The sequence below is a fragment of the Helianthus annuus genome, chromosome 6, assembly GCF_002127325.2.
Source record: "Helianthus annuus cultivar XRQ/B chromosome 6, HanXRQr2.0-SUNRISE, whole genome shotgun sequence".
In the NCBI taxonomy this organism is placed as follows: domain Eukaryota; kingdom Viridiplantae; phylum Streptophyta; class Magnoliopsida; order Asterales; family Asteraceae; genus Helianthus; species Helianthus annuus.
In genome coordinates this window covers 6,931,466-7,003,554 of record NC_035438.2, presented here as the reverse complement: position 1 = coordinate 7,003,554, position 72,089 = coordinate 6,931,466, and the positions used below count along the sequence as shown (strand labels likewise).

The 72,089-nt window shown below is 38.1% G+C and overlaps 3 protein-coding genes and 1 long non-coding RNA gene across 4 annotated transcripts; 1 reads left to right on the top strand and 3 right to left on the bottom strand.

The window, feature by feature from the left end:
- Positions 1-31,234: 31,234 nt before the first annotated feature.
- LOC110864520 (casein kinase II subunit beta-1) lies at positions 31,235-38,809 on the bottom strand. Its single transcript, XM_022113605.2, has 5 exons — positions 38,394-38,809; positions 36,685-36,921; positions 32,703-32,812; positions 32,443-32,608; positions 31,235-31,775 (listed from the first exon to the last, which is right to left on the bottom strand). Exons 1-5 carry the CDS (start codon positions 38,560-38,562, stop codon positions 31,645-31,647), a joined length of 813 nt encoding a protein of 270 aa, XP_021969297.1. The 5' UTR covers positions 38,563-38,809; the 3' UTR covers positions 31,235-31,644.
- Positions 38,810-48,145: 9,336 nt separating this feature from the next.
- Positions 48,146-59,334, bottom strand: LOC110863703. Its single transcript, XR_002549301.2, has 2 exons — positions 59,236-59,334; positions 48,146-48,186 (listed from the first exon to the last, which is right to left on the bottom strand). It is a non-coding gene; the product is annotated as an uncharacterized LOC110863703 (long non-coding RNA).
- Positions 59,335-64,654: 5,320 nt separating this feature from the next.
- Positions 64,655-68,296, top strand: LOC110864519 (probable phospholipid-transporting ATPase 4). Its single transcript, XM_022113604.2, has one exon. It carries the CDS (start codon positions 64,655-64,657, stop codon positions 68,294-68,296), a length of 3,642 nt encoding a protein of 1,213 aa, XP_021969296.1.
- Positions 68,297-69,314: 1,018 nt separating this feature from the next.
- Positions 69,315-71,675, bottom strand: LOC110864518 (calcineurin B-like protein 9). Its single transcript, XM_022113603.2, has 9 exons — positions 71,532-71,675; positions 70,717-70,837; positions 70,548-70,630; positions 70,368-70,427; positions 70,174-70,282; positions 70,035-70,087; positions 69,886-69,966; positions 69,665-69,777; positions 69,315-69,582 (listed from the first exon to the last, which is right to left on the bottom strand). The coding sequence occupies exons 2-9, from the start codon at positions 70,793-70,795 to the stop codon at positions 69,519-69,521; spliced, it is 642 nt and encodes a 213-aa protein (XP_021969295.1). The 5' UTR covers positions 70,796-70,837; positions 71,532-71,675; the 3' UTR covers positions 69,315-69,518.
- Between the last annotated feature and the right edge of the window lie 414 nt (positions 71,676-72,089).

The following is a 72,089-nucleotide window of genomic DNA, read 5'->3' as shown; positions in this document are numbered from 1 at the left end:
TAGGATTTTTGTCACCACTTTGGAGATGCATCCAATTAAGTTGATTGGCCGAAAATTTTTTATCAAATGAGGGTTATCAGTTTTTGGAATCAATGAAATGAAGCTAGAATTGCAACCACGATTTAGACTACCGTGTACATAAAAGTAGTCGAGGGCAAGGCTAAAATCATGCTCAAATAACTCCCAAAAGTCTTTCAAGAATCTGAAAGTAAGACCATCTGGACCCGGTGTTTTGTCTCCGCCGCAGTTCCAAACGGCATCCTTAATTTCCTCCTTTGAAAATCTTTTTACGAGCATTGCGGATTGGTCTAAAGATAGGATTTTAAAACCATTGTTAATGAATTTTGGCCTGTCAAACATCTGCTCAGTGAAAATCGATTCATAGTACATTTTGATGTTCTTCTTAAGATCATCGGGTTGTGAAACCCATACACCATTAAATTCCAACCCATTGATTCTGTTGTTTTTCCTGTGTCCATTGATCACACCGTGAAAAAATGACGTATTCTCGTCTCCGTCAACCGCCCACTTGACTTTTGCCCTTTGTTTTAGATCCTCCATTCTGTTCTCGTCCAATTCATTAATCGATTTCAGCCATGATTCTCTATCGCTAACTTCCTGCTCCGATAACGTACCCGTTTCAGCTTTCAAGTCCAAATCCTCCACCTTCTTTTGAAGCTCTTGTAACCGTAGGTTATCTCTCTTTTTTAACTTATCGGCCCAAAGTTTTAAAGCATTTTTTACTGATTTCAACTTTTCCGCAAGCATTTTGTCAGGAGGTTCTGACTTTGTTGTGACCCCTACATATGCTTTTTTGACAACATCCGCAAGACCCTCATCCTTTAACCAAGAGTTGAAGAAACGAAAGGGAGCTTTACCGAAGAACACCTCTGAGCATAGCAAAATCAATGGTCTGTGATCCGACTTGAATCTCGCTAATCCCCATAATTTCGCCGATGGCCATAGGGAAAGGAATGATTGACAGACCAATACCCTGTCAATTTTACTGAATTTGTTCCCGTCGTCTGTGACATATGTAAAATTGCAGCCCAACATCGTGTATTCCGCCAGACCAGCTGTGTTAATAAACCTGTTAAAATCATCCGCCTCTTGCTTGTTGTACTTAGAATTTCTTCTTTCGGTGGGGATCCTGACGCAGTTAAAATCACCCAGTAGAATCCAGGGACCCGAGAAGGAACCCATCAGTACGAGCAGATCTTCCCAAAGTTGTTTTTTTTGTGCTAGATCATGGGGTGCATAGATATTGACAATCGACATATCCCCCCCTCCATTGCATATTTCCCCCATGATAGCTAAGAAGTACCTGTTTTTTATTGTCGATTTCTTAACAAAAAGACCTGGATCCCATATGCTTAAAAGACCCCCTGATCTCCCCGACGCTTCTATTGATTCATAATCAAAGACAGAATCATCCCAAAAATTACTGACCTGTAAGTTGAGAGAATTCGACACCTGTGTTTCTTGAATGGCAATAAAACCAAGATTGTTCTTCTTTTTAAGTTTCCTTATGTGCTCCGCCTTGCTACGGTCCCCCGCCCCCCTGATATTTGATGATAAGAAATTCATTGATAACCGGTTGTCTCCTGAGTACCTTGAATCTGTTTCATTACCGTGTCAACAAAACCCGATACTTGAAACCCCACTTTTTCTCCAACTTCAATGGTAGCCTCGGCCTCTTGTACAATTTTTTGCCGCATGTTCTCGATTGTGTTGCCTTCTCCATCTTCCGACTCTCTGTTCCTCAAATCGTCCAGCTTGGAACTTGATTTGTTCCGATTTTTGGAGGTCTCGTGTTGTCTGCCATTCCATAGAGCATCCTTCATCTTCATCGAAGGAAAAGCGTGTTTTTTCTTCTTGTGCCCTAATTTCATTTGAGGAGGAGAAGACTGGGCGTTACAATCTCTGTCTGTACTTTGATGTGAGGAGCAGGGTATTTTATTAAGGTCAATGTTTTTGTCTTTCTGATCAATCTTTTTATTATTATTTTCCTCTTGATGGGCCACCTGATTTATGATATCCATTAGATTAAATGGATCAGATGAGTCCAACCTGTTTTCCTCATTGGGCTTCATAGGAGGAGTGTCTTCCACAATTACGTCATCTTCGTTATAAAAGAGATTGTCTAGGCCCAAACCAGAGTTGGGCTCAGTTCCAGGCCCAAGGGGACGTGCGGGTGGAGGTGGAGGTGTGTTACAAGGATCCGCCGCCATGTCTGAAGATGTAGAGTCATCATTAATGATGACAGTAGGACCCACGTTGGAATTAATTTTGTCACCGTTGGAAGCTTCCTTGGGACCAGATTTGTCATGCACATTGTCAGCTGCCTTATTCCCAAAAACCCCATCATTCCCTTGTGACTTTCCAGAACCCGAAGAAGATGAATCGTTATCCCTGCTGCCATCTTTTGACGTACCGATGCCCCATCCTCCATCTACCTTTACCGATGCTGACGTGTCATGTTCTGACCGATCAACCGATGGTGCTCGGATCCCCCATTCCGGCGACCGACCAACCTCATCCCATATGTTCCACGTTACGTCCGCTTCCGATATCCATATGTGTATGGGTTCCCCGTCCCATCTCAACGTTAACTTGCTATTAATACGGCCAACCTTATCGAATAGGATACCTATCAGATCACCGGATAAGTCAATGTCATCATCTGAGGCGTTTGACGGGACGACCACCTTCCCGAACAAATTTCCGATTTGATTAAAGATATCATTGCCCCAGAACTGTAATGGAACTCCTTTAATACGTACCCATGCAATCCTTTGGAACGGCAGATGTTGTCCTTCCCATCTTCGTAGGGATGAAAACCAAATAGACCATAGCTCCTTCTTCCTTTCTACAAACTCTTCCGCCTCTGTACTTGACTTAAATACGAGTAACACCCTAAGACCACCCATGTATTTCATTGAGAAGCCAGATAAACCGTCAAAATCCAATAGGTTTTGTAAATCTTTTAGGTCATAAGGATTCTTAACTTCACCAACTATGGATCTCAACCTCCATCTTTTTGAATTTTCACTTTCTTTTAGATGAATTTCCAATGTTTCTTCTGGAACCTTCAACTCCCGTATCCCGGTTTCAATTTCTTGTTCCCCAGTTTCTAGTCCAAAGTTCTTTTCTTTCTGACCGGCCGTATTCTTAGGGAACCAAGCATTATTTTGTTGATGAACCTTCCTCTCCCTAGTGATGAGCTCGTTTTCCTCTGTCTTGTTGGCCATCGGCCTCTCATGCTTCTGGGGTGCATTAACCGTCATGCCTTCCATGAGCCGGCCCCGGGGTGCACCGTATTGAGTGTTTTTTGAGCGGATATTGGGTGCACTGTTTTGAAAGTTTTTTCTTTTTTCAAATTTAGCCAAGTTGACGAAGACTCTTACCTTGTCGATTCTCACCGATCCCAGCTTCTCCCCTAGAGCATGTACGTCTCTAACCCCCGCAAACCTGACGAAGCCAAAAGTGTTTCCATTTCGATCTTTCTTTTTTGGAATATAGGCGTCTGTCATGTTACCAAAGCTGTGGAAGACGTCCCACAGGAGATAGCTTGTGCTGTCATCCGGTATGCTACCGATGAAATATGTTGTTTCTTTCGTAAACGGCCTCTTTTGCTGCATGTCTTCTTTAACCAACCTCCTACCTTTATATTTTGCAACCCTCCATGGTTCCTCACCCCTAACGTCATACCGACCAGAGTTGTCATTCCATCCGCTGTCATAGTAATCTTCATATGTTCTGTGATTCTCATGAGTCATGCCATAGTTATGGAAAGATTGCCGCCCGCACTCCATCTCCGGTATTACCACCGTCCCTCCAGACAAAACAAACGAATCAGTAGTTCCTCGACCCTAAGAGTGTTAATGGAATTCGAATCGATCTAGCTAAACTATACTCAGATAGCCGCGATCAATATCAGACCCACTAAGCCCCAAAGAAATCCAGGAACCGCTGCGGGAAATGAGGGTAGAAAGAGGAGGCGAGCTTATAACCAAGGGAAAAAGACCGACCCGGTTGCGAGTGAGAGAATCGCTGAATCGAGATAGAAGGAAAGGTACTAACCAGAATTTCAGGATAAGAAATCGGGACCTTTCGCGCTATTCCGACGGAGCTATCTCCGTCGAGCACACCGGCGACGGTTAGCTACATTATATACCAAAGATGATGAAATGAAACCTAAAATAAAACCTAAAATAAAACAACTCAAATTATGAAACCTATGGACATATCTAGAATTTTGTGAGGTTTACATTAGAAATTAACCAATTATAAGATAAATAGATTATCATAAGTTCATAACTACTTTCCAACAATAATAAAGTAATCAGAGACAAAAGTAAGGACATAGGAAGCAACCCGCATATATAATTGTTGTCTATTTGCAACATAGTGGATTTGTGTTTACAAATAAGGCTACATACTAAACTAAACTAGATTAGATTAGATTAATATAATCTAACAAATAAGTTATTGTTAAAGCCACCTGTTTAATCACCACTTCTATAAGTTATTGTGCTCTAAATCATTAGACAACATTCCCCTAATGTATGTCATTGGTTTGGTTCAGCATAAAATTATTCATCGGTCTTGCTCTGTTATTAAAAAGTGCATATTTTCGATCTTATTTGACTCCCATCCCATCATTTAAAAGTTTAGAAGTGTTTACATGTGCATAAAGTTGTATTTAAATCTCAAACATGCTCACATCTAGTTGGTAATTTTTGGTTTTGTATGGGAATTTATTCTCGTATTTCTTCCTCTAGTTTGGTTTTCGCCTACTTTTTCCTCTTATGTTTCTCGTTTTTAGTTTTGTTTTGTTTTGTTTTGTTTTGTGTTGTGTTGTGTTCGAGGATCGTTTTCCTGGACCAGTTTATAGTTATGTTTCGTTCTGTCTAGTTTCTTATTAGAACGGTTTTTTAATATAAGTGTGGCCATTAAAAAACATGTTCATATCAAAGTTGTGGCTAAACTAATCAATATTTAAAACTTTTGGATAAATCACATTTTTATGTAAATAAAAGATTATCAAAGAGTTTAGTAAAACAATTATTATCAAATAACCTTTCAATTAATATAATTAGTGCAAGTGATAAAAAAAAAAAACTTGATATAAGTTAGATATACTTTTTTGCTAGTTGCGACCCTAAAAACGATTTATAAATGTCAATATTCTACGTACAAATTCTGGCTCCTATCACTTTCCCAAGTCCAAGTGAATCAAACTAGAGATGCACAAAAAACCTGAATCCGGACTTCAACCCAAACCCGAAAAAAAAAACCCCGAACCCGGGTATTAGAAAAACCGGGATCTTAAACCTGAACCCGACCCTACCCGTAGGATAGGGACCGGGGTATGCATATTCTGTTCAATACCCGAACCCGAACCCAGGTTTTTTCATACCGGTTTGTACCCGGGTTTTCAGCATACCTGGTTTTCCATAAAACCCGTACCCGGGTTTTTGTAATACCCGGATCCGTAGTGTACAACAACTTTTTTTGAACGTTTAGAGCTTGTGTGAGGCTTTTTTGGGCAAATTTCAAGACACACAATATGTAAATATAGGTAAAGGATCAAATAAAAATAATATTAACGTACGACACGTACGCATTGAGGGAAAAAGCAAAAAATGGCGGTGTCATTTTGGTAATTATGAGCAACTTCAAAATAACCGAGGAAAAAGCAAAAAGTGTCTTGTAGAGTAATTTTGAGCATCTGTAGAGTAATTTTGGAAAATGTAGGGTAATTATCAAATTACTCTAGTAGAGTAATCTAGTAGAGTAATTTTGACTTCTGTAGAGTAATTTCGGAAAATGTCTTGCAGAGTAATTTTGTTTGCATTTAGTTATGGGGTTTAGCTTTATGGTTTAGTTTTTAGCTTTTAGTTGGGGGGGGGGTGGTGGGTTAGTGTAATTTTGATAATTACCCTACAATTTTGATAATTACCCTACACGACCAAATTACTCTACATGAACATTTACAATGGTTTAGGTTTTTTTAGGTATCTGGGGGGGTGGGGGGGGGGTTAGTGTAATTTTGATAATTACCCTACAATTTTGATAATTACCCTACATGTAACAACTCTCACTAAAATTAATAATTAGAATGTTAATTATCTATTAAGGAAACCCTAATTGAGAAACCCAAGTAATTCCGCATAAACCCTAAAATTTTCGAAACAATCGGAATCAGGATCAGGGCCCCTAAAACTCAGGGGGGTTAAACCCTAGTGGATATTTATCTTCTAATTTTGCTGTAGAATTGGAAATTGTTCGTACATTTAGTCAGCAAAGCTATGTAGGACACGAAACAACCTAGGCTAGAAAGTAGACCCGTCGCGCCACGCGACGGGTACACATATCTCTTTCGCGTGGCGCGAGGGGGAGCAAATTTCAGATATAAATAGGGGATGTTGGCACTTGAAATTTGCTGTTCATTCGACGTCCAAACTCGACTTATGCTCTGAGATATCATAAAAATCGTTCACAAACACACACGATTCACGAAGTGCTGCCGCAATCAGGGTAATAACTCAATCGCTATTACGATTCATTTTCCGACTGATCAATATATCCAATGGATGTTTAAGTGCCGCCCACATAGGGTTATACTTTGTCGTTCGTCGTTAAATCGATGGATGTTTTAGTATCGCACTTTGTCGTTCGTTGTGAGAATTTGATCTCGTGAGTTATCGTAAATGCTGTATTGATCATTAACCCGGTTGTGTGTGTGTGCATTGTTATTTAAATTAGCTTAACCACAGGCAAATCAGTAAGGCTTATACACTGCTCGTTAAATCTGCAATGTGAGTCATTCTCTTTTTATCAACTGTTTTACAATACCTCAAATTTATTTTCAAAAAGTTATAATTACAGGGACTAAGTCATGGATATCTTGATTTATTGGTTAGTGGGGTATTGTGCACATTACTATTTCTCCCAGTTAGGTTCATTGACCTACTAGGGAGGAACGTCACTATTAGAGTTCATTGACCTAATATGTCACACCCCCAAAATACCAACTAGGGAAAGTCCCTGTTAGGCGTGTGACGTACCAACGACGAGCCACTAATTACCTTGAACCCATACAAGTTTCAAAATAAAAATCCTCTATTATTAATGAGGAATACCATTAACAAGTTTAAATGAAAACCAACATGTTCAGCGGAAGCAAATAGTAAACCAATGTTAAACTGTTTCAAAAACCAAAGTATGATATCAATTGTTCAATCACTCGAATCTCTCCAGTCGACCCATGACCACTCCAGCTACTCCAGACAGCAAGTTCCAATGCAACAGCTAATGACCTACAAGCATGCAAACAAGTGTGTCAGACTACGCTGGTGAGTTCAAAGTTTTGTTACCGAGTTAGTTACCAGATGCATGTATAAAACAGTTTAACAATTTGATTTGATGTTGTTATTAACTCGATTACCGTATGTGGCGACTAGATGTGAATGCCCAACCCCAATGCCTCCATTTAGGCATTGGTCATGAGGTCAAGGTATCAAACAACCTTGAATAGATGTAAGGGGGTCTTATATGTACACGATGTGAATGCCCAACCCCAATGCCTCTAACTAGGCATTGGTCATGAGGTCCAGGTAATTAGTTCACGCCCGTCCTTTCGGCCCGGTGTGAGGGTGCCAAACCTAATAACGCTATCAACTAAATACCTCGTTGCTTCTTCAGCAACACGGTAGATGTATGGGGTCTTAGATGATTTATACTATGTTCAATAACCAACATCCCAAATAAACAGTTTACCCAGTATTCCCTTTAGAAACGTTTACCAGATGTCCCAAACCACCGGGACGCATGCTTAGAAAAGAGCAGTGAACTCACCTTTGGTTTGCTCGGTAAGACTAGCTATGTGTTCAAGTTGCTCAAAACGATCCTGGATTCCGAAGTCGGATTAGTGTGTGTGCTGAATAAATGAAGCTGAAACGGAGTTCCGGGTTGCGGAGGTGCGAGTTACCGTCTAATCTGCCGGAGCAGGACGATGTCGGAGAGAATGGATAGAAAGCACAGCACTAGGGTTTCGATAACCTTATGTGGTTGAGATAATGAAGGCCATAATCATGTTGGGTGTATCGACCCTACTGCCGTGATGATGTCTTAAAAAAAACCCTCAAGATCCCACAAGCATGTGATGACTGCATATCAAATCCCCTCCACCGAGAATTGTGTTGACTTTTCGTTCACCTCCAAAGATAATTGTTGGCTGCTAGGGTTTGCTTATGAAAGAATTGCACGATATTTCGATGGCCATGCACCCCTAATGCATATATGCGCTGCCATATACTAGTCAGGCCAAATCTTGGGCCTAAAGGGAGTTGGGCCGGTAATGAAATAGGAATGGAGTGTGGGATTGGTTCTAATGGGGTGTGCGATGTGTGCGATTTCCGGCCCAAGTGTGACTAACCCAAAAATAAAACAAATACAAATACTAACTCTACTATGCACATAAGAATACGTCATTGTGTCGCAAGTAGTCAAACACACATATAACACGTTTAACGTATCTTACACCTAACTGTAACGTAAACTGTGACATAAAAATAATAAGCACGTTTACAATCTAACGCATCAACCAATTTCAATGCAGACTATGACGTATATAAAAAATATAACACTGAAACACTGAACTAATGGTCACTAGGGTTAGACGACACTAACCTTGAGGGTTCGGGTTGTCACATCATCCCCAACTTGAAAGAAATTTCGTCCCGAAATTTGACAAGTAATCCAAAGCGGCAAAGTGTTAAATCAGGATGACTGTGGAGGATGACTGTGGATTTTCTGCAGGTACCACATCATCCCCAACTTGAAAGGGAATTTCGTCCCAAAATTCGCCAATGACGTCAGAAGTTGATTCAACCGCAACTTGTCGTTAACCTTAGGCGCTAATAAGGGTACCACAAGTGTGTCATTGGATAACGCTTTTTTTCAGTTGCGAAACATGGAATACATCATGGACATTACTCAATTCAACAGGTAACTCAAGCTTGTAAGCCACTTTACCGATTCGCTCCAAGATTTTAAATGGCCCAACGCAATGTGGATTAAGCTTGCCGTGTTTCTCAAGCGTACCACACCCTCCCAGGGTGAGACTTTCGATCATGACACGTTCGCCTTCAGCGAACTCCCAGTTTTTCACACGCTTATCAGTTTTTCTTGACGGTTACACGTTGCTACCAACCATTTCCGATCTAAACAATCTTCCCATGTGTTTCGAGTACAAGTCTTGGACCCGTAATTAAGTTGTCACCCACCTTAGTTCAGCAAGGAGATTGGCATTATTGTCCATGCAATGCCTTAGACAGAGCTGTCTGACTACCAGAATGGCAACTGCTACGGTAGAACTCAGCCAAATGTATACGTCCTTCCAATTTACCCTAAGTTAATCCCACACATGCGCGCAGCATGTTCTCGAGTGTCAGGGTGGTTCGTTACTCTGTCCGATTGTCCTGTAGTGATAAGTAATGCTCACTTCTAGATGTGGGCCAAGGGTGTTGTGTATTGCCTGACATAAATCATGCATAGATCAAATTCAGAGGTAACAGTAGTCGGCACCTCGTGCCTAAAAGTCGCCTCTCTCAGAGGAACATCCACAACTGTGAAGACTCGTCAGTTTTCTTGATTGCAGGAGAGTGTGCTGGTAATGTGAGTCTATCAATGATCATCCACGTGATAATGTTTCTGTTTCGAGTTGTAAATAGACCGGTGATAAAATCCATGGCAGTCTGTTCTCATTTTCATATATGTGTTTCTGGTTGCCAATATCCCACCTTTACTTTTCCACAGGTCAAACATCGATCTAATGCCTTGCTATGTGGGTCTTCAGGCCCGGTCATCCATGCATGGTCTTCAGACTTTAATTTATCCTATCAAAACTCAAATGAATGGGATATCGAAACCCGTGTGCTTTGCCTGCACCAGTTCCCAAAGGTTGCTGTATAGTGAGGTCCATATTCATTCCATGAAGTAGCAAATATCGTCCGTCCTGCCAAAGGTTGCTTCCCCATGCCCCGCACGGGTCCATCTTGAGAACTCTCTTCCTTTAGTCCTTCAGTTTGAACAAAGCGAGTCTGATCAGGTATGTTAGAGTGGATAGCGAGCTGCAAGGCTCGTGTACGTCCAGGTTTCACGGTCGCATTCATTCAAAAGTTCCATCCAGCGATGCCATTAACTGATTCAGCTCCCTCGTAACCAGGGTACATGGGAGGCCCTTGTGATCGGTCTAAGTAGTACATTCGGTACCGTCCAAGTAATGCCTCCCACTTAAATCCAAGGACCACGGTTTCCGCTGCAGATTGTGTATCGTGTAGTTCCTCTATGTAACTCCATCACGTAAGTCATCACTCTCTCGTGCTGCATTGGCGTGTAACTGGGTCTCTGATTCGGACCATCATGATATACCCTTAGATCACCCGTACCCTCGGGCAAAGGCGAGGCTTCGTGCATTGCAGAGTTGGGTTTCAAAAGCGGAAAAGATGCCCTCCTGCTTTGTTTCCGACGAACTCACAGCACCCTACTGTGCTAAAGAGATCAAAGCTGCGCGATCTTTGAAAATCCTATGATGAATCTGTGATAGTATCTAGCGAAATCAAGAAATTTTCGTATCTCCGAAGGACTCCTTGGTAACGACCTATTCTAACAAAGTGGGTCTTAGCGAGACCCGCGTGTGTTCCCAATTCGTTGACTATGTGACCGGGTAAATGTACCTATCGAATCCTGAAGTCACACTTAGGTAGACTTCGCATGGAGTTGCTCCTCTCCTAAGAGCTCCAAGGTGAAATACAAGTGCCGTTCATGGTGTTCCCTTCTCGTGGAGGTGTTTCAAATCATCACAGATGAATGCGGTCGACGAATCTGGCAAAATGGGGTTGACGTAGACTACTCATGTGATCCCTGAGGCTGCTGGTGTGTTGATTAACTCAATGGTCATGGTGTACAAAGTCGCAATGGCCATATTGCGTTCGATATGTTGCTTCAGGAACATTCTCCTCTTGGTCTTCCGTCAATACATGGTCGAGGCAAACAGTTCTTGATTGTCACCTTGCTGAGTTCTGGATAATCAGTACACATACGAAAAGGCTTTATCTTCCTGAATATAGCTGGGGCTCCCCTAAGCGAACAAAAACTATGTCCAATAAAACTCATGTCCAACAGTTCCTGTAGATAGTCCTTGCAACCCTCCTGGTGCAACACGGTATGTAGCACGAGTAATCAGGGCTGCCCCTCGTGAGATCAAACTGAGATTCTGCCTAACAGTGGTGGAAGTAAATCTGAAAGCTCCTCGGGTAGCACATTGAGAGGAATCACGAACAATTAGTGGATCCTCGATCCTCTTTTCCTTAGCCTCAACATCAGTAACTGTTGCTAACGTAGCGGGGTGATCCCTCCGTAGACACTTCCGGGCCTTCATAGTTGATATAGCGCTAACCTTTGCACCCCTATGTTGCTTTAGAACAAATAACGATTCTCCACACAAAATTTTCTCCTCACAAGGTATGTCTGCACGATTTCTGGATAACCAATCCACACTAACTACTGCATTGTACCCATCAGGGGTAGTAGAAGGAAGGTCGATGTCGAACACATGTCCCCCAAGGTCGAGTTTGCATCCCAGCGAACATATAAGGCTTCAATTGACTTGCATTAGCCGACTCCACAACAGGTTCGGTTTCAAGAAGCATCAGGGTTAAACAGAACAGTTACAAAGTGATTAGTTACCAAGAACGTGTAGGCCACCATGTTGTTATAATCCTTGCGTCGCCCACGTCCATCCTAAATGCCCTTCCACAAGTACCACATCCAATGTTGTTGCTACTACTACTAGAACTCCCAAAGCTGTCATTGTTCCCTGGGTTGTTGGCGTCTTGCCTTAACATCGGCCATTCCTTGTTGAAGCCATCATCATTCCCATACCAAAAGTCATGTTTTGCGAGTACCTTGATGTCATCGTGACTGTTGCTTCTAGTGTCGATTGCCGAAACGGAGTCCTGTGGCCTTTCACCGACAAGGTCCACCTCTTCACCTTCCGTGCCACTTCCTAAGGCACTACTCATTATGCTGGCAGTTACACATTCTACACCACAGCCGACTGTCATCGTTTATGTCCCAATTGGTTTGTGAGAGTTGACTCTCATGAGTCGTTGTCTAGGGTTTCAGGATTCAGTTGAAGTCAATTCGCTGTTGTTCGTTGCCGGTAACTAGGGTCGTTCAAATGCTGAAGTCGGCAAGGTACTACGTTTACCCTCCTGTCCATCGTTCTTGCAAGTTGATTGAGTAATACACGGTATGTCGCGAGAGTGTTGCAGAAGTGATCGCACTTCGGGATCTAAGGCGTCAACATGCTAAGTTCCAGCAAACAACGATAAGTGAGGAAAGTATAGTCCAATCATTTGACGCTGAGCCATCCAACTCAGGGACATTCGTACTAGCACCTAACATTCTACACAGTTCGCTAGGCGTTCATATGTGTGATCAGGTGATATTCGATAGCATCGAGATTCGTAAGGATTCAGAAAGGGGTGAAAAGATCATGTTCGAGTAGGAGACAATCACTGCTATGACTCCTATAGACTGCTGAGTTCTACATAACATCAATTAACAGAGCGGAACCCCTCTCACACTCGTTAAGCCTCATTGGGACTCACATGCACCCCACATTATTATTATGTGTGCACCCATAATAATAAGGCAATTTGCATGCTTATCTCAGTGCCTCTTAACTCGCGCTAAAAGGTTCCCCGAATTCGAGCAATAAGACAGATGACGCCACAACATAGATCATGAAAGTTCAAGAAGAGTCGCACTCTTAAAACACGTAACATGGGTTAGTAACATAGAAGTTCATACTGTAGTGCTAAGTGTGCATTCACGTGTGATGTTATTCATAAGCAAACACTAGATATACTATGCAATAGTAAACGAGAAACGAACCTTGCAGTCTGGAGCTGAGTGTCATGGTCGATTTCGGATCTGTTCGGTTATAGTCTGGTTTTATAAAAACGTTTTAAAACCAAGTTCACTATAACCAGTGGCTCTGATACCAAACTGTCACACCCCCAAAATACCAACTAGGGAAAGTCCCTGTTAGGCGTGTGACGTACCAACGACGAGCCACTAATTACCTTGAACCCATACAAGTTTCAAAATAAAAATCCTCTATTATTAATGAGGAATACCATTAACAAGTTTAAATGAAAACCAACATGTTCAGCGGAAGCAAATAGTAAACCAATGTTAAACTGTTTCAAAAACCAAAGTATGATATCAATTGTTCAATCACTCGAATCTCTCCAGTCGACCCATGACCACTCCAGCTACTCCAGACAGCAAGTTCCAATGCAACAGCTAACGACCTACAAGCATGCAAACAAGTGTGTCAGACTACGCTGGTGAGTTCAAAGTTTTGTTACCGAGTTAGTTACCAGATGCATGTATAAAACAGTTTAACAATTTGATTTGATGTTGTTTTTAACACGATTACCGTATGTGGCGACTAGATGTGAATGCCCAACCCCAATGCCTCCATTTAGGCATTGGTCATGAGGTCAAGGTATCAAACAACCTTGAATAGATGTAAGGGGGTCTTATATGTACACGATGTGAATGCCCAACCCCAATGCCTCTAACTAGGCATTGGTCATGAGGTCCAGGTAATTAGTTCACGCCCATCCTTTCGGCCCGGTGTGAGGGTGCCAAACCTAATAGCGCTATCAACTAAATACCTCGTTGCTTCTTCAGCAACACGGTAGATGTATGGGGTCTTACATGATTTATACTATGTTCAATAACCAACATCCCAAATAAACAGTTTACCCAGTATTCCCTTTAGAAACGTTTACCAGATGTCCCAAACCACCGGGACGCATGCTTAGAAAAGAGCAGTGAACTCACCTTTGGTTTGCTCGGTAAGACTAGCTATGTGTTCAAGTTGCTCAAAACGATCTTGGATTCCGAAGTCGGATTAGTGTGTGTGCTGAATAAATGAAGCTGAAACGGTGTTCCGGGTTGCGGAGGTGCGAGTTACCGTCTAATCTGCCGGAGCAGGACGATGTCGGAGAGAATGGATAGAAAGCACAGCACTAGGGTTTCGATAACCTTATGTGGTTGAGATAATGAAGGCCATAATCATGTTGGGTGTATCGACCCTACTGCCGTGATGATGTCTTAAAAAAAACCCTCAAGATCCCACAAGCATGTGATGACTGCATATCAAATCCCCTCCACCGAGAATTGTGTTGACTTTTCGTTCACCTCCAAAGATAATTGTTGGCTGCTAGGGTTTGCTTATGAAAGAATTGCACGATATTTCGATGGCCATGCACCCCTAATGCATATATGCGCTGCCATATACTAGTCGGGCCAAATCTTGGGCCTAAAGGGAGTTGGGCCGGTAATGAAATAGGAATGGAGTGTGGGATTGGTTCTAATGGGGTGTGCGATGTGTGCGATTTCCGGCCCAAGTGTGACTAACCCAAAAATAAAACAAATACAAATACTAACTCTACTATGCACATAAGAATACGTCATTGTGTCGGAAGTAGTCAAACACACATATAACACGTTTAACGTATCTTACACCTAACTGTAACATAAACTGTGACATAAAAATAATAAGCACGTTTACAATCTAACGCATCAACCAATTTCAATGCAGACTATGACGTATATAAAAAATATAACACTGAAACACTGAACTAATGGTCACTAGGGTTAGACGACACTAACCTTGAGGGTTCGGGTTGTCACATAATAGTGGTATGACCATCGTCACCATTGTGACTTGTCACCATTGTGACAGAAAGCCAGATAAAAATAAGATATAAACCATTGTAATCGCTCTTATGCTGTAATTTATAACTATGGGTCATTTCCTAAAACCTGAATGAACTCACTCAGTATTTCCCCGCTGACAAAACCTTTTTCAAACATGTTTCAGGTGATCTGTTGTGAGCAAAGAAAAGTGCCAGGAAGCACTACCAGCTTAGAAAAGTGGCTCATTGTAAATAAATAAAAGAAACATGTTTTGAAAATAAAGATTTCCCGGAGAAATCACATTATTGTAAATTAGGGGATTTTATCCCTCAGTTATAAAACGGGCAGTTTTAAATTAAAAGAAAGATCCTGTTTTAAAAGACTTCCGCTGTCACCTAAAATTTAAATACCGCATGATTTCTGTCCCGCGGCTCCTGAAACGGGTAAAACCGGGTCGGGGGCCGTGATGTCACACCCCCAAAATCCCACACGCGGAGTACCACCGCTTGGAGGCGTGACTGACCAGGATCAAGCCATCAATCATATCAAACATAGCATTTAATAAAATCAAAGACATAACTGGTGTTCAAAACCAAACACTGTTTAAGTAGCGGAAGCATTAAATGTGAAACCCAAATCATAAGTATCAATGTGTGAATGTAAAAGTGTTTAATAAGCATTCACGAGTTCTTGTCCACAACGACCCGCTTCTCCTCTGGTGCAAGCTCCAAGTATACCTAAGGTCCTGCAAGGCATGCAGCAGATAATCAACAAACTAGTTGAGCGAGTTCACAGGAAATAAGTTTGTAATAATCATGCGTATGTTCATCTAATAAGGCTTCCCAAGCAAGTGTATTCTATTGGTGAGGAATTCTCACGTTTATCCTTTATAACGGGCTTCTCATTATGGTACTTACTAGACTAACTTCCGACCATGTGTTCTTCTTTACCGAGAACAGGAAAACGTACAGGGTCACGTAGGCTTTTACGTGACGTGCCCTTCCCCGAGGACAGTGGTACGCGTGGGGGCTACGCAGGCTTTACGTAGCGTGGCCTTCCGACCCGGAAGCCAGTGAATGGTATTGGGTTACGCAGGCTTTACGTAACGTGTCCTCCCGACCCGGGAGACATATGGCAAATATACTGGGTTACGTAGGCTTTACGTAACGTGTCCTGACTAACCTGAGGACGATGGTCTATAGTCTGGTATATGCGTAAGTACGAGTAACTCCTTTAACAATAATATATCCAACCCAATTCCCAACCCGGGAATCCCATGCCTTGGCTGTGTGAACTCACCTTGGTTTGCTCGGCAGATACACAGAAAGTACAAGTAGCAAGTAAATGGTCACTCACGTCCTATCATGGTTATTATACGAGTCAGGTTCGTATACAGCACGTATATAGTAATCACATATAGTCATGGCAAACATGTACGCACATAAGCAGATAAGGCATAGCATGTGAGGATCCAATTGTCTAAGTCCAATCATACCCGGCCCAATGTCATAAGCAGCCCAATAACAAAACAGTCCAGATTCTCAATCGGCCCAAATAGCAATCACATACAAATCCATTAATAAACAGTCCACAATTCAAATCGCTGGGCTTAATAGATTGGGCCCGTGACAGTGAAGGCCCAACAGTGTGCGTGTAAAGGGTGGTCTCGAGTCGCAACGGAGATCTCGAGTCGCAACCGGAGATTACGAGTCGCAACAGCTGGTTGCGAGTCGCAATGGAGATCTCGGTTCATCATGGTCTGGTTACGAGTCGCAACGGGACTCGCAACCGTGGTTTCGGCTGGTGCTGTTAGTGGTCTCGAGTGGGGTTCCGACTCGCAACGAGTGATGCCGAGTCGCAACCGCGTGTGTAACTGGTTTCCATAATTCCTGCATTGACTATCCCGTGATTCTAGCAAACATCTACGGCAGTTTCGAAATCAGATCAATCACAGAAATTCATCAACAGTTGATTTAGATTTCATGCATATTCATAACCATTCAAGAACATCGAATCAACGTGAACTGCATTCATATGAACAACAATCTATTTCTATGAACATGTAACCGTGACTAATTACCTAGCCCAAAACTTAGCATATCCACAAGTTAACATCCGAATCCTATAGCATAACAACAGATTTCATCGAGTTTCATCCGATCCGTATGAACATGTTAACAATCCGAAACACATATTAACATTTGATTTATAACAAAGCACACATGTAAACCGGTTCTATCACAATCAACCATACTAGCATCATCCGAATTACATCATGTAATGTTCAAGAATCATATAAAATCATCATGTAAACGCATAGATCACAATATCATCACATACAATCAAATAACAATGTACACTAACCGGTTGGAATCAAAGAGAGGGTGAGCCGAGAAGTGTTGTTCGCCGTCGGGTTCCAAGTAAACGAGAGAGAGAGAGAGCAAAACTTCTAGGGTTTGTGTGTGTGTTTGTGATTTGCAAAAGTGGTAAAACAAAACCCCTAAACTCAGTTTTGTGTGTTGCGAGTGGGGAGTGGGCCGAGCCCACACGGTTGTCTAATGGACCCGAGAACAAGGAGTGGCCCAAAGGGCTTGTGCGAGTGGTGTTGTGCGGTTCAAGTTGTGTAGCCTTGTGCGGTTTGGCTCGTTTACATACATCCACATATTATATGCACAACACACGTAATAACAAAATCACATAATTATTCAATAAACAACGTTCTCATAACCACGTATCGTTACACAAAGTGAGTCTAAAGTTCGAGTTGTCACATTATCCCCAACTAATTGGAAATTTCGTCCCGAAATTTGGTATGCACTCACTGAGGAAGCTAGGTGAACTGTACCGTTCACTGATTTTCCTGGGGTGTCACATCCTCCCCCCGTTGATCTGGAATTTCGTCCCGAAATTCCGGAGTAGTAGCTTCAGCCTCAGTAGTGGTTGCCTGGTTCCCGAATAACTGGGGGTACTTTTCTGTCATCCTGTCTTCGCGTTCCCAGGTGTACTCTGGGCCACGTTTGGAGTTCCAACGAACTCGGACAAGAGGGATTCTCTTGTGTTTGAGGACCTTCACATCCCGGTCCGTGATTTCGACTGGTTCCTCGACGAACTGCAACCGCTCGTCGATAGTGAGTTCCTTAAAAAGGAATGATAAGATTTTCATCTGATAGGCACTTCTTTAAGTTCGATACATGAAAGACATTGTGAACTGCCCCGAGTTCAGCTGGTAGGTTCAACTTGTAGGCTACCTTGCCAATCTTTTCTATGATTTCAAATGGTCCGACGTACCGCGGATTCAATTTACCCCGTTTGCCAAAACGAACCACACCCTTCCAGGGTGAAACTTTCAATAAAACCCGGTCCCCGACCTCAAATTCCAATGACTTTCTACGCTTGTCCGCGTAGGCTTTCTGACGGTCGCGTGCTGCCGCCATGCGTTGTCGTATCTGTGCAATCTTTTCTGTGGCGTCCACTACAATCTCTGGACCCGTGATCTGACTATCCCCCACCTCTGCCCAACAGAGAGGTGACCGGCATTTACGCCCGTACAATGCCTCGAATGGAGCGGCTTGAATGCTGGTATGGTAACTGTTATTGTAAGAAAACTCCACCAAAGGGAGGTGCTTTTCCCAGCCGTTGCCGAAATCGATAACGCATGCCCGAAGCATGTCTTCAAGCGTTTGGATCGTTCGCTCAGACTGCCCATCCGTCTGAGGGTGGTATGCTGTGCTCATGTCTAACCGTGAGCCAAAGGATTTATGCATTGCTTGCCAAAGTTCTGACGTGAATCGTGCATCGCGATCCGAAATGATAGATGTGGGCACCCCGTGCCTCGAGACAACTTCTTTAAGATATACGTCTGCGAGAGTGGGGAACTTATCCGTTTCCTTAATCGGCAGGAAGTGTGCAGACTTGGTGAGTCGATCAACTATGACCCATATTGTATCGTTCCCACGCTGGGATCTAGGTAAACCCGTAACAAAATCCATGGAAATTTCTTCCCATTTCCACTGAGGTATCTTAGGCTGCTGCAGTAGGCCAGCTGGTTTCTGATATTCGACCTTGACTCTTGCACAGGTCAAGCACTTTCCAACGTACGTGGCGATGTGGGCCTTCATACTAGGCCACCAATAAGTAGTGCTGATATCGTGGTACATTTTATCCGACCCTGGATGTACCGAATAGCGAGACTTGTGTGCTTCGTCCATTACAAGTTCGCGTAGACCGCCATAAAGAGGGACCCAAATACGGCCCGTTACATAGTAGGCACCGTCTGCCTTCTGTTCCATCTGTTGTCGTGAGCCGCGTAAGGCTTCCGCCTTGACGTTTTCGGGCTTCAATGCTTCTACCTGAGCATTTCGTATCTGTGCTGGAAGGCTAGACTGAATCGTAAGCTGTAGCGCTCGCACGCGCTTCGGTAAGGTGTCCTTTCGACTAAGGGCGTCAGCCACAACATTGGCTTTGCCTGGATGGTACTTGATAGCGCATTCGTAGTCATTAAGTAACTCGACCCATCGTCGTTGACGCATATTCAAATCCTTCTGCTTAAGAATATGCTCGAGACTCCTGTGATCGGTGTAAATCGTGCACCTGGTACCGTACAGGTAGTGTCGCCATATCTTAAGCGCGAAAACAACAGCTCCCAGCTCTAAATCGTGCGTCGTGTAGTTCCGTTCGTGAACCTTGAGTTGACGAGAGGCGTAGGCAATCACTTTATCCCGCTGCATCAATACGCATCCCAGACCCTGTATTGACGCGTCACAATATACTACGAAGTCATCTGTGCCCTCTGGCAATGAAAGAATAGGTGCGCTGCAAAGCCTATCCTTCAGATACTGAAAAGCAGTTTCCTGTGTGTTGCCCCAACGGTAGGTGACACCCTTCTGTGTCAGTAGTGTAAGTGGTTGTGCAATCTTCGAGAAATCCTTGATAAATCGTCTGTAGTAACCTGCCAGATCCAAGAATTGTCGTATTTCTGTCGGCGTACGCGGTGCAGGCCAGTTTCTGATCGAATCTACCTTGGATGGATCAACATGTATCCCATCCTTGTTCACTACGTGGCCTAAGAAGTGGACTTCACGAAGCCAGAAGTCGCATTTAGAAAGCTTGGCGTACATCTGTTCCTTCCGAAGGAGTTCCAAAATAAGACGAAGATGCTGCTCGTGTTCCTCCCGACTCTTGAAGTAAATCAGAATGTCGTCGATAAATACTATGACAAACTTGTCGAGATAGGGTTTGCACACCCTGTTCATAAGATCCATAAATACAGCAGGCGCGTTCGTTAACCCGAATGGCATGACGAGAAACTCGTAGTGACCGTAATGAGTTCTGAAGGCGGTCTTGGAGACATCCTCATCCCGGACTCTCAGCTGATGGTACCCCGACCTCCAATCTATCTTGGAGTAGTAACACGACCCTTGCAACTGGTCGAATGAGTCGTCTATGCGTGGAAGAGGATAACGGTTCTTCACCGTCACCTGGTTGGGTTCCTGATCGTCTATGCACATCCCGAAGGTACCGTCCTTCTTTCTCACGAATTATACTGGAGCTCCCCAAGGCGAAGAGCTTGGACGAATGTAGCCCTTTTCCAAGAGCTCTCATAGCTGCTTTGGCAGTTCTTCCAGTTCAGTTAAAGTTACGCGATACGGTGCATGAGCTATAGGTGCTATCCAGAACTATAGGAATGAGGTCTGTAGGGAACGTCTGATCAGCGTGGATAAGATTACAACCCTGAACTAAGTATAGCTTCTAGACTTTTACCATTAACTAACACTACGACACGTTGGGTGTTCAAGGGAGTTGGTGTATGATTTATCATTCAACTAACTTCAAGGACATATAATTGGTATTCACACCCGAATCTAACAATATAGTAACATAAGAGTCGACAAGAAGTAGCTTACCCATTATTACGTTAAGATCGTCCCTTGCATCACCCTGACCCATCCCAGACACACGGTCGTGGGCGTCATTGTTTCCATGGTTTCTCCCGCTGCTAGCCCCATTGCCGCTCCTGCTTCCCTGGTCGTGGTTCCGGTTCCAGTTCAATTGTGGATAGTGTCTCTCATAATGATCCTTTGTACTATACTGAAAACATTCTCTGAAACTTTGCTGCTGCCACTGAGCCTGTGGGGCTTGAGGCTGTTGTTCCTGACCTACAGGACGTGAGTTTCGACAATCCTTAGCTTCATGACCAATCTTAAGGCATCTCTGACATCGTTCCTTGCGACACCGTCCACCGTGGTGTCTGTTACAATGGTTGCACCATGGGTGAATTCCTAGATATCGTCTCTGCCCATGATTACTAGTAAACTGCTGTTCGGGCCAATAGTAGTCATCCAAAATCAATCCCGTGCTCTGGTTTTCATCCCACTTGCGTTTGTTATCTCTAGAAGCACATGCAGTATTAGTCTCAGCACGCTTCGGTAGTTTGTTCTGTTCTACAGCCTGGTCTGTGAGACGATGAGCCAGTCGAGTGACTTGCTGGATAGTGCCAAGGTTAGCTGTGGTCATAAGACTCTGAATTTCGGGCACTAGACCCTTGAGATACAGTTCGATGCGCTTGATGGGAGAGTCTACCATAGTAGGACAAAATGTGGCTAACTCGTTTGATCTACTCGTATAAACTTCAATTTCAGACCCCACCATCTGTAGGTTGAGGAACTCTTCCTCTAATTTGTGGATGTCTTCTCGACTACAAAACTCTTCCTTAATTAAGTCCTTAAACTCGTTCCAGGGAGTGGCATTAGCAGCTGCCAGCCCTAACATCTGAACCTGTGTTTCCCACCAGGTTATTGCAGCACCTTCGAGTGTCCTAGTAGCAAACTTTACTCTACGAGACTCAGGGCAATCATGCACCTCGAAGTCAGTTTCGAGCCTTACGAACCAATGGAGGAGTCCAACCGCTCCTTCTGTGCCGCTGAAAGAGTTTGGACGACAGTCCATGAAGTTCTTGAACGTGCAGACAGGCTGCTGCGCGTGTTGACCTATTGTGTACGAATAGGACGAAGTTAAATATGAGAGCTAATGTAGGATCTAGAGATCCTAGTGTGTGCCTATACTGCAGGATATACTACCTGCTTGAGCTGCTGCAACTGCCGCAGCAACTTGAGCTTGAACATGAGCCTCTAGCTGGGCTTGAGTCATGTTGATTCGTCCAGACATGATCTTCATGGTAACAAGTAGCATACGTAAGAATAGTTCGCGAGTAGGGCGATGACAGAAAAGCGTAGGCATATAGGTGTTCTCATGAAATCAAAGCATGTGTATCTATGCGTAATGCAAGCAATGTTCTAAGTAGTTCTAGCAAACAGGCAATTACATAAACCTTATTACCTAGGGTGTCGAGTCTTGCACGTGGAGCGAAGCGTCGTTGTGGATCGTCGAGAGCACTGTACTGGTTATAGTCCGGTTTTAATAAAAACGTTTTCCCATATTAAAACCAAGTTCTCTATAACCAATGGCTCTGATACCAATCTGTCACACCCCCAAAATCCCACACGCGGAGTACCACCGCTTGGAGGCGTGACTGACCAGGATCAAGCCATCAATCATATCAAACATAGCATTTAATAAAATCAAAGACATAACTGGTGTTCAAAACCAAACACTGTTTAAGTAGCGGAAGCATTAAATGTGAAACCCAAATCATAAGTATCAATGTGTGAATGTAAAAGTGTTTAATAAGCATTCACGAGTTCTTGTCCACAACGACCCGCTTCTCCTCTGGTGCAAGCTCCAAGTATACCTAAGGTCCTGCAAGGCATGCAGCAGATAATCAACAAACTAGTTGAGCGAGTTCACAGGAAATAAGTTTGTAATAATCATGCGTATGTTCATCTAATAAGGCTTCCCAAGCAAGTGTATTCTATTGGTGAGGAATTCTCACGTTTATCCTTTATAACGGGCTTCTCATTATGGTACTTACTAGACTAACTTCCGACCATGTGTTCTTCTTTACCGAGAACAGGAAAACGTACAGGGTCACGTAGGCTTTTACGTGACGTGCCCTTCCCCGAGGACAGTGGTACGCGTGGGGGCTACGCAGGCTTTACGTAGCGTGGCCTTCCGACCCGGAAGCCAGTGAATGGTATTGGGTTACGCAGGCTTTACGTAACGTGTCCTCCCGACCCGGGAGACATATGGCAAATATACTGGGTTACGTAGGCTTTACGTAACGTGTCCTGACTAACCTGAGGACGATGGTCTATAGTCTGGTATATGCGTAAGTACGAGTAACTCCTTTAACAATAATATATCCAACCCAATTCCCAACCCGGGAATCCCATGCCTTGGCTGTGTGAACTCACCTTGGTTTGCTCGGCAGATACACAGAAAGTACAAGTAGCAAGTAAATGGTCACTCACGTCCTATCATGGTTATTATACGAGTCAGGTTCGTATACAGCACGTATATAGTAATCACATATAGTCATGGCAAACATGTACGCACATAAGCAGATAAGGCATAGCATGTGAGGATCCAATTGTCTAAGTCCAATCATACCCGGCCCAATGTCATAAGCAGCCCAATAACAAAACAGTCCAGATTCTCAATCGGCCCAAATAGCAATCACATACAAATCCATTAATAAACAGTCCACAATTCAAATCGCTGGGCTTAATAGATTGGGCCCGTGACAGTGAAGGCCCAACAGTGTGCGTGTAAAGGGTGGTCTCGAGTCGCAACGGAGATCTCGAGTCGCAACCGGAGATTACGAGTCGCAACAGCTGGTTGCGAGTCGCAATGGAGATCTCGGTTCATCATGGTCTGGTTACGAGTCGCAACGGGACTCGCAACCGTGGTTTCGGCTGGTGCTGTTAGTGGTCTCGAGTGGGGTTCCGACTCGCAACGAGTGATGCCGAGTCGCAACCGCGTGTGTAACTGGTTTCCATAATTCCTGCATTGACTATCCCGTGATTCTAGCAAACATCTACGGCAGTTTCGAAATCAGATCAATCACAGAAATTCATCAACAGTTGATTTAGATTTCATGCATATTCATAACCATTCAAGAACATCGAATCAACGTGAACTGCATTCATATGAACAACAATCTATTTCTATGAACATGTAACCGTGACTAATTACCTAGCCCAAAACTTAGCATATCCACAAGTTAACATCCGAATCCTATAGCATAACAACAGATTTCATCGAGTTTCATCCGATCCGTATGAACATGTTAACAATCCGAAACACATATTAACATTTGATTTATAACAAAGCACACATGTAAACCGGTTCTATCACAATCAACCATACTAGCATCATCCGAATTACATCATGTAATGTTCAAGAATCATATAAAATCATCATGTAAACGCATAGATCACAATATCATCACATACAATCAAATAACAATGTACACTAACCGGTTGGAATCAAAGAGAGGGTGAGCCGAGAAGTGTTGTTCGCCGTCGGGTTCCAAGTAAACGAGAGAGAGAGAGAGCAAAACTTCTAGGGTTTGTGTGTGTGTTTGTGATTTGCAAAAGTGGTAAAACAAAACCCCTAAACTCAGTTTTGTGTGTTGCGAGTGGGGAGTGGGCCGAGCCCACACGGTTGTCTAATGGACCCGAGAACAAGGAGTGGCCCAAAGGGCTTGTGCGAGTGGTGTTGTGCGGTTCAAGTTGTGTAGCCTTGTGCGGTTTGGCTCGTTTACATACATCCACATATTATATGCACAACACACGTAATAACAAAATCACATAATTATTCAATAAACAACGTTCTCATAACCACGTATCGTTACACAAAGTGAGTCTAAAGTTCGAGTTGTCACACGTGACACTATACGACCAAAATTACTCTACCTGAACATTTACAAAATTACTCTACAGAAGCTCAAAATTACTCTAGTAGAGTAATTTTGAAGTTGGTGATAATTACCAAAATGACACCGCCACTTTTTTGACTTTTCTTTCAATTCGTACGTTTCGTACGTTTATTTTATTTTCACGGGAACTTAACTCTGTAAATATAAAGGTTTCCATTATATTTTTGTGTTTTATGCCAATAAAATGAATCGAAAAACCCAATCTACACCCGAACCCGAACCATACCCGATCAATACCCGACCAATACCCGGACCCGGAAATAGGGTATTCTAATACTCGAGTATTGAAAACCCGAACCCTACCCGAACCCGGATACACATGGTATAGATTTTCTGGCCAAAACCTGGACTCAAACCCGACTGGGGTATAACCAATAACCGAAAAGTCAAAACCCGATCATACCCGTATCCAGGTATATATCCAAACCAGGGTATTAGAAAAACGCGGTTTGTACACCTCTAAGTCAAACCATCATCCCATATAATACCTTATGTAGTTTTTTTTTTTCAATTATGTAGTTCAGAAACAAAAGTATGAGAAATCTAAACAATAATAAAACATTTAAGCAAAGTGTTAGTTTCTTGATAGGCATAATTGAAAAGGACATGATATTAAAATCTAGGGTAAATTACACTTTTCGTTCTTTATGTTTGTATTGGATTGCAACGGATAGTCTTTAACTTCAATAATTACAGTCATAATCCTTTATTTGGAAAACTCGTTACATCTTTCGTCTTTTAGCACTAACAAGGTTAAAAATTTCAGTTAATTCTATTTATATAAGGGCACTTTGGTCTTTTTACCAATCTAATTAAAATATTTTATAAATGAAACAAAAACAAAATTAAAATTTTATAAAGTATATACAATAATCATAATCTCATCTCTCTCTAGAAACTCATCCCCCTCCCTCGGCTCTGTCTCTCTCTCTCTCTCTCACAAATCACAACCACCACCCCTAACCCCTACCATGGGAACAAATCCTCACTCCGGAAGCTGATTTTGCCTGAAAATCACTCAACGAAGGGAGTGAATCGGTTGAACGCGTTGTCATCCATTACCGACACACATTTTATCGCGCCATTTTGTTCACCAACAACACCGCTGCTACAGATTTCTGTGGATGGATGAAGCTGTTCGGAAGTGTCGGTATCCTAGTTAACCGGGCTTGGATCTTTATTCTCTGAATCTGGACGAAAAAGTGATTCCTTTACGCAATCCACTGGATCGGAGACATCAGAACCGTCCTCAAGTGGGTCGGGCTTTTTTAACGAATCCGCATCATCCTCAATCGGGCTTTGCTTTTGAAGGGTTTGTTCTATTACGACACTTGGTCTATCATACCGTCCTTTATCCTTTGATTTCCGGTTGTACATCTCTCCATCCATCCTCAATCGGGTTTTGTTTTTATCCTGTGTGTGTGTGTGTGTGTGTGTGAGAGAGAGAGAGAGAGAGAGAGAGAGAGAGAGAGAGGAAAGAAGTAGGGGATTTGAAGAGAAAGCGGGAAGGAAGTGGGGGATTTGAAGAGAAAGAGGGAGAAGTGGTGTATGCTGGATACGGTGGTGGTTGCGGCGGCTGCTGGGATATGGTGATGGTGGTTGTGGAGATTGGTTGAAGAGAAAGAGAGAGAGAAAGAGATGGCTGGGAGAAAATATAGGTTTTTATATATAAGAAAGTGAAATTACCAATTTAACCTCATGTGTTAGGCACATGTTCTGACTTAACTTAAAATTGGAACCTTGTTAGTGCTAAAGGACGAAAGATGTAACGAATTTTCTAAATAAATGATTGTGACTGTAATTATTGAAGTTAAAGGCTATCCATTGCAATCCGATACAAACATAAATAACGAAAAGTGTAATTTACCCTAAAATTTATTTCGCCAAGTATTTGCCCTCAAGATCTCATCTAATCATCTTATCGTTTTGGCTTCGCACATTTCCTTACCACATTTGCTAAGGTTCTATTGAGTACATCTTCTTGAAGGGGAATTTTAATACATTTGCTAACGTTTTATTGAGTATATCTTCTTGAAGGAGAATTTTAATAAATATAGCATCCAAAATAAGGTTGGTTTGTTTTTTAGTTTACTATTACAAGTTCACATTGTTTTAGTGTTAAATTTATATCACAAATAATATATATTTTGAGGTTAATCAATAAAGGGCATTTTTTTCTATTGAGGCATTATGTTTTAGATTTTTTTGGTACAGTATTATATAGAAAAATATGAAATGTAACAATTTAAACCACAATTAAATATATTCTAAGAATGAAATCTAAAACACACCACGAAGAAAGTTAATCAGTGTATTTTAAATCTAAGGACTAAAATACATTTGATTGTGTTTTAAATTGTTATGTTTTGTGTTTTTCCATATAATACCATGCAAAAAAATCTAAAAATCATGCACAAAATTTAAAATACAATACCTACACAAACTTCTTACACTTTTTAAAGAAAAATGCTCTTTGTAGACTAACCTTACCTCATATTTTGAATATAATTCGAGTTCTAGTTGGTAATTAGTTATGTGATGATTATGATTGAATAGTTGACGATTTAAATTTGATAAGTACCACTATAGTTGTCGCGTAGGATTGAAATTAGTCCTTAGATCGTACTCTAAATTAATAGATATATCAAACAATTATTGTTAGATCATACTCTAAATTAGTTGATATATCAAACAATTATTTTAGAACTCAGGTAACTCATGTTATAGAGAAGCGGAGTTCTAAAATAATTGTTTGATATATACGCTTCTTTATAACGTGAGTTACCTGAGTTCTAAAATAATTGTTTGATATATCGACTAATTTAGAGTATGATCTTAAAAATAATTGTTTGATCTATCGACTAATTTAAAGTGTTAGCTATCATATTTTAGTGTAAGATTGAGACTTAATTTATTTATTTATTTATTTTTTTTTTGTAAATTACGATTGATTGTTTCTTTGTTACACAGTAAAAAAAATGATTTTATTTAGTTTCTTAAAAATAAAAACTATAATGTGTTAATAACTTAATATTATAAATAGCTAATATATTTTATATTTTCCAAGAAAATACACCAAACACATTTTTCAATCTTAAAGTCCTATTAATTTAACTTCTTGTGTTCTAGCTCATTCAACAACATTCTCAACGTCTGTTATTGGTTAGGATCCATATAAGATTATTACTCAAATTTTATCTATTATTCAAAATTGCATCCTTCCTCATATTATTCGAATACCATCCATCACTTAGAAGTGGTGACAGTGACATGTGCCCAATGTAGTGTTGAAATCGCTAGTTCACATCAAATTAGTGGCTAAAATAGCTGAGGGGATGGCGGCGCAGTTTATTGCTCATCTACCAGCTATTTTTATGTAATTTGCCCTGATTATCGGAATGAAATATAAGTTTTATTAAAAAAAATAGAACTTTTTGGTAAATTACCTTTTTATGTGAATAAATGATTATCTTCAATTTAGTAAAATAATTATTATCAAACAACCTTTCAAATATTATAATTATTACAAGTGGTAAACAAAACATGGGTTAATCAAATACAAATTCTCCTAAAAATAAGAAATCATGAGAAAGTTATCAAACGGACTCTGATTGACCTCATTCAAGTGGCATTGGTACCGTCTCCTCGAATTCTACGATGTGAGATTTTAGATTTTTGTTTTTAGATGTTTCGCTTGTAGATTTTAGATTATTTGTCTATATCATTATGTTGTTTTATTTATCATTGTGTTTTTTTTATATATGCGTCATTGTGTCTGACTTATTATGTCTTTTTTTTTTTTCAATACTGTGTTATATTTTGCGATCTATTGTGTATTCGTACACTTCTAATTTTTAGGAATCTTTGTAGAATAACTTTACTAATAAAACATAACATGACTCGGATATGTTTTTAAGACCCTAAAAAAGAATTTATAAACTTGAATATTCTTCATAAAATTTCTGGCCCTTAGCAATTTCCCAAGTCCAAGTGAATAAAACCATCATCTTAGATATCTTATCTATATAAAGAAAAATTGTAATTTAGAAACACTAGCATGAAAATTAAAAGAATAATAAAACATTTAGCAAAGTGTCAATTTGTTGATGGGCATAACTGAAAACGACATGAAATTTATTGTGGCAAGTTGTGCCCTCATCTTATCGTTTTGGCCACACACACTTCTTCCTAGTCATATATGCCTAAGGTTTTATTTCAGTATCTTCCTGATAGGGAAGTTTAATGAAAATGGCATCCAAAATATATATTTTTTTAAAGGTTTTTCAGTTTACTAAGAGTACAAATTTCGTATGTTTTTAGATATTTTAGTGTAATCGGGATTAACTTGATGACCAAGAGGAATTATAACACACATCAAACAAGTTAGGAGGTGTGAGACTGTACGCTTGTTCGAGTTGTTATAATTCCACGTGTTCAGGCGAAGTCCCGAATTGAGGTTCCAATGGGGAGGTCATGCCCTCGGGAACAGGGTCCAAGGGGCATTTTTGGAGGCATTTTAGTTTTAAAAATAATAACTGCCAACAGGCAGTTACAAGCCTTTCATCCCCAAAATCGAAATTAGGGTTCTTGGTCAAATTCACTGGTTCATTCATGAATTTGCAACACACATACTAAGTTTTGTTCTCGAATTCAGAGTTGTATCTGATAAATTTTTCTGGAGAACCACGAAAATAATTTGATTTGAGAGTGTGATTATCTATGTTTACAAAATTCCCCAACACTTATCACACGTTTACATAGTTTTAATGTAACATTTTTATCACAAATCACATATATTTTGAGTATATTTTGAATCCTAGTTTGTAACTAGTTACGTAATTATGGTTAAAATGGGTGATATCAATTTGATAACTACCACAATACGTTGCCGCTAGGATTTGAAATTAGTCTTTAGATCACACTTAAAATTCTTAGGGACCAACCAGACATTTAAAAATTGCAACCATCGGAATCAACTTTGTACGTATTAAAACATTAAGACCAAGTCTATAAAAATGACAAACCACAAAAACCAACCAGGCATTTAACTCTAAAATACAAGTAACAAAGGTTATTGGGAAGATGAGTATATGGTATTATATTTTATAAGACTGGAAGGTATGGTGACGGAGGATGGGCCACCATGTCACCGGAAGTGAGGATGAGCCTAAAGGGGATGGACTAAGGGGTGGGGGATGAGCCCCTTTATGTATATATATGTATGTATGTATGTATAGGTATATGTGAGAGAAGGAGGCACGACGAGATCGTCCGTGAGCAGACGGAGACGACCGGGACGGGCCAAGGGGGGCGGTGTTCCGGGGCGGCGCCGGACCTCGCCGTGCCTTGGCCGTCCCCCGTACCCACTAGTCTAAATGATTATTAAGATTGATATGTTTTTCCATAAATCATGACTGTCTTTTTCTCTATTACAAAGTTGAAGACTAAAAAGTGACTTTATTTAGTTTGTTGTAATATAAAATTATTATTTTTATCATCATAATATTATAATGTGTTTATTTCTTTGTTGTTTGAGGGGACAAGTAGAGAAATGGATAAGCACACAATAAGGACTAAGGTAGTAAGGTAGCCATCCAAATACATCCAAGTAAGATATGGATACTTCAAATATGTAATCTTCCAACTAACTATTATAAAGGAGCCTTGCTTACAAGCAATATCCTTGTATTATTGCCACTCTCTCCTTGTTAAATTTAGAGGTGTAAACAAGCCAAACTACTCAAGATCGGTTTAAAATGAGTCAAGCTTAAACGAATTCAAGCCGGCTTGCCAGTCTAAACGTAAGCCCGTTATTTATATAATTGTTAAAAGATATAAGTTATCAATAAATAATAAACAAGCCAGACTCGAGCTCAGTGGCGGGCGGATCAGGTTATATTTTCAGGGGGTGCGAACAAGGGGCATAACCAAATTTTCAAGAGGTGTGATTGGGATTTTGCCCTATAATACACACTAATTTTTTTCTCAAAGGGTGCGTACGAAAAAGTAAGTCGATGAACTCTTTTATCATTAAGCATACTCTGAAAGATACAAGTATTTATAGACAATCTCAACAACTCAAGTACCTCAACTCAACCAACTATCCAGCTATGTAACTATATATACAGACTGCACATACATATACTCTAATAGTGTGCCTGCCCACTCATCCCTCTACGTAGGCCCGCCCCTGCTCGAGCTTTTATAAGTTAGCCGAGCTCTTGCACCCTAATGTTGTTGCAGGATGCTAAAATTTCTTATTTTTTTAAAATTTTAAATTTGGCGGATTTCTTTAAACTCATAAAACAAGAAAAATAAATATTCTCCAAAGGCATATTTAATCATCTTGAAAATGACAAGATTTATTATTCTTCAATCAAATCATATGCATTGACCTCTACACAAAAGTTTTCATTTTTTATGTAAACAATGGTATCTAGTTCTTAAAAAAAAAAAAAAAAAAAAAAAAAAAAAAAAAAAAAAAAAAAAAAAAAACAATGGTATCTTTCACATTTTACACCTCAATTGGGGTGTTCAAATTGAAAGCAAAAAGAATCAAAATGAAATAAACCAAAACCAATTACATAACTAATGCCTACTGTGTGAATCTGTATCATGAAATGATTTTAACATGAACTGCAGATGCATACATACCTTTAGTTCTTCACCAAGTAGTCAAAGTTCAATGCATTCTAGAATTAAAAAAAAAACATTCCTGACTTACAAAATCAGTACTCAAAAGAAGATGATGAAAACAAGTAGCAAAACACACTTACACAACTTTTTTTTAAACCTTTTTTTTTTTTTCTTCTAATTAGGTGTTTTCAACATAAACATATATGAAGGATCCTAAGGTTGCGACGCGATTTCTTTTCACGCCTTTGAACTTAAGTTATATTTCTTGATTAATTTCCGTATCTTGCGAATGTTACTAGCAAAACGGGCTGAAGATGTAACCCAATAGCAGGCGGTGCGGAGAAACGAGCCCAGAAGCTCATCTTTGGATTCGGGCGTTGAAGTTATGGCTTGTGGACCTTGAAGCCGAAGACCCTCGGAATGTAATCTTGTGACGTCTTTTGCGGTTTCAGGTGCCCGTATGTCATCAGAAACAAGTGAGGAAATGTTGACCCGAAATAAGCTCCATCAAGGTCTAGAATGCTGTTAAAGAATTTTTTTTTGGGCCCACATATAGAAAACTAGGGGTGCAAACGAGCCGAGTGGCTCGCGAGCTACTTGAGATCAGCTTGAAAAAAGCTTGAACCGAGCTGAGCCGAGCTTGAGCCTAAAATAAAGCTCGTTTACTTAACGAGCTCGAGCCTGGCATGTGAAGCTCGGCAGGCTTATCGAGCCTCATTGAGCTTTAGTATAATATTAGTTTTTATTAATATTAAGTAACATTTACCCCTAATTTAAAGTTGTCTAGTAAACGAGCCGAGCCGAGCTTATTTAAACTTGTTTACGAGCCGAGCCCGAAGGTAAAAATAAGCTTGTTTAGTAAACGAGCCCGAGTCCGAGCTTCACTTATTGAGCCTGCGAGCCTCAACGCTCTGTTATTTATATTATTTTTATTTAATATATCAATTAATAGATAATAAACGAGCCGAGCCTGAGCTTGGTTGAGCTCGGGCTCGGCTCGTTTGCACCCCTACAGAAAGCTAAAAGAAATGTTTGGAAGTTTTGCACGAATACAATACGAACAAAAAGATCTAGGTTTAAAAGCTGATTTTTTTGTAATATTTCCTCCCAAAAAACTAAATAACTTACCGCCCAAAAGTCAAATATGGACACTGATGATAAATTGTAACAAAAAAGGATACTGTCTTGAAACCGAGATTGAGGAGTATAGATATCTTCGCATTTTGGACAGAAAATTTTTACATTGCTTTGCCGAGACACGTCTGATTGACCGACAGGAAGACAGGGTTGACCACAGCAGTAAACTCTTGGGCATCTGCCAAATTCTGCATTCTTGTATTTCTCGAGCTGTTAAGAGGATTAATTTTTTCGTTTGTTAATTGTCAAAAAAAAAAAAATAATAATAATAATACTGATTTGAGGTTGATGAATAAATTGTTACCATGGCAGCCAATCCTTTGGTTGTTAAGATGTATCGTACGTGAATAAGACCATAAAGCATCTCCGCTGCTGATTCGATTATTTCATTTTGTTCTTCTGAAAACATATCACCTGCACATTTTAAACCAATTCAAGTGGCAAAGGTGTGATGGCATATCTCTGTCTCAACATATATATGTTGTTTAAAGTAGTGTAAAAACGCAATAGTTGACTTGATGCATAGTTTAATTACAGCTTTTGACTAATAACGAAATACCTAAAAAACACCTTAACAGGAAAAAAAAAATCAGAAACCTGTAAAAATCTCTCATTGATATTCGGTAATGGTTGCTATTAGTTTGGTCTACAAGATTAACAATAGAACTGATGCAATTTCTTTAAGAAATCCATAAAACAAAAACTATCAAAACATATCACCAAACACCTTTACAGTTTACACGATTCAATCAAGTAGACTTAAATTTGGTCTTGTCACAGAGTCACAGTGCATGTTTGTGTATTTTCTTGACCTACTCTAAAATTGATTGGATTGCTTGTACTTTCCAAAGTTGTTTGGTGTTAACATCTTCCTAAGTGTAGTTAAAAGTGTAAACGAGCCGAGCCGCTCGTGAGCTACTTGAAATCGGCTCGCTAAAAACTAGAATCCAGTGGAGCTTCTGAGTCACATGGATCGCGGTTCGCTCCGGTTCGTGGAACGAAAACGGGTACGTAGTTCGTGAAATTTTAAAATTCGGTACGAGGGGGGTAGGTTCATTCGGAACGCCAATTCTGTACGCGGTACGGCGTACCATATAGTTTGGTACGTCGTATCGTATATAAAACAATTATTACAATATAGTTTATAAAAAAAATCCAATCTGAAAAACAAATTTGATAATCATATCCAAAATTCAAAAGCATTTCATAACCATAATCATAATTCATAAGTTCAAAACAGAAAATTCATAAAACAAAAGCAGTTCATAAGCATAATTCATAGCATAATCCATTAAAAAGGCGGGAAAAGTGGCTAAACACATTTGCAATTCGTGCATCTATTGACTGGTACGCGAATTGAATCGTTCCGAAACGGCGAATTTTTCAATCGGAAACACGTTTTTCAGTGATTCGGAACGAGTATTGTGATAATCGGGTACTGATTCGGGATTCGGAAACACGTTTTTCCCGATCTGGTTCGCGAACCCAGGCCGAGTGGTTCGATTCTGTACCCGATTCTGGTACGGCCGAACCGATTCGGGATTCGAGGGGGGATCTGCGTTTCCTGTGACTATGGAGCTTCAACGAGCTCGAGCTTTTGTTAGGGCTTATTTAATAAACAAAAGCTCAAGCCCGAGCTTCACAATTTCACATATCAAGCTCAAGCTGGCATGTGAGCCTAAACATATTTTATATTTACTATTCTGATTATATATTTATATAATTATATAATTATATTACATCATACATATAATTACTATATACATGTAAATAGTAATAATACTTGTATAATATACAAATAAAATAACTAAATAATAAACGAGCCAAGCTCGAGCCGTGCTCAGGCTTGAAAATTACACACGAGCGGAGCCAAGCTTTAGCCCGAGCTCTATTTAAGTTAAAGAAGCCGAGCTCGAGCCTAAATGAGTTTAACAGAAATTAATCATGTAAAAGTACTGAGTACCGACTGTTATATTACATATGTTTTCGCTTTAAATTACTCAGAACGGCAACCACATTATTGGCCTCGCTGGCCACCAAAGTTGGTGTCTTGGTGAACCCCTCAAAGATGAAGGGTTTTTTCTCCATCCGATCAGCAATGGTTGTGCTGAAAAACCAATAGAGTTGAAGAGGATGTGGTGGTGATCGCTGGAGCTAGTGGTGGTGGAGAACGAAGGTTGAAGAGGATGAATTAGGTTTGGGTTTGGTGGATCTCTCTTTTGTTAGATAAAATGGTAACGGAAAAAAGTAGTTGAATACAAATCAGCATGTTGGCCGGAAAAACATGGTGGCTAGAAATTCATACGGTTCAACGAGGAAGCTTGGTTTAAAAAAGCATGAAGCGCACAAAAGCGACAGGTCCAAAACCGAGGCGCGAAATGCAAAAGCGGTGAGCTTTCTGTACGCAAGGCGCAAAGTGATTATATAACTTATTTTATATATCCCATAGGTGTTTATCCCCTACCTATGATTTAGCTATATTAAGCTTTATATATGTTTTAAAACGAGAAAAAAAAACATAAGTATACAACATAAAAAGCCTGTTGTACAACACTCGACTGCACAAAATAAAGCCAAGTACAAAAGGTGGGCCCCTCACCTGCGCCTCAGGTCAACTTTTGGCCTAAAAAGCATGCCTCACCTACGCCTTTTGTACACTGTGCGCCTTATGTCACACAAGGCGCAAAGGTTTGCGCCTTAGGTTGCCTCGCGCCTAGGCGCGCTTTTTTTGACCAAGTGAGGAAGAAGTAGTTGAATACAGATAAGCATGTTGACCGGAAAAACATGATAGCTGGAAATTCATATGGTTCAATGAGGAAGAAGGGTGGCGAAGAGGAGGGAAGGAAGATGAAGTGGGGTGGGGACAAGTGGAGCCCACCATTATTTTATCAAAAGGACAATTTAGTCATTTTATTTAAACTCAACAGAAAAGCTAACAAAAATTAGTCATAAGAACCATGGGTGTTACTCGCTACAAACAATTGGGGAACACACATGTAATATTTCAAACTTTGGGACCAAACTTGCAAATTGCAATATGGGCATACCACAGCGACCGTCAGAGTAATTAACTCTAAAATTAACACCGAAGGCCTATGCAGTTAATATCGGTGAGATATCGGTTATATCGGTCATATCGGTCCCGTGGTAAAATATCGATGTCAAATATCGGTCAGAATATCGGTACCGATATTATCGGCGATATTGACCGATATAACCGATATCTCACCGATATTTGACCGATATAAACCGATATATCACTGAATTATTATTGTAAAAATGCTATATATGTAAATTTTGCATTATATTAAAATTACCGATATCCCACCGATATCTCACCGAGATAACCTATATCTCAAATATCGGTCCTTGACCGATATCCGATATTTTACCGCATTAACTGCATAGCCGAAGGCCTAGTCTTTCACAATTGACCAAACATAAACAAACTAGTAACAATCAATCAATAAAAGTGACCACCATATGATTAAAACATTTTTGTTTGGTAGTCGCTACTAAACCAGATCCAAGAAAATGGTCTACCACTTAGTAATCAAGTGTCAATAATCACCCGTTAAACAAATAAACTTAGTATATAAAAATACATATGTAGTTCATTTGTTACTTGTTAATAGATTACTAACGAAAACATGTGTGATTAAACATGACAGAGCAACTAGTAGATGCAAAAGAACACTTATGCAATTATGCATTTGTAAATTTGTATCCTTGGTTTAAAAAAGCACGAAGCGCTCCGAAGCGTTTTGGTTCCAAAAGCTTTAAGCGAAGCTTCAAGCGCGAAGCGAGAGCTTCACGTATACGAAGCGCTCAAAATTATATATATATATATATATATATATATATATATATATATATATATATTGTACCCATCAATATGAACTATTCTACTTGTTAATCAATAACAAACACAAAAACATGATTAAAAAACACACTTAACACATAAAAAACATAGTTAAAACATAAATTAAAGTCGAAACACACTTAGGGTAAAGAAACAGGCCTCATTTAACCCTATTTAAAGACTGTTGGGCTTAAAAAATGGCCCAAATGTGACCTGATTGGGCTGAAGCGTCGCTTCAAACCATCATCGCTTCGCGCTTAAAGCTCGCTTCACAGCGCTTCACGTAATGTAAAGCTTCAGACCAAAAAAAGCGATGTTTCTAGCGCTTCAGTGCGAGCGCGCTTTTTTAAACACAGTTTGTATCGTAAAATGTAAAGACATACGTGGTAAGGTTTCCACCTGAACTAAGAGAGAAAAGCATTACCATGAGAGGACTCAACGTCCAGGATCAAATCAAGAGCGTATTCATAATAAGGAACTTGACTGCTCAAACCACATAGATTAAAGTCATCTTGGATGTAATTCTCATCAACTTCACAGAAAAACTCATTCCCACGCAGATTGCAAAACCATGATATCCAAGACGTGTCTTCTCCATCAGACCCGCTAACATCGGATTCCTCACTATCTGTCTCAGATTCCTCTACTACGTTCTCCTCTCCTAAGAACAGAAAAAAATACATTTGACTAAACTGATCACACATATAACACAGAAAAATACATTTGACTAAACTGCTAAGTGTACACAAGCAAAACATGCAACAGAATATTTTCACCAAAGATTCTCTGCTACAATCTTTTTTAGCTTACGCTCCATTGTGTGGCCATAAAAAGCAGAAGTAAATATATATACAGAAGAAACAACGCCACCTCGTATCACAAACAAGATTAAAAATCCTTAAAACAAACCGCCGCACCATAAGTTAACTTCCTCCTAGCTTTCTTTTCTCCCCAATTCACCTGAAGGGTGTGTGAGCGTTCATTTGTTAGCCTACAAACTTAAGATACCTTAAAGAATTAACTTCTGCTTCACTAGTGCTACATCCAACCTAAATTGGCCTCTTCTGTTTTATCCACGGTTGTAAAAGTCCCGCCCGCCTAGGCTCTGATTAGTCGCCGATTAATCACTAATCAGAAGTTCACCGACTAATGGCCGATTAATCGCTAGATGGTCAATGGTGATCCTATTCTGGCCAATTCTGGCCAGATTCCGACCAAACTTCAACGAAACCTTAAAAATTCCCTCCAAATTCCAATTACTTAAAAATTGGGTCAACGAGGGGTTAAAGCATGTCTACTTGAAAATATTACATATAAAAAATGTGTGGGTATACATAGAACCTGGGTTTTAAAAAGCGCGCCTGAGGAGCGCCTAGGCGCGAGGCGCACTAAGGCGCAGGTGTCAGCGGCTCAGGATACCTGAAGCGCGTTTTTTCCACAAAGCGCAAGAAAAGCACATTTTTTTGGGCTTTTGACGTCTGAGGCGCGCGCCTTACGTATTTTGGGTGTTTTTATGTTGTTTTTATGCATGAATGTGTTGGACAATAGGTTTTTTGGCTTGTACATATAGGTCAAATCATATATAAACCTTAGCTATAACTATATTTCGGATAAGGGATGCTAAAAACCTATGGGGTATGTATAAAAATTTATATAATCTTCTTGCGCCTTGGGTACGAAAAGCCCACCGCTTTTGCGCTTTGCGCCTCATTTTTAGACCTCGTCGCTTTTGTGCGCCTCTCGCTTTTTAAAACCAAGCATAAAACTAAAAATTAGATATAAAAATCCCAATCTGATTAATCCTCGTTAACCCCTATTAATCTCGATTAATCGCTAGTCGGTACCTCACCGACCGACTAGCGCCTAACAATTCTTACAACATTGGTTTTATCTGCTCTAATTTTCTACATACAAAGTACCCAATCAATATACCAACTTAACACCCTTCACTTCAAATCAGAACCATACCAAGAACCAACTTTGCCCCTAATCTTATCCACCCTAAAAACCTCATAACTTACCCACCAAAAAGCAAACACCTTTAACCTAAAATTCACAACAAAATAGTCTCATACACTCTATAAAACTCATACAGCAGATAATTTCAAGAAAGAAAGATGAAAAAGCAAGAACCTTTAGAGAGTTTCTTATTGGGAAAAGAAGCCCTAGAAATCTTGGAGTTTGCAGAATCTTTATTAGTAGAATCTTTGCCGTTGAAATTGAAGCCAGCTCTGGAGCTTGTAGCGGTTGAAGATCGCTCCATTTTAGCCTTGGATCCTCCTCCACCTCTCTCCCTGTACATGTTTGAAACCCTAATTTGAGTGATGAGAATAAAGATTAGGGTTTTCTTCTTCTGCAGGGGAGAGAGTGTTATTATTATTATTAATTATTAATATTAATAATAGAGAAATGGGTTTGTTTGTTTCGGGGATGGGTTAGAGTGGAACAAATGTGAGAAAAAGATAGAACGACCGAACGACCGGTGGTGCCGGTGAAGTTTGGGGGAATAATATATTGTATCGGCGGGAACAACAAGATTGGGGATTTATCATGTAGGGGCAACATTGTGTGTCTTGCTAAATGCTAATTGATAACAAAAGTCTTTTTTTTTTTTTTTAAAACGAATGTTGACAAGCGGTGGTGTGTCGTTTACTAGGTATTTTGTTGGAAGTTTAGTTAAACTTGTAAAAAAATACCTAATAAAGACCGCCTGTCAACAATTAACAGGGTTTTTAACTGGGTTGGGTGTAAAGGACTAAACTTGCAACAAAATACCTTGGGAAGGACACCGCCTGTCAGCATTCGTTAAAAAGAACACCGCTTGAAAAGTAGTATAAAGATAAATGACAAAACTTTTAATTTTTCCTTTTTTCGCGTTAACTCGTAAAATTTACTCCAAAAATTCACCTTCACTAGTAGTTCACTTTACAAGGCTAAAACTTTTATTATTTTGATAAGGATAAAAACTTCTGGTGGCATTAAACTAGGAAGTCATCGGCTAGTAAGTATAATTGCTTGATAGAAATGAAAATTGGTAGGTTGTTGGTTAATTATAATGGAGACACCTTCTCTTTTCGAATACTCAGAGCCAACAGTTATAATCATGTTTTATGTCGGTTGAAAGAATATCGTGATTCAACGAACATGAAGCATTTGTATACATCTCCGGATGAGAACCCTCAATCCACCACGAGCCGTACCGTAACTATATATTATGAAAACGGGATCTTATCCCTTGTTTCCCTTCACATATTTTGTAATTTTTATTACATGTTTTTGTGTATTGCATTAAAACCAAAGAATATCTTAAAAGTTGGGAAAATACATGGTAGTGTATTTTTGAAACACCAATAATATTTTAGTAGTTTAGATTGTAAGAGATATTTAGTGATTAAGCCACTAAATCATGAGGTCACATCAAAATGAATGGTTATCCAATAATAAAAATGCATTATTGTGAACTTTATCTTTGGTACATGCGCATAACCTCACAACTAATCATGGTATATCGTAAAACACTACAAATACGATGATATCAACTATACCTGTCGGTAGAGGACATCACCAATGAATCTATGTTGGTAACCTCCCTTCGAAATTTTGCTAGTGGGTAATGTAATTTGCAACTGTTTGCTAAGAAAGTTACTGAGGGATTACCAATTACTAAATTTTTCAATCACTATCTGAATCCGAAAATTTTTAAAATTACTATCTGAATCCGAAAAATTCGACCGAACTTTTGGATATTTCGGATCGGATTTTTGGATACGGATAATTTTGAAGACCCCTACTACAAATATGTTCATCATTATTATATGAATTAAAAATAAAAATTAATAATTCACAAAATTTAGAAGTATTACTATTCTGAAAGATCTCTGACCAAACACCCTTTCAAAGCAAAGATTTACATCATCATCATTACGGCATTTACCATCATCCTTAACAACATCATCGTATTCATCACCTGCAAAATCTTAGTTAAAAACCAGTTTAACTAAATTTGTAGAGAAACAAAAAAGAGACAGAACTCAACTGGTTTTATTAACCTTTACACCAGCACCATCACTGCTGCAAGGTTTCTCAGTTGGCGACCATTGATCTTCAATCTGAACATTCGCATCACCATAACATGATTGTGTTCCCATTGGAGTTTCTTGTTTGATGGGTCTTTTGCTCTTGATCAATTGAGTTAGATTTATGACGCCTTGTTGCTTGTCGAACGTGAATATGCCCACATCACCTTCTGATAGCCTGTAATGCTTACGGAACATTGCCCATCCTGCTGATAAGTAGTATCTGACCCTCATTGATCCTTTTTTTTTCGTGTGTCGTTATTAACCTCATTGTCCACTCTTTTCCTTCATGATCCTTCAACTTTACGCTCTCTTTATGTTCTAGTCCTGCAGCCTTCACAAATTTGGTTGGCAGCAACTACGACCCACAATAAAAAAAAACTTGATATATTAACAAATACATACTCACTCTTTTGACATGTGATGCCGGTAATATATGTTTAAAAATGCATTCATGTTTAAAAATATTAAACGTTTACTATTAATTTAACAAGTGATTGGTTAAAAATAATTAACACTCAACTGTTTAAAAAAAATTGATCACCACTCACTTTGTAAAACGCACGGTCAGTGAACAAACATTTTTCATGCTAATATGACATCTCCGTCACACATTGCCACCCACACCACTCGCTAGAATGGGTTGTTCAGTTTGACAGTTTCTTTAGGTGATTATTTGATTAGGGTACAACCACTTAAACACAATTCACAACCATACATGCATACAAAACAGATTGAATTTGGTAAGGTAATGAAACCATTATTTGATAACGTACAACCACTTAAGCAAAACTTACAACCAATATTTGATTAAGGTACAACCACTTAAGCACAACTTACAACCAAACACTTGAGCACAACTTACAACAAATATTTGATTAAGGTACAACTATTTAAGCTCAACTTACAACCAAACATGCATACAAATGTTTCAAATTAATAGTATATAAATATAAATTTATGTGTTTGGGTTTATTATAAGGAAAAAATCAAAATTAAATTTTCGGATATCCGAAATATCCGAAAATTTTTAAAATCACTATCTAAATCCGAAAAATTCGACCGAACTTTTGGATATTTCGGATCGGATTTTTGGATACGGATAATTTTGAACACCCCTACTACAAATATGTTCATCAGTATTATGTGAGTTAAAAATAAAAATTAATAATTCACAAAATTTAGAAGTATTACCATTCTGAAAGATCTCTGACCAAACACCCTTTCAAAGCAAAGATTTACATCATCATCATTACGGCATTTACCATCATCCTTAACAACATCATCGTATTCATCACCTGCAAAATCTTAGTTAAAAACCAGTTTAACTAAATTTGTAGAGAAATAAAAAAGAGACAGAACTCAACTGGTTTTATTAACCTTTACACCAGCACCATCACTGCTGCAAGGTTTCTCAGTTGGCGACCATTGATCTTCAATCTGAACATTCGCATCACCATAACATGATTGTGTTCCCATTGGAGTTTCTTGTTTGATGGGTCTTTTGCTCTTGATCAATTGAGTTAGATTTATGACGCCTTGTTGCTTGTAGAACGTGAATATGCCCACATCACCTTCTGATAGCATGTAATGCTTACGGAACATTGCCCATCCTGCTGATAAGTAGTATCTGACCTTCATTGATCTTTTTTTTTTCGTGTGTCGTTATTAACCTCATTGTCCACTCTTTTCCTTCATGATCCTTCAACTTTACGCTCTCTTTATGTTCTAGTCCAGCAGCCTTCACAAATTTGGTTGGCAGCAACTACGACCCACAACAAAAAAAACTTGATATATAAACAAATGCATACTCACTCTTTTGACATGTGATTCCTGTAATATATGTTTAAAAATGCATTCATGTTTAAAAATATTAAACGTTTACTATTAATTTAACAAGTGATTGGTTAAAAATAATTAACACTCAACTGTTTAAAAAAAAATTGATCACCACTCACTTTGTAAAACGCACGGTCAGTGAACAAACATTTTTCATGCTAATATGACATCTCCGTCACACATTGCCACCCACACCACTCGCTAGATAGGGTTGTTCAGTTTGACAGTTTCTTTAGGTGATTATTTGATTAGGGTACAACCACTTAAACACAATTTACAACCATACATGCATACAAAACAGATTGAATTTGGTAAGGTAATGAAACCATTATTTGATAAGGTATAACCACTTAAGCAAAACTTACAACCAATATTTGATTAAGGTACAACCACTTAAGCACAACTTACAACCAAACACTTGAGCACAACTTACAACAAATATTTGATTAAGGTACAACTATTTAAGCTCAACTTACAACCAAACATGCATACAAATGTTTCAAATTAATAGTTTATAAATATAAATTTATGTGTTTGGGTTTATTATAAGGAAAAAATAAAAATTAAATTTTCGGATATCCGAAATATCCGAAAATTTTTAAAATCACTATCTGAATCCGAAAAATTCGACCGAACTTTTGGATATTTCGGATCGGATTTTTGGATACCGATAATTTTAAACACCCCTACTACAAATATGTTCATCATTATTATGTGAATTAAAAATAAAAATTAATAATTCACAAAATTTAGAAGTATTACTATTCTGAAAGATCTCTGACCAGACACCCTTTCAAAGCAAAGATTTACATCATCATCATTACGGCATTTACCATCATCCTTAATAACATCATCGTATTCATCACCTGCAAAATCTTAGTTAAAAACCACTTTAACTAAATTTGTAGAGAAACAAAAAAGAGACAGGACTCAACTGGTTTTATTAACCTTTACACCAGCACCATCACTGCTGCAAGGTTTCTCAGTTGGCGACCATTGATCTTCAATCTGAACATTCGCATCACCATAACATGATTGTGTTCCCATTGGAGTTTCTTGTTTGATGGGTCTTTTGCTCTTGATCAATTGAGTTAGATTTATGACGCCTTGTTGCTTGTCGAACGTGAATATGCCCACATCACATTCTGATAGCCTGTAATGCTTACGGAACATTGCCCATCCTGCTGATAAGTAGTATCTGACCCTCATTGATCCTTTTTTTTCCGTGTGTCGTTATTAACCTCATTTTCCACTCTTTTCCTTCATGATCCTTCAACTTTACGCTCTCTTTATGTTCTAGTCCAGCAGCCTTCACAAATTTGGTTGGCAGCAACTACGACCCACAATAAAAAAAACTTGATATATTAACAAATGCATACTCACTCTTTTGACATGTGATACCTCGGAAGCACGGAAACGCCAATTAGGTGCCGTCTCCCGTCCCGGGGACTGCTAGGGGACGGAAACGGCACGGGGACGGCCGGGAAACGTCCTCGGCATGTTGGGTACGGCAGGAAAGGTGACGCAGAAGGGGACGGCATGTTGGGGACGTGCAGGAAACGTTTCCGGCATGTTTCCGTTATTTTTTTTGGTTTTAAAAAAAAAGAGATCTAGAGAGAGGAGGTCGCCGGAGATCAGCATCCGCCGGAGAAAAAAGGACACCGGAGGTACGGAAAAAGGGGGAAGATGTTTTCCGGTGAGATAGGTTAAAGGCACTCGAGAAGAGAGGGTAGAGACGAGAGAGATAGAAGACGACGGCAGTGGGAAAGTAGGGTGTGGTTTCTCCGATTTCTTTTTCTCTGTGTATTGTTTCCTTCAAAAATTTTACTTTACCTATTGTTATTGCATATACAGCTGTCTCCAATTCAATTCCCCATAAAAGTTTTCATTTTTTATTTTCTTTATATTTTATTTAGTTTATTTCAAATCCTAGGTCTTGTTTTAGAACATGTAAAAAGTAAAAACACAATGAAGAGCCACGTTTAATAATTTTTGTAATGTATAATATGCATAATTAATAATAGAATTTCTTTCTTGTATTGACTTTCATACGTAATGTTTTTTTATGTTTAATTTTTTAAAAATTAGTTTTGAGTTATTTTTTTTATATCTTTTAAAACTTAAATTATTTATGCCTAAAAAATTAAGTATATTTAACTATTTTGGGGTTTTGTGTTACATTATCTTTAATATATATTTATTTTTTTATATGTTTTTATTCCCGTACCCGTCCCGTCCCCGCTTCTTGAACTTTTTAGTTTTGCCGTTTCCCGTTCCCGTACCCGTCCCCGTACCCCGTTCCCGTACCCGTCCCAGTGCAACATAGTGTGATACATGTAATATATGTTTAAAAATGCATTCATGTTTAAAAATATTAAACGTTTACTATTAATTTAACAAGTGATTGGTTAAAAATAATTAACACTCAACTGTTTAAAAAAAATTGATCACCGCTCACTTTGTAAAACGCACGGTCAGTGAACAAACATTTTTCATGCTAATATGACATCTCCGTCACACATTGCCACCCACACCACTCGCTAGATAGGGTTGTTCAGTTCGACAGTTTCTTTAGGTGATTATTTGGTTAGGGTACAACCACTTAAACACAATTTACAACCATACATGCATACAAAACAGATTGAATTTGGTAAGGTAATGAAACCATTATTTGATAAGGTATAACCACTTAAGCAAAACTTACAACCAATATTTGATTAAGGTACAACCACTTAAGCACAACTTACAACCAAACACTTGAGCACAACTTACAACAAATATTTGATTAAGGTACAACTATTTAAGCTCAACTTACAACCAAACATGCATACAAATGTTTCAAATTAATAGTATATAAATATAAATTTATGTGTTTGGGTTTATTAGAAGGAAAAAATAAAAATTAAATTTTCGGATATCCGAAATATCCGAAAATTTTTAAAATCACTATCTGAATCCGAAAAATTCGACCGAACTTTTGGATATTTCGGATCGGATTTTTGGATACGGATAATTTTGAGCACCCCTACTACAAATATGTTCATCATTATTATGTGAATTAAAAATAAAAATTAATAATTCACAAAATTTAGAAGTATTACCATTCTGAAAGATCTCTGACCAAACACCCTTTCAAAGCAAAGATTTACATCATCATCATTACGGCATTTACCATCATCCTTAACAACATCATCGTATTCATCACCTGCAAAATCTTAGTTAAAAACCAGTTTAACTAAATTTGTAGAGAAACAAAAAAGAGACAGAACTCAACTGGTTTTATTAACCTTTACACCAGCACCATCACTGCTGCAAGGTTTCTCAGTTGGCGACCGTTGATCTTCAATCTGAACATTCGCATCACCATAACATGATTGTGTTCCCATTGGAGTTTCTTGTTTGATGGGTATTTTGCTCTTGATCAATTGAGTTAGATTTATGACGCCTTGTTGCTTGTCGAACGTGAATATGCCCACATCACCTTCTGATAGCCTGTAATGCTTACGGAACATTGCCCATCCTGCTGATAAGTAGTATCTGACCCTCATTGATCCTTTTTTTTTCCGTGTGTCGTTATTAACCTCATTGTCCACTCTTTTCCTTCATGATCCTTCAACTTTACGCTCTCTTTATGTTCTAGTCCTGCAGCCTTCACAAATTTGGTTGGCAGCAACTACGACCCACAATAAAAAAAACTTGATATATTAACAAATGCATACTCACTCTTTTGACATGTGATACCTCGGAAGCACGGAAACGCCAATTAGGTGCCGTCTCCCGTCCCGGGGACTGCTAGGGGACGGAAACGGCACGGGGACGGCCGGGAAACGTCCTCGGCATGTTGGGTACGGCAGGAAAGGTGACGCAGAAGGGGACGGCATGTTGGGGACGTGCAGGAAACGTTTCCGGCATGTTTCCGTAATTTTTTTTGGTTTTAAAAAAAAAGAGATCTAGAGAGAGGAGGTCGCCGGAGATCAGCATCCGCCGGAGAAAAAAGGACACCGGAGGTACGGAAAAAGGGGGAAGATGTTTTCCGGTGAGATAGGTTAGAGGCACTCGAGAAGAGAGGGTAGAGACGAGAGAGATAGAAGACGACAGCAGTGGGAAAGTAAGGTGTGGTTTCTCCGATTTCTTTTTCTCTGTGTATTGTTTCCTTCAAAAATTTTACTTTACCTATTGTTATTGCATATACAGCTGTCTCCAATTCAATTCCCCATAAAAGTTTTCATTTTTTATTTCCTTTATATTTTATTTAGTTTATTTCAAATCCTAGGTCTTGTTTTAGAACATGTAAAAAGTAAAAACACAATGAAGAGCCACGTTTAATAATTTTTGTAATGTATAATATGCATAATTAATAATAGAATTTCTTTCTTGTATTGACTTTCATACGTAATGTTTTTTTATGTTTAATTTTTTAAAAATTAGTTTTGAGTTATTTTTTTATATCTTTTAAAACTTAAATTATTTATGCCTAAAAAATTAAGTATATTTAACTATTTTGAGGTTTTGTGTTACATTATCTTTAATATATATTTATTTTTTTATATGTTTTTATTCCCGTACCCGTCCCGTCCCCGCTTCTTGAACTTTTTAGTTTTGCCGTTTCCCGTTCCCGTACCCGTCCCCGTACCCCGTTCCCGTACCCGTCCCAGTGCAACATAGTGTGATACCTGTAATATATGTTTAAAAATGCATTCATGTTTAAAAATATTAAACGTTTACTATTAATTTAACAAGTGATTGGTTAAAAATAATTAACACTCAACTGTTTAAAAAAAATTGATCACCACTCACTTTGTAAAACGCACGGTCAGTGAACAAACATTTTTCTTGCTAATATGACATCTCCGTCACACATTGCCACCCACACCACTCGCTAGATAGGGTTGTTCAGTTCGACAGTTTCTTTAGGTGATTATTTGGTTAGGGTACAACCACTTAAACACAATTTACAACCATACATGCATACAAAACAGATTGAATTTGGTAAGGTAATGAAACCATTATTTGATAAGGTATAACCACTTAAGCAAAACTTACAACCAATATTTGATTAAGGTACAACCACTTAAGCACAACTTACAACCAAACACTTGAGCACAACTTACAACAAATATTTGATTAAGGTACAACTATTTAAGCTCAACTTACAACCAAACATGCATACAAATGTTTCAAATTAATAGTATATAAATATAAATTTATGTGTTTGGGTTTATTATAAGGAAAAAATAAAAATTAAATTTTCGGATATCCGAAATATCCGAAAATTTTTAAAATCACTATCTGAATCCGAAAAATTCGACCGAACTTTTGGATATTTCGGATCGGATTTTTGGATACGGATAATTTTGAGCACCCCTACTACAAATATGTTCATCATTATTATGTGAATTAAAAATAAAAATTAATAATTCACAAAATTTAGAAATATTACCATTCTGAAAGATCTCTGACCAAACACCCTTACAAAGCAAAGATTTACATCATCATCATTACGGCGTTTACCATCATCCTTAACAACATCATCGTATTCATCATCTGCAAAATCTTAGTTAAAACCAGTTTAACTAAATTTGTAGAGAAACAAAAAAGAGACAGAACTCAACTGGTTTTATTAACCTTTACACCAGCACCATCACTGTTGCAAGGTTTCTCAGTTGGCGCCCATTGATCTTCAATCTGAACATTCGCATCACCATAACATGATTGTGTTCCCATTGGAGTTTCTTGTTTGATGGGTATTTTGCTCTTGATCAATTGAGTTAGATTTATGACGCCTTGTTGCTTGTCGAACGTGAATATGCTCACATCACCTTCTGATAGCCTGTAATGCTTACGGAACATTGCCCATCCTGCTGATAAGTAGTATCTGACCCTCATTGATTCTTTTTTTTTCCGTGTGTCGTTATTAACCTCATTGTCCACTCTTTTCCTTCATGATCCTTCAACTTTACGCTCTCTTTATGTTCTAGTCCTGCAGCCTTCACAAATTTGGTTGGCAGCAACTACGACCCACAATAAAAAAAACTTGATATATTAACAAATGCATACTCACTCTTTTGACATGTGATACCTCGGAAGCACGGAAACGCCAATTAGGTGCCGTCTCCCGTCCCGGGGACTGCTAGGGGACGGAAACGACACGGGGACGGCCGGGAAACGTCCCCGGCATGTTGGGTACGGCAGGAAAGGTGACGCAGAAGGGGACGGCATGTTGGGGACGTGCAGGAAACGTTTCCGGCATGTTTCCGTAATTTTATTTGGTTTTTAAAAAAAAAAGAGATCCAGGGAGAGGAGGTCGCCGGAGATCAGCATCCGCCGGAGAAAAAAGGACACCGGAGGTACGGAAAAAGGGGGAAGATGTTTTCCGGTGAGATAGGTTAGAGGCACTCGAGAAGAGAGGGTAGAGACGAGAGAGATAGAAGACGACGGCAGTGGGAAAGTAGGGTGTCGTTTCTCCGATTTCTTTTTCTCTGTGTATTGTTTCCTTCAAAAATTTTACTTTACCTATTGTTATTGCATATACAGCTGTCTCCAATTCAATTCCCCATAAAAGTTTTCATTTTTTATTTCCTTTATATTTTATTTAGTTTATTTCAAATCCTAGGTCTTGTTTTAGAACATGTAAAAAGTAAAAACACAATGAAGAGCCACGTTTAATAATTTTTGTAATGTATAATATGCATAATTAATAATAGAATTTCTTTCTTGTATTGACTTTCATACGTAATGTTTTTTTATGTTTAATTTTTTAAAAATTAGTTTTGAGTTATTTTTTTTATATCTTTTAAAACTTAAATTATTTATGCCTAAAAATTAAGTATATTTAACTATTTTGGGTTTTGTGTTACATTATCTTTAATATATATTTATTTTTTTATATGTTTTTATTCCCGTACCCGTCCCGTCCCCGCTTCTTGAACTTTTTAGTTTTGCCGTTTCCCGTTCCCGTACCCGTCCCCGTACCCCGTTCCCGTACCCGTCCCAGTGCAACATAGTGTGATACCTGTAATATATGTTTAAAAATGCATTCATGTTTAAAAATATTAAACGTTTACTATTAATTTAACAAGTGATTGGTTAAAAATAATTAACACTCAACTGTTTAAAAAAAATTGATCACCACTCACTTTGTAAAACGCACGGTCAGTGAACAAACATTTTTCATGCTAATATGACATCTCCGTCACACATTGCCACCCACACCACTCGCTAGATAGGGTTGTTTAGTTCGACAGTTTCTTTAGGTGATTATTTGGTTAGGGTACAACCACTTAAACACAATTTACAACCATACATGCATACAAAACAGATTGAATTTGGTAAGGTAATGAAACCATTATTTGATAAGGTATAACCACTTAAGCAAAACTTACAACCAATATTTGATTAAGGTACAACCACTTAAGCACAACTTACAACCAAACACTTGAGCACAACTTACAACAAATATTTGATTAAGGTACAACTATTTAAGCTCAACTTACAACCAAACATGCATACAAATGTTTCAAATTAATAGTATATAAATATAAATTTATGTGTTTGGGTTTATTATAAGGAAAAAATAAAAATTAAATTTTCGGATATCCGAAATATCCGAAAATTTTTAAAATCACTATCTGAATCCGAAAAATTCGACCGAACTTTTGGATATTTCGGATCGGATTTTTGGATACGGATAATTTTGAGCACCCCTACTACAAATATGTTCATCATTATTATGTGAATTAAAAATAAAAATTAATAATTCACAAAATTTAGAAGTATTACCATTCTGAAAGATCTCTGACCAAACACACTTTCAAAGCAAAGATTTACATCATCATCATTACGGCATTTACCATCATCCTTAACAACATCATCGTATTCATCACCTGCAAAATCTTAGTTAAAAACCAGTTTAACTAAATTTGTAGAGAAACAAAAAAGAGACAGAACTCAACTGGTTTTATTAACCTTTACACCAGCACCATCACTGTTGCAAGGTTTCTCAGTTGGCGCCCATTGATCTTCAATCTGAACATTCGCATCACCATAACATGATTGTGTTCCCATTGGAGTTTCTTGTTTGATGGGTATTTTGCTCTTGATCAATTGAGTTAGATTTATGACGCCTTGTTGCTTGTCGAACGTGAATATGCCCACATCACCTTCTGATAGCCTGTAATGCTTACGGAACATTGCCCATCCTGCTGATAAGTAGTATCTGACCCTCATTGATCCTTTTTTTCCGCGTGTCGTTATTAACCTCATTGTCCACTCTTTTCCTTCATGATCCTTCAACTTTACGCTCTCTTTGTGTTCTAGTCCTGCAGCCTTCACAAATTTGGTTGGTAGCAACTACGACCCACAATAAAAAAACTTGATATATTAACAAATGCATACTCACTGTTTTGACATGTGATGCCTGTAATATATGTTTAAAAATGCATTCATGTTTAAAAATATTAAACGTTTACTATTAATTTAACAAGTGATTGGTTAAAAATAATTAACACTCAACTGTTTAAAAAAAAATGATCACCACTCACTTTGTAAAACGCACGGTCAGTAAACAAACATTTTTCATGCTAATATGACATCTCCGTCACACATTGCCACCCACACCACTCGCTAGATAGGGTTGTTCAGTTTGACAGTTTCTTTAGGTGATTATTTGATTAGGGTACAACCACTTAAACAAAATTTACAACCATACATGCATACAAAACAGATTGAATTTGGTAAGGTAATGAAACCATTATTTGATAAGGTATAACCACTTAAGCAAAACTTACAACCAATATTTGATTAAGGTACAACCACTTAAGCACAACTTACAACCAACCACTTGAGCACAACTTACAACAAATATTTGATTAAGGTACAACTATTTAAGCTTAAGTTACAACCAAACATGCATACAAATGTTTCAAATTAATAGTTTATAAATATAAATTTATGTGTTTGGGTTTATTATAAGAGAAAAATAAAAATTAAATTTTCGGATATCCGAAATATCCGAAAATTTTTAAAATCACTATCTGAATCCGAAAAATTCGACCGAAGTTTTGGATATTTCGGATCGGATTTTTGGATACGGATAATTTTGAACACCCCTACTACAAATATGTTCATCATTATTATGTGAATTAAAAATAAAAATTAATAATTCACAAAATTTAGAAGTATTACTATTCTGAAAGATCTTTGACCAGACACCCTTTCAAAGCAAAGATTTACATCATCATCATTACGGCATTTACCATCATCCTTAACAACATCATCGTATTCATCACCTGCAAAATCTTAGTTAAAAACCAGTTTAACTAAATTTGTAGAGAAACAAAAAAGAGACAGAACTCAACTGGTTTTATTAAACTTTACACCAGCACCATCACTGCTGCAAGGTTTCTCAGTTGGCGACCATTGATCTTCAATCTGAACATTCGCATCACCATAACATGATTGTGTTCCCATTGGAGTTTCTTGTTTGATGGGTCCTTTGCTCTTGATCAGTTGAGTTAGATTTATGACGCCTTGTTGCTTGTCGAACGTGAATATGCCCACATCACATTCTGATAGCCTGTAATGCTTACGGAACATTGCCCATCCTGCTGATAAGTAGTATCTGACCCTCATTGATCCTTTTTTTCCGTGTGTCGTTATTAACCTCATTTTCCACTCTTTTCCTTCATGATCCTTCAACTTTACGCTCTCTTTATGTTATAGTCCTGCAGCCTTCACAAATTTGATTGGCAGCAACTACGACCCACAATAAAAAAAACTTGATATATTAACAAATGCATACTCACTCTTTTGACATGTGATGCCTGTAATATATGTTTAAAAATGCATTCATGTTTAAAAATATTAAACGTTTACTATTAATTTAACAAGTGATTGGTTAAAAATAACTAACACTCAACTGTTTAAAAAAAATTGATCACCACTCACTTTGTAAAACGCACGGTCAGTAAACAAACATTTTTCATGCTAATATGACATCTCCGTCACACATTGCCACCCACACCACTCGCTAGATAGGGTTGTTCAGTTCGACAGTTTCTTTAGGTGATTATTTGATTAGGGTACAACCACTTAAACACAATTTACAACCATACATGCATACAAGACAAATTGAATTTGATAAGGTAATGAAACCATTATTTGATAAGGTATAACCACTTAAGCAAAACTTACAACCAATATTTGATTAAGGTACAACCACTTAAGCACAACTTACAACCAAACACTTGAGCACAACTTACAACAAATATTTGATTAAGGTACAACTATTTAAGCTCAACTTACAACCAAACATGCATACAAATGTTTCAAATTAATAGTATATAAATATAAATTTATGTGTTTGGGTTTATTATAAGGAAAAAATAAAAATTAAATTTTCGGATATCCGAAATATCCGAAAATTTTTAAAATCACTATCTGAATCCGAAAAATTCGACCGAACTTTTGGATATTTCGGATCGGATTTTTGGATACGGATAATTTTGAGCACCCCTACTACAAATATGTTCATCATTATTATGTGAATTAAAAATAAAAATTAATAATTCACAAAATTTAGAAGTATTACCATTCTGAAAGATCTCTGACCAAACACCCTTTCAAAGCAAAGATTTACATCATCATCATTACGACATTTACCATCATCCTTAACAACATCATCGTATTCATCACCTGCAAAATCTTAGTTAAAAACCAGTTTAACTAAATTTGTAGAGAAACAAAAAAGAGACAGAACTCAACTGGTTTTATTAACCTTTACACCAGCACCATCACTGCTGCAAGGTTTCTCAGTTGGCGACCATTGATCTTCAATCTGAACATTCGCATCACCATAACATGATTGTGTTCCCATTGGAGTTTCTTGTTTGATGGGTATTTTGCTCTTGATCAATTGAGTTAGATTTATGACGCCTTGTTGCTTGTCGAACGTGAATATGCCCACATCACCTTCTGATAGCCTGTAATGCTTACGGAACATTGCCCATCCTGCTGATAAGTAGTATCTGACCCTCATTGATCCTTTTTTTCCGTGTGTCGTTATTAACCTCATTGTCCACTCTTTTCCTTCATGATCCTTCAACTTTACGCTCTCTTTATGTTCTAGTCCTGCAGCCTTCACAAATTTGGTTGGCAGGAACTACGACCCACAATAAAAAAACTTGATATATTAACAAATGCATACTCCCTCTTTTGACATGTGATGTGTCACACCCCGATCTCCACGTGTCACCGGTGGGCCCGGTGTGGGGTACAGTGACGTAGTTGGCATCGTCATTGACAATCGACACAATATAATAATGCACAGCGGAAGCAGAATAGATACATTTCAACTTTTAATTAAAATGACATAACAACATCATAAGTAGTTGAAACGGATCCACAGGCGGATCAAATAAAAATAAGATAAAAATTGTTCAACAGATATTTTGTCGTCCGAGCTTGCGAGACTATAGTGGACGCTCTTAGGAAACAGCCAGCCTAGTTCGTATAGTACCTGCACTTAACCTTTTGGGAAAAATACGTCAGTTTACACTGGTAAATACAAATCGACTGACTCATTTTGAAAATGATTGAAAATTGATTTAAATGCACAAGGCATAAATATTTTTATTAACTTGGGATAATTATGCAATATAAACTTGTGAACGAATTACATGCACTCGTATCTTTGGTGGCCCGGGATCTACTGTCCGGGCTAAAGATTAAATGACACACCACATTAAAGAGTTATACACGCCGAGTGTACGCCTACACCCCGTGCTCTGGTCGTGGCCATCTCGTAAGATAATGCCAAGGATATCCGGGACACGGTCAATAACCCCCCAAAGCCTAAAGTAAGACAAGACTGTTTAAACGAGTCGCACAAGCTATTCAAGACTGTACACCCATAAGGTGCAGGACTTGTGCGCCCGATCAAGCGGTATTTTAAATACCGTACCCCAAGCCCGTATAGGGAAAATAAGTCAAAATGTATTTACCTGAGCAAGTATAAGTCACAAATGATAAGTGTTGGTAGCTTTTACTGGGCCTCCTAATCTGGAACAAAGGTTTATAATAACCTATTAGATTTCTAACGGGTCTTTTATTTAAGCCTAAGCTTTGACCGGTTAGTTTTAAGAATGATACGGTTTACGCATGATTAAGCGAAAGACCGGATAGAATGTGATTTAGACCCGACAAGTTTGAATACTTGTATAATATGGGTATACTAAATACATTCTGGATTTTGAGATAAAAATGATAACGTTTGACCCGTTTCAGTCAATTTACGCAAACTAGTTACGCAAACCGAACCGAACGCAAAAAGGGCGTTACGGGTAGCCAAAAGAGTCAAATGCAAGTTTCCTGAGATAATATGCTTTAAATATGATATAACATCAGTAAGTCATGTTCTATTATGCCCCGAATAGTTTTAAACTCAATTTATGCCTTAGAAGGGCATTTTGGTCATTTAAAAGATTATAAAAGAGTCAAATTAGAAATCTGGGTTTCGGGTCTGGTTTATACAGAAAATATACTTAACTTAACATGTTATAACAGTGGGGTATGACCCATATATCAAATTTATCATTTAAAACCAAACTATGCACCGTAGGGGTATTTTAGTAATTTCACAAGGGCTAAAAATGCCAAAACTGGAAATCTGAGTTCAACGTATTATACTTACTGTTATCATATGAAAATATGTAATTTACATCAGTAGGTATAAGTCTTATATGTTTAAAACGAGTATAACGCTTACTATGCGCTTAAAATGCTAAAAATGCAATTTAGAGCCGTTTCCGGGTTTATATATGAAAGCTGAGATTTTTATATTTCCAGAAGGCTCAAAATAATTTATTTAACATATAAAATCAGTAGAAAAAGGTTTCGGGTCAAAAGAATGTGTAAAACTCATTTTATGGCTTAAACGGTCAAAACCGACATAACCCGAAATAACTAAGCGATCTAAGATACGATCAGCCAAAAATTAATTAAAAATCATCTAAAATCCCAAAATATTATAATACATCAGTTGGTAAAAAGTTTTGTATCAAAACGTGGCCAGAAATAGGTTATACACGAAAAGGACCGTTTATGTAACTTTATAATATAGTTTTACGCTAATGGCCATAACTCACAATCTGGACCGCCAACTGATCCGAAATTTTCGGTGCAAGTTTATATATTAGGAATAAAGATTTCTACTCTTTCACTTTTCCAAAAATCATGTTTTATATCAAAAAGGGCAAAATAGTCAACTTTTAAGCATAGTCGGAAACATGCAAATGAATCGGCTAAGTATAGACTCAACAACAAAAATTCCAGAGAGTTTTACCAAAATAATAATGGTCAAAAATACTCTCCAATACAGATCTCAAACATGCATGTACGAATCCGAATCGATAGCCTACGAAATAGTCGTTTTACAAGACTTTCGGCTCCGATTCGTATTTATACTAAAGATTGTCGAGTTTATTATGATAAAACATATTCTTACATGTATTACAAGTTATTTATGATGATCAAACAAATTGCATGTCCTTTACATTACCATTCAAGCTTATTTTTGTAAAAACAACTTCTGTTGACTTTTTAGAAACAAGTTTGACTCGACAATTAGCATGCATATAGTGGGAATCAGAGAATATCCTTTTGAGGGTTTGTTTCCCACATAAATACCAACATATATGTGGTTTCAATTTGAGAAATGACTGAGTAAAACTCGTTTAATCAGAAAGTCAAAGTATAAGAACAATTAGTTTGACTTTTGGCAATTAACCTATGCTAGAACGAATTAAGGACTGAATTAGAAGCTTACAAAGGTCCTATTGATGCTTAGTTAACACTAGGATGCTGCCTTGTCGTTCAGATTTGTTCCAGAAGTGCCTTGAGAGTTCTTGAGAGTTCTTGAGAGTTGAAAGAGTTCTTGATCACAATTGCAAATGCCCAAGAAATGGTCTTGTGAACTGATTTAAAGCTGAATTCAGAGGTTACTGTTGTCCTAGCCATGCATGCATTTTTATTGGAGCAATTGGAGGTGAAAAACAGCTGTTACACACTCAAATTCGGACCCAAATAACCCATTTTCGCGAATTCTGTTACTGGTAGTCCCACGCGGCCCGCTTGGGCCTGTCCAGGCGGGTCGCCTGACCTGCTGATCAGCCAAACTAATTTCAAACTTGGCAGCTTTGGTCCCTGTACTTGTTTGCGATGTTTCGGCTGCTTATTTTGACTCGTAAACCCCCAAACTTGGTTTCTAAGAACCTTAGGACATTTACCAACATGGTAATGTCCTCGGATAACTTTGCGCTCAACCGAAAAGCCATGAAATTCGACGTTGACGCTTTTAACCCCTCAAGTGCGGTTTTGGCCATAACTTTCTCATACGTTGACGAAACTTCACGAAATTTTAACCACATATTCTAGCGAGTATATTTTAGCATTATAAAGCTTCGGGTCTGCCAAAAGTTCACTCAGAGGTATAAATTCAACATGTTGACACTTTTGGCCCCTATAGTTTGTAATTCCTCACTTTGGTGCAATTTCCGCGTCGTATGATCCATGAACCATCCGTTTAAGGTTATGAACATTATGTAGGGTTATCATAGAGTCTATCTATCCATTGTTGACACTTTGGACCCTTACGTTCCATAGTTTTCACTGTTTGTCACTTTTAGTCCCTCTAAAGTTTGTTTTCACATACCGGAACCTTATGACACGTGTCAAGACATTATTGGACGAAATTTTTCGAGGTGTTACATGATGCCTGTAATATATGTTTAAAAATGCATTCATGTTTAAAAATATTAAACGTTTACTATTAATTTAACAAGTGATTGGTTAAAAATAACTAACACTCAACTGTTTAAAAAAAATTGATCACCACTCACTTTGTAAAACGCACGGTCAGTAAACAAACATTTTTCATGCTAATATGACATCTCCGTCACACATTGCCACCCACACCACTCGCTAGATAGGGTTGTTCAGTTCGACAGTTTCTTTAGGTGATTATTTGATTAGGGTACAACCACTTAAACACAATTTACAACCATACATGCATACAAGACAGATTGAATTTGATAAGGTAATGAAACCATTATTTGATAAGGTATAACCACTTAAGCAAAACTTACAACCAATATTTGATTAAGGTACAACCACTTAAGCACAACTTACAACCAAACACTTGAGCACAACTTACAACAAATATTTGATTAAGGTACAACTATTTAAGCTCAACTTACAACCAAACATGCATACAAATGTTTCAAATTAATAGTATATAAATATAAATTTATGTGTTTGGGTTTATTATAAGGAAAAAATAAAAATTAAATTTTCGGATATCCGAAATATCCGAAAATTTTTAAAATCACTATCTGAATCCGAAAAATTCGACCGAACTTTTGGATATTTCGGATCGGATTTTTGGATACGGATAATTTTGAGCACCCCTACTACAAATATGTTCATCATTATTATGTGAATTAAAAATAAAAATTAATAATTCACAAAATTTAGAAGTATTACCATTCTGAAAGATCTCTGACCAAACACCCTTTCAAAGCAAAGATTTACATCATCATCATTACGGCATTTACCATCATCCTTAACAACATCATCGTATTCATCACCTGCAAAATCTTAGTTAAAAACCAGTTTAACTAAATTTGTGGAGAAACAAAAAAGAGACAGAACTCAACTGGTTTTATTAACCTTTACACCAGCACCATCACTGCTGCAAGGTTTCTCAGTTGGCGACCATTGATCTTCAATCTGAACATTCGCATCACCATAACATGATTGTGTTCCCATTGGAGTTTCTTGTTTGATGGGTATTTTGCTCTTGATCAATTGAGTTAGATTTATGACGCCTTGTTGCTTGTCGAACGTGAATATGCCCACATCACCTTCTGATAGCCTGTAATGCTTACGGAACATTGCCCATCCTGCTGATAAGTAGTATCTGACCCTCATTGATCCTTTTTTTCCGTGTGTCGTTATTAACCTCATTGTCCACTCTTTTCCTTCATGATCCTTCAACTTTACGCTCTCTTTATGTTCTAGTCCTGCAGCCTTCACAAATTTGGTTGGCAGGAACTACGACCCACAATAAAAAACTTGATATACTAACAAATGCATATTCACTCTTTTGACATGTGATGCCTGTAATATATGTTTAAAAATGCATTCATGTTTAAAAATATCAAACGTTTACTATTAATTTAACAAGTGATTGGTTAAAAATAATTAACACTCAACTGTTTAAAAAAAATTGATCACCACTCACTTTGTAAAACGCACGGTCAGTGAACAAACATTTTTCATGCTAATATGACATCTCCGTCACACATTGCCACCCACACCACTCGCTAGATAGGGTTGTTCAGTTTGACAGTTTCTTTAGGTGGAACCGAAAACCAAATTCAGTTAGACTTGGTGGCTGTTTGTTTAGCTCTTAATGGGGCTCCAAATGGTTCAAACATCTTACTGGTTCAGCACTTAATGGTTCAGACTGTTTGTTTCGTGAGCAGATGTCTGAATGGTTCAGACATTTGCCTCTGAATGGTTAAGTATTATATTGAGGCTAAATGGTTAGGACCTATAATCTAAATTGGTCAGATATTTGTCTCTCAATGGTTAAGCATTATACTGGCTCTTAATGATTTAGACTTCTTACTGGTTCAACACTTAATCTTTCAGAAGTTGCCAAACAACCCACCGAACCAAAAACCAACTACCAAACTATGTATACATTTAAAGAAAGTGACAAAAAATGCTAGGTCATTTCCCATGAAAAAAAAAGGTTCATTTCGAGGTATTGTACAACTAATGCAGTTTTATTTAAGTGAAACAGAGCCACATTGTGGTGTATAGGTGTTACAGTAGTAACATGACAAGAAAACACATTTTTTCTACTTCAATTTTATATATTTCTTCACCGAGAAGCATTAAGTATCAACCTTTAACATCACAAGGTACAAATATGTTCATCATTATTATGTGACTTAAAGAATAATAAATTAATAATTCACAAAATTTAGAAGTATTACCATGGAATATCCGAAAGATCTCTGACCAATCACCCTTTCAAAGCAAAGATTTGCATCATCATCATTATGGAATTTACCATCATCCTTAACAAAATCATCGTATTCATCACCTGCAAAATCTTAGTTAAAAACCAGTTTAACTAAATTTGTACATGTAAATAAAGAAACAAAAAATAGACAGAACTCAACTGGTTTTATTAACCTTCACACCAGCACCACCACTACTGCAAGGTTTCTCAGTTGGCGACCACTGATCTTCATCTGAACATTCGCATCACCATAACATGATTGTGTTCCCATTGGAGTTTCTTGTTTGATTGGTCTATTGCTCTTGACCAATTGAGTTAGATTTATGACGCCTTCTTGCTTGTCTAACGTGAATGTGCCCACATCACCTTCTGATAACTTGTAAGGCTTACGGAACATTGCCTATCCTGCTGATAACAGAGAGAGGTCATAGTATGTTTTGTTTCCTAGTATATGAAGTAAAGTAAATTGTGTCAATTAGTTTCGCCCATGTTTTTTAGTGAGATGGTTGTTCACCAAAAAAGGTAATCCAGGTGAAGGAATGGAAGGTACTGGTTTCTAAGTATTAAAGATAACATAAAATTAGAGAAATTTGTCGTTAAAAAAAGTTATAACTTAAACCCTAATGAAAAGATGTCTTTTCTCACGAGTTAAATTTAATAAAGAAAAACTACAAAATGTTGCTTAAGGAATTTAATCAAACTAGTTGGATTATCCGTGCTTCGCAGCGGGTCCTCGATTGGTATTAATTTAGTCAAACTAGTATTATGCACCATCCGCGTTGCGGCGGGGCGAGCACTAATGTCACACTACTGTCAGCGACCACCGACACTGAAGTTGCGGTGTTAATGCGATGAAATTAAACCAAAACGTAAAACATAGAATAAAATAACTAAATTGATCTAGGACTCGCGCGTTACGAAGAACCTGCGTATATTTTTTCCCGTTTGACAGGTTTATCGTAATCTATATATAATATATATCATTACCACTATACAAACCATAATGCATACATTACAACAATCAATGCATCAATATGTTGCAAATTATATTTATACAAGATTTTGGCTAAATTAGTAAGATTATTATAAATAATAATAATTTACAAATAAAACAACACAACTTTGAATGGATCAAATCGATTGAATATAGTAAGATAATGAAACCATTATTTGATTAGGGTACAACCACTTAAGCACAATTTACAACCATACATGTATACAAAACATATTGAATTTGGTAAGGTAATGAAACCATTATTTGATTAAGGTACAACCACTTAAGCACAACTTACAACCAATATTTGATTAAGGTACAACCACTTAAGCACAACTTACAACCAAACACTTAAACCCAACTTACAACAAATATTTGATTAAGGTACAACTATTTAAGCTCAACTTACAACCAAACATGCATACAAATGTTTCAAATTAATAGTATATAAATTTATGTGTTTGGGTTTATTATAAGGAAAAAATAAAAATTAAATTTTCGGATATTTCGAACATCCGAAATATCCGAAAATTTTTAAAATCACTATCTGAATCCGAAAAATTCGACCGAATTTTCGCATATCTCGGATCGGATTTTTGGATACGGGTAATTTTGAACACCCCTACTACAAATATGTTCATCATTATTATGTGAATTAAAAATAAAAATTAATAATTCACAAAATTTAGAAGTATTACCATTCTGAAAGATCTCTGACCAAACACCCTTTCAAAGCAAAGATTTGCATCATCATCATTATGGTATTTACCATCATCCTTAACAACATCATCGTATTCATCACCTGCAAAATCTTAGTTAAAAACCAGTTTAACTAAATTTGTAGAGAGATAAAAAAGAGACAGAACTCAACTGGTTTTATTAACCTTTACACCAGCACCATCACTGCTGCAAGGTTTCTCAGTTGGCGACCAATGATCTTCAATCTGAACATGCGCATCACCATAACATGATTGTGTTCCCATTGGAGTTTCTTGTTTGATTGGTCTTTTGCTCTTGATCAATTGAGTTAGATTTATGATGCCTTGTTGCTTATCAAACGTGAATATGCCCACATCACCTTCTAATATCCTGTAATGCTTACGGAACATTGCCCATCCTGCTGATAAGCAGTATCTGACCCTCGTTGATCCTTTTTTTCCGTGTGCCGTTATTAACCTCATTGTCCACTCTTTTCCTTCATGATCCTTCAACTTTACGCTCTCTTTATGTTCTAGTCGTGCAGCCTTCACAAATTTGGTTGGCAGCAACTACCACCCACAATAAAAAACTTGATATATTAACAAATGCATACTCATTCTTTTGACATGTGATGCCTGTAATGTATGTTTAAAAATGCATCCATGTTTAAAAATATTAAACGTTTACTATTAATTTAACAAGTGATTGGTTAAAAATAATTAACACTCATCTGTTTAAAAAAAATTTGATCACCACTCACTTTGTAGAACGCACGGTCAGTGAACAAACATTTTTCATGCTAATATGACATCTCCGTCACACATTGCCACCCACACCACTCGCTAGATATAACAATTGGGGTGTTCATTAGTTCGGTTTGCAAGTTAATCGGTTTCCTCAGTTCGGGTTGTTCAGTTTGACAGTTTCTTTAGGTGGAACCGAAAACCAAATTCAGTTAGACTCGGTGGCTGCTTGTTTAGCTCTTAATGGGACTCTAAATGGTTCAAACATCTTACTGGTTCAGCACTTAATGGTTCAGACTGTTTGTTTCCTGAGCAGATGTCTGAATGGTTCAGAAATTTGCCTCTGGATGGTTAAGTATTATACTGAGGCTAAATGGTTAGGACCTATAATCTAAATTGGTCAGATATTTGCCTCTCAATGGTTAAGCATTATACTGGCTCTTAATGATTCAGACTTCTTACTGGTTCAGCACTTAATCTTTCAGAAGTTGCCAAACAACCCACCGAACCAAAAACCAACTACCAAACTATGCATACATTTAAGAAGTTGTCAACCTACCGACACTGAAGTTGCGGTGTTAATGCGAAGAAATTAAACCGAAACGTAAAACATAGAATAAATAACTAAGTTGATATAGGACTCGCGCGTTACGATGAACCGGCATATATTTTTTCCCGTTTGACAGGTTCATCGTAATCTATATATAATATATATCATTACCACTATACAAACCATAATGCATACAATACAACAATCATTGTATCAATATGTTGCAAATTATATTTATACAAGATTTTGGCTAAAATAATTAGATTATTATAAATAATAATAATTTACAAATAAAACAACACAACTTTGAATGGATCAAATCGATTGAATATGGTAAGATAATGAAACCATTATTTGATTAGGGTACAACCACTTAAGCACAATTTACAACCATACATGCATACAAAACAGATTGAATTTGGTAAGGTAATGAAACTATTATTTGATTAAGGTACAACCACTTAAGCACAACTTACAACCAATATTTGATTAAAGTACAACCACTTAAGCACAATTTACAACCAAACACTTAAGCACAACTTACAACAAATATTTGATTAAGATACAACTATTTAAGCTAAACTTACAACCAAACATGCATACAAATGTTTCAAATTAATAGTATATAAATTTCATAAAATATTAATTTACTCTCTTTCAGAAGTTATATATGGGTATGTTTGGCAAAAGTAGCTGGTAGCTGGAAGCTGGTAGCTAGTAGCTGTAGCTTTTTAGATATATTTGGTGTTTGGTAGAGTAACTGGAGCTTTTAATAAAATATATAAAATGACCAAAATGGACATAACTAAAAATTTAGAAAGTTGGTGCATTAAAAAGTTTCTTATTTTTAGAGGTTAAAATAGTCATTTTTCCCTAAAAGCTTGTAGCTCATTCTAAACGCTACTAGTAGTAGCGTTCAACCAAAAGCTTTAAGCTCCTAACCTAAAAACTTAAAGCTCATTCAATCAAATAAGACTTTTTTATTGAGTAGAAGCTTTTTCTTAAAAACTTAAAACTAGAAGCTCTTAAAAACTTCATGCCAAACATACCCATAGTGTAAAAACATGGATCAACATAGATCTAAGATCAACACATATCCAAACCAAAGATTTTATTCCTTAACTTTAACAAACAAGATTTGGTCAATACAATACACATATCTTAACTCTAAATCACCCGGATAATATCAATACAAAACTCTCACCAAGTCAACATGATACACAAATTAGATCTAACTACAAGATTAGATTCAAAATGAGTCTGGATCAAACGAAACAAGAAACCCTAATCGCCAAGAGAGAGAAATAAGTCAAAATCCAAAACAATAACCCAGTCATAATTGATTATAAATGCCAAGTATCAGTGGCAAGTTACCACTTATATGTAACAACTTGCTCCATCGGTGACAAACAAGATACATTTGTCACGTTATTTTCATTTTGTATTTTATCTTTATCCACATGCCGATAATAGATATGTATTGATCAAACAAACAAACATTGATAATTGAATTTATTAAACAACATTGTAATCAATGTCTATAGTTATTTGAGTTTGAGCTTAGTTTAAATCCATAGCCGGCCCTAGCTAGGGGTGGGTGGGGGAGGACTTCCGGTCAAGGCACATTTCATCCGAGACACATTTAAAAAAAGAATCCTATATATATATATTTATAAGTGTCAATAGCTCAATACCCATTTTAGTTTAAATAATAATAATAATAATAATAATAATAATAATAATAATAATAATAATAATAATAATAATAATAATAATAATAATAATAATAATAATAATAACAATGAGCTGCAAAAAAGATGATTTACATTATCTATTTCGTTAAAGCCTAAATAACACGTTTTTACGGCCAACACCTGATTCTCAGAACAGTCCCTGTTTGAATCGAGTACGTTTAAGTTAAACTAAGTTTAACTACAAACAAACGAGATCAAGAACTACAAACAAACGAGATCGAACTATTGGATACCATTTCTTTCAAGTTTTTCAAGGCTCATTCTATACACCCTCCCCCCCCCCCCCCTTCTTCCTGATTACACCCCCCCTTGTGAGAGGAAAACTGTCGGTCCCACGCAGGCCCCACCTGTAAGTATGTGAAAGAAGGGGGGTGAAAAAAGTAAATAGGGGGTGTAGAAAGTAGCACCCTTTTTCAACCGTATCTAATATAAGATACTTGTAACCAAAATTGGTGGGTTCAACATTTTCTCACATAAAATAATCTCATTCAATGAATATGTTTCACATAAAATCCTCCTAACCACCAACTTCAACCGTCCTCTCTCCCTGTCTTCTTCCACCATTCTTGGATTACAATCTCCGATCAAACCACCATTCCAACAACACTCAAAATGCATTTCACACGCAGGATTCTGCATTCATCTTATTAATGGCAAAAGGTATAACCGCAAAGCTGCTCCGGAGCAGCCTCTACACACTAACTAACATCCGAACAAAACCATCTTACAAGAAAGAAGCTGCTGCAACCGAAGAATTATCCGGATACCCGCGTGTCATCAACATCAACCAACCCGCCGTCCCAGACGACACACAACAACCGCCAATCTTCTGCACAAACTACGTCTCCACCACCAAATACACCCTCTTCAACTTCCTCCCCATTGCCTTGTTTGAACAATTCAACCGTGTTGCCAACTTCTACTTCCTCGTTGCGGCCGGTTTAACCTTCACGGATTACGCGCCTTTTGACTGGCCTAGCCAAGTTGTCCCATTAGCTTTGGTGGTTGGGTTTAGTTTAGCAAAGGAGTTGTATGAAGATCTTCAAAGACATTGGCAGGATATGACAGCAAACTGCCAAAAAGCCGCGGTTCATGTTAAAAACGGCGGTTTTGAGACGAAACAATGGCGAGAGGTTTGTGTTGGGGATATTGTGAAGGTTAAGAAAGATGAGTTCTTCCCTGCGGATTTGTTGTTACTGCAATCTAGCTATGAAGATGGTATGTCTTATGTTGAGACCATGAATTTAGACGGTGAGACGAATTTGAAGGTGAAACGCGCTTTGCAAAACCTGTCGTTGCCAGCCGCGGTTGATGATGATAAAGCTTCACATTTTAGTGACTTTCTAGCCACCATTCGTTGCGAGAATCCTAACTCGAATCTTTACACGTTTACGGGTAATTTGGAGTACAATGGGCATATCTATCCTCTTGATCCTGCTCAGCTGCTTCTTAGAGATTCAAAGCTTAGAAACACGGAATTTGTTTATGGTGTTGTGGTTTTCACTGGTAATGATACTAAAGTCATGCAAAACACGACACAATCGCCATCTAAACGAAGCGAAATCGAACTCCAGATGGATAAGATAATCTACTTGCTATTCGGGTTGTTGATATTCATCTCGATTGTTAGTGCTTCAGGGTTTGGTTTAGCGGTTAGGAACACGATTCGCTCATGGTGGTACTTAGTTCCTGAGATACCCGGTGAAGATTTCGATATAAACAATTTCGTTGCTTCGGGGTTAAGACATCTTGTGACTGCGCTTATGCTGTACGGTTATCTTGTCCCGATTTCGCTCTATGTATCGATTGAGGCGGTAAAGATTCTTCAAGCGAGATTTATAAACAATGATCTGCATTTGTATGATGAAGTTACTGGGGTGCCAGCGAACGCTAGAACCTCGAATTTGAACGAGCAGTTGGGGCAGGTTGATACCATTCTTTCTGATAAAACCGGGACGTTAACATGTAATCAAATGGATTTCCTTAAGTGTTCGATCGCAGGGTGTCCGTATGGGAAACGACCCAGTGAAGTTGAACTCGCGGCTGCTAAACAAATGGCGGCACAAGATGAATCTTCGGATGGGAGTTTGAGTGATAGTTCATCTTTAGAAGCCATTACCGTCACTGATGATGGTAATATTAACAAGAAAGCGTCGTCGATCAAAGGGTTTAGCTTTCAAGATGATCGTTTAGAACACACGAATTGGTTAAAAGAGCCAAACTCTGATGTCATATTATTGTTTTTCCGGATTCTTGCTGTTTGTCACTCAGCGATACCCGAAATAAGTGAGAAGACCGGCGAGTTAACTTATGAAGCGGAGTCACCAGATGAAGGTGCTTTTCTTGTTGCAGCTCGAGAATTCGGGTTCCAGTTTATTAAACGGACACAAAACAGTGTCGTTGTTAAAGAACGCCTTAAGAAAGATCAAGAGCCTGTTGAGAAAGAATATAGCATACTAACTTTGTTAGATTTCACTAGCAAGAGAAAACGGATGTCAGTGATTCTACGTGATGAAAGCGGTCAACTTCTTATGTTTTGCAAAGGTGCGGATACTATCATTTTTGATCGATTAGCAAGTAACGGGAAAACGTACCTAGAAGCTACAACAAAGAACCTAAACGATTATGGAGAAGCCGGTTTACGTACGTTAGCCCTTGCTTATAAAAAACTTGAAGAGAAAGAGTACTCGGATTGGCACGAAAAGTTCCATAATGCTCAGATTTCTAGCGGGTCAAATCGAGAAGAACTTCTAGAAGAACTATCGGATGAAATGGAAAGAGGACTAACGCTAGTGGGCGCAACTGCTGTAGAGGATAAGTTGCAAAATGGAGTTCCGGAATGTATAGATAGATTAGCGTTAGCCGGTCTCAAGATTTGGGTTTTAACCGGTGACAAAATGGAAACCGCGATCAACATTGGGTTTTCGTGTAGTTTGCTTCGACAAGGAATGAAGCAACTTTGTATCGTTGTAAGCGCGGAAATGTTAGCCGAAGCTGCTAAAGATGTCGTAAAGGAGAACATTTTATCACAAATCACAACCTCCATGCAAAGTATCCAAAACAAGAAAGAACCTCACGCAGCATTCGCTTTGATCATCGATGGTAAAACGTTAACATACGCGTTAGAAGACGATATGAAGTTTAAATTCTTAAATCTAGCGGTGAACTGCGCGTCTGTCATATGTTGTCGGGTGTCCCCAAAGCAGAAAGCTTTGGTGGTCAGGTTGGTAAAAGAAGGGACGGGGAGAACAACGTTAGGGATCGGCGATGGTGCAAATGACGTTGGTATGATTAAAGAAGCGGATATCGGAATCGGTATTAGCGGTGTGGAAGGTATGCAAGCGGTTATGGCTAGTGATTTCTCAATCGCGCAGTTTCGGTTCTTGGAAAGACTCTTGATAGTCCATGGACATTGGTGTTACAAAAGAATCTCAAAGATGATATGCTACTTCTTCTATAAAAACATAACTTTAGCCCTTACGTTATTCTACTTCGAAGCGGAAACGGGCTTTTCGGGTCAAATGCATTACGATGACTGGTACATGTTGCTTTACAACGTGTTCCTAACGTCATGTCCGGTTCTTGCACTAGGCGTACTGGAGAAAGATATATGCGCCGAATTCTGCCTACAGTTTCCGGCACTATACCAACAAGGCCCGAAAAACTTGTTCTTCGATTGGTACAGAATAATCGGGTGGTTAGCGAATGGCGTGTACGCCTCTTTCGTGATCTATCTTGTGAACATCCGTATATTTAGTCCAGAATCCTTTCGTAAAGAAGGACAGACAGCCGATATGTACGTCATAGGTACCGCTATGTTCACAAGCATCATATGGGTGGTTAACGTTCAGATATTTCTCGTGTCGCATTACTTGACAAGCGTTCAGTTACACACGATCTGGGGCAGCATTGTGGTGTGGTACCTAATCGTTTACATCTACGGACTGATGCCGGTGCAATGGTCAGCTGGTAACATATATCAGCAACTACCTGAAGTCCTTGGACCAGCGTATAAATTCTACTTATCGACGGTGTTTGTTACGATACTATGCAACCTGCCATATTTGATTCACATATCGTATCAAAGATGTTACAATCCGGAAGATCATCATGTTCTGCAGGAGATGAAGAACATGAAGAAAGACGTGACGGATAGGAAGATGTGGAAGAGAGAACAAGTTAAAGCAACGCAAGAAACGGAGATAGGTCTATCGGCTAGAGTGGATGCAAGGATGAGAATGAAAGGAAAAACAACTAGAAAGTATTCGTCGCTTGCTTATAGTTCTTCGTAATCGACTACAACGGATTACTGCAAGATCTTTTAGCTAAGTTGCAGGCAACATATCTAAATCTATGAAATGGTGTCCTAGTTTTAGAATGTAAACTCTAATCAACAAGCCTTATTTGTACAGTACAGTTCATATTGATGTATCTAGAGCAATGTATACATGTATAACTCTAATTTACGACTGAAATACGACAATGAATATGAGATTGAGAAGGAATTACCTAATTTGTTCCAGTTTTGATAGCATCTAATCAGTTTCATAATCGCAATCCACAATCACTAGGCCGAACATTAACATTCCATTATCGTGTATATATCATATCACTCTTAGATTGAATTTTTGAATTATTTTGGTGGTACTCTCAAAGATTCGGTCGGATAAATAAAGAGAAAACAAGAACGATTATGTAGATTGCATTATGAGAACATCATGTCCCAAAACGAAACCAAAAACTCTTCGTTTATATTGGTGAACCATCGACGGTTAAGCTGATGCAACATGAAAACTTAAACTCTTTGCGAAAAGCATGTTAGTTAACGATCATAAGGCTATGGGGTATACTTTCATGCCCCTTAACTACACGTAGGCACCACATCACCTACTTGACACTCTTTCAGTTCACTGCACACCAAGGAAATGGTTTAACCCCATTAACGCCCCTTAAAATTAAGTAAAATACATATATATATATATATATATATATATAGCATGTTGTGTGTGTGCAAATTTTGCAATGCTTGATTCCCTCCCTCTCTCTCCTAGTTAACTTTTAACATGTGAAGCTTTTAATGCCTCTTAACACCCTTCAGGAGTGGTTTAACATGCGTTAAAGGATGCCAACTAGGATTAACACCTATGGGTGTTAGAGTATACCAGATGGCCTAACTGTCGGCAAGTTAATGAGTAATCACTAGCTTTAGGATAGATGATATTCAACAATCAACCATAATTATCGCGCAATATTGCATTTATCGACATAACACATACTTTAAATAGAGAGTAAAACAGTGAGAATGGAGGAGAAAAATAACAAATGCCAATCAACAACTTTATAAATCAAGGTAGCTCTTGATTGTACATTACAAAATGCTGCAGTTATTTTTTCTTTTTTCTTATTAAATTTTGTTGGGGTTTAAACATGTCATAAACCTCCTCTATCAACACATTTACTAGTTATGATTGACAAGAATAGAACTAGCTAGGGCTTTTGTTCATTCCTCCTTTGTCATGATACAATCTCTTCAACTTGACTATTGAAAACAAAGCTTGGAAATGAGGTTGTGATATCCCTACATTCGACAAATTAAACAATAAGTTACCGAAAAAATCTTTATCGTCTATTAGATTTTAACACGTATAGTTCACACATACCTTAAATAAGGAAGCGTCATTATCTTCAACAACGAAGGGTTTTTCGTAACAAAAGCCCGCCATTCTGATTTGTCTATCTTTCCATCCCGGTCTCCATCCGCCTCTAAAAATGTCTGCTCAAAGAATACAAAAGTATACACGTCATAACATAGACCGTTACATCAACTTACTATATATGTTAGCTTAAAAATGTTACTACCAGCAAGAACAAACTCACTCACATTGTCCAATATTGTCTCAATGGTCTCGTCAGCGAGTTTCAGTTCAGACTCATGTAAAAGTGCTATCAGCATTTGTTTAACCTGCAAAAGTGTAGATAATATGAGATATTAAGTAGACATTAAAATAATAAAACCAAAATTCGACATACCCCTCGGCGCTCAATGTATCCGGTTCCATCCAAATCGTAAAGCTTGAATGAAACTAAAACAGCAGCAAAGTTATAAGATCAATAGGTTGGTTTGGAATTCATGTCTAGAATAATAATAATAATAACAGTTTTAACTTACAATTAATTTTTTCTTCTAGAGGAGCATTGGGGTGGAACACGTTGAGTGATCTAACAAAGTCGCCAAAATCGATCCCCCCTTTACGTTTAACGTCAAAAAGAGCAAAGATCTGCACCGAAAGCTTTTTAAGTGTTAGATATCACATAACAATGTTGTTATTAATACCATGAAAGTAAATTGGAGGAACATCATACCCTGTTTGCAAATAGATTATGTTTCGTTTTTTTCTTGAACATAGCTAGTAGGAATTCTTCCTGCATAAGTAATATAAACATAACTTTACGAATATAAAATAATCCGCACAAACGTATATAGATGCACATATGTCAAGATGAACTAATGAACAATGTAAAAACAACCGCGACATAAAATACCTTGCTAATTAGCCCATCGTCGACTACAGAACTACTTATGCTCTTGAATAACTCAAATAGCGCTTCGACTTCACTGACACTGACTGCAGAAAGAAAGTTAATCATGAATGAAAACAGTCTATTTCTCTAGAAGCAAGCCAACTTAAAGATTATGTGAAATCCAACTTACAAGCTGTTTGAGAAGCAAGTTTCCTCGGGTCTTCATACGAAGGATACATATTCCTCATGGAAGAATGGAAACATCCCATTGACACAAGAATGGTCGCGCAGAATCAAAAAATCATCTCAACCTTCACATAATCACAATATGAAGCCCAAAGAAAACAAAAGTGATTAATACTGAATAATGCATTACAATATATAAAAAACGGAATGCAAACCCTAGATACCTAATGAGCCCGTATGCTCGTAACAGTGAACATAATATCCAATCCCCCCCCCCCCTAATTGACGTAAACTGGACGCTAAGATTGGAAAACATAAAAACCAATAATACATAAAGAACGGAATGCAAACCCTAAATACCTAATAGGCTCATAGTAATAAACCTAATGTTCAATACTCCATGCAGTCGTAACTAGGGATGACCAAATGTTACCCGGTACCGAACCGTACCGAGAACTTTCGGTTCCGGTACCAGTACCCTTTTATAAGATTTTCGCGATCGGTACTTTCAATACCAGTACGATATTTTATGTTTTTAACCAGTTTTTACCTTCGAATACCATACAGTACCTTACCAAACACCTTCGGTAGCGGTACCCATTTCTTGTATAAAAAAAAATCATGAAAACCAATAACATGCATAGAACGAAATGCAAACCCTATCTCATAATAATAATAAACCTAATAACCAATGCAAAGAAACGAGATCACGAAACCATGAACAACATTAACGACATTATACTAAATAATCCATGAACGTATATAACAATAATAGAATGGATAATGTGATGGAAAATGAATGCAGAATATTTAATATACCGGCGGGGAGGAACCCGATCGGAGAGATGAGGTTTTCTTAGACGCCGGAAACCGGGAAGAAAGATTAATGCGGAGACTCGTATAATGCGTATCAATCGGAATCGTGAAAATTTGGCTCCTCATTTTTTGTCTACACAAACAAACATATATAGCTTCTTGACCGACGTGATCATCACGTGATTGTTACAATTGCTTGGTAAGCCGCTGATATGTTTTGGAAAAACCGTTTTTAAAGGAAGGTTGACATGTTAATGCTATGATTTATTTAAACGTGTCTAATCTGTTTATGACATGAATAACTAGCTTAAGTGATCGCGATAGTTGTTAATATGACAAGTTTAAATATATAAGTATGAAACGGGATCAGGAGAAAACGCTAAAAAATGTGAGAACGGTGAGAACGCTTCCTGGCCTAACACGTGTCACATCGCTTAGAGAAAGACGGAGGGGCTTTTTTGTCCTTTCATATTTCTTTTTTTTAACGCGTGTCACTTCATCTTTCCATTTTTTGGCGTTTAATAAATACGCGACGTTTTTTATTGTTTTAGATCAGAATCA

Coding starts and splice junctions, on each gene's coding strand:
- LOC110864520 (XM_022113605.2), bottom strand. CDS start 38,562: ATGTACAGGGAGAGAGGTGGAGGAGGATCCAAGGCTAAAATGGAGCGA. Junction 36,922..38,393: donor CAATAAGAAACTCTCTAAAG/GTTCTTGCTTTT, acceptor TTCTGTTCTTAG/GAGAGGAGAACGTAGTAGAG. Junction 32,813..36,684: donor GGACGTTGAGTCCTCTCATG/GTAATGCTTTTC, acceptor TAAAATGTGCAG/GTGATATGTTTTCAGAAGAA.
- LOC110864519 (XM_022113604.2), top strand. CDS start 64,655: ATGGCAAAAGGTATAACCGCAAAGCTGCTCCGGAGCAGCCTCTACACA.
- LOC110864518 (XM_022113603.2), bottom strand. CDS start 70,795: ATGGGATGTTTCCATTCTTCCATGAGGAATATGTATCCTTCGTATGAA. Junction 70,088..70,173: donor TCTAGAAGAAAAAATTAATT/GTAAGTTAAAAC, acceptor CTGCTGTTTTAG/TTTCATTCAAGCTTTACGAT. Junction 69,778..69,885: donor TTGAGACAATATTGGACAAT/GTGAGTGAGTTT, acceptor TTCTTTGAGCAG/ACATTTTTAGAGGCGGATGG.